The sequence below is a fragment of the Melanerpes formicivorus genome, unplaced genomic scaffold (assembly GCF_026170545.1).
Source record: "Melanerpes formicivorus ecotype bairdi unplaced genomic scaffold, bMelFor1.0.p_v2 SCAF_30, whole genome shotgun sequence".
NCBI lineage: Eukaryota > Metazoa > Chordata > Aves > Piciformes > Picidae > Melanerpes > Melanerpes formicivorus.
The window spans coordinates 541,196-613,284 of NW_027142382.1; the positions used below are offsets into that span (position 1 = coordinate 541,196).

At 40.1% G+C, this 72,089-nt stretch overlaps 1 protein-coding gene and 1 long non-coding RNA gene across 4 annotated transcripts; one reads left to right on the forward strand and one right to left on the reverse strand.

Annotated features, from left to right (window-relative positions):
- Positions 1–4,730: 4,730 nt before the first annotated feature.
- Positions 4,731–49,001, reverse strand: TAB3 (TGF-beta activated kinase 1 (MAP3K7) binding protein 3). 3 transcript variants are annotated; one of them, XM_068155044.1, is made up of 7 exons: positions 48,903–49,001; positions 20,556–20,744; positions 15,945–17,397; positions 11,848–12,008; positions 10,118–10,211; positions 8,583–8,666; positions 4,731–5,211 (listed from the first exon to the last, which is right to left on the reverse strand). In XM_068155044.1, the coding sequence occupies exons 2-7, from the start codon at positions 20,655–20,657 to the stop codon at positions 5,063–5,065; spliced, it is 2,043 nt and encodes a 680-aa protein (XP_068011145.1). In that variant the 5' UTR covers positions 20,658–20,744; positions 48,903–49,001; the 3' UTR covers positions 4,731–5,062. The 3 variants fall into 3 exon arrangements, with proteins under 3 accessions (XP_068011145.1, XP_068011143.1, XP_068011144.1); XM_068155042.1 differs by lacking the exon at positions 48,903–49,001 and adding an exon at positions 48,283–48,490; XM_068155043.1 differs by lacking the exon at positions 48,903–49,001 and adding an exon at positions 48,233–48,490.
- Positions 48,637–49,792, forward strand: LOC137449508 (uncharacterized). Its single transcript, XR_010989413.1, has 2 exons — positions 48,637–48,787; positions 49,502–49,792. It is a non-coding gene; the product is annotated as an uncharacterized lncRNA (long non-coding RNA).
- Positions 49,793–72,089: the final 22,297 nt, after the last annotated feature.

Here is a 72,089-nt window from a genome sequence, read left to right on the forward strand (position 1 = left end):
TCCAGCCTCCCTTCAGGTAGCTGTGGAGAGCAATGAGATCTCCCCTCAGCCACTATTGATCATCAAAAAGATAAACCCCAACAGCTGCTGAAACAAATTTGCTGTAGCTATGGGCTCAAGGGGAAGACTAGAAACAAACAAAACTATGACAGCAAAACCAACCAAACAAAGCAAGCTGTGACTCTCAAACATTTCCTACTACATACAAGAACAACTGCAGGATGTGCCGTTTGCTTAGTTTTATTAATTTATTTCTGCAGGGATCTGCAAGTTGGGAGTATGCACTTTCTGGAGGTACCATGCATGCATAGCCTCTGAATGCTTCGTTGTTTTGTTTTTTTTTTTTTCCTTTTAATACAATTTCATCTCTTAGTAATAAGTTCATTCACAGCATACACAGATCTAGAATGTAGACACCATATATACAGGATTAAACAGGATTGTGTCTTGGTTTGTCTTTTTTAATGGAGGGGGGAAAAAAAATCAACAGGGTTTCACACAGCAGGAAACATGGATTAGATACACTGGTGCCACCATAAATAAATAAGTTTCATGAACACTTTTTTTTTCTCCTCTTTTTTTTCTTTTCTTTTTTTTTTTTAAATTGGTTTCATCCAAAGGTACTGAAAATCCAGGATGAGAATATTGCATCGACTCTGTCTGTATTCCGATTATTCAAACCCAAGGGGGGGAAATATATATCTATTTGAAGTAGTATTTACGGACATAAATCAGCAATCGAAGCCCCAAACTGAAGAAATCTGGCAAAAGTCAGTCACAGAATATTGACACTTTGAAAAGAAAAACGACTGCTGCAGCACATAGAGACAGCACTGACTCTGGGATGTGATAATCTGTGCACGTCTTCCTTCTTTACGGGACTTAGAGTCACTGCCGTACGGCGCGAGCAAATCCTGCGGCAGCAAGTGAGCTGATAAATTGTTTATGTCCAGCTGTCCACTTCTCCTCAGGACAAGTCATTTTCACATTCTGGGGTATACCACTGAATTTTTTAAACAACAACAACAACAACAAAAAACCCATCATCCTGATGGCAAGCTTGGTTTTTAACATATTTAATCTTCTCACATTCTTTTAAAAACAACATTCTTTATTGGTTTGATTTTGTTCTGTCCCTGGTTCAACTCAAGTATTTTTATTTTCAGTTTCAAGGGGGTTTTACAATCAATATTAAAAAGTATTTAGAACTTGAAATGAGAGATGTGTAACTGGGACAGGTAAAGTAACTGCAAGGAAGGAAGGGAGGGAAAAAAAAGTGACTTAGTAGCATATCATAATCAGAAAGTACTGAGACCAGCTCTTTGAAGAATTATTACACTTTTCACCACACCTCCCATTTTTCAAGGGAAACACACATACCACAGACACACAGATACACAAAGTCAATCTGATCTAAGACTACGTTTTACAAAGGAATTCCTTTTGCTTGACTTCCCACCCCCTTCCTCTTCACCCAAAGGAGATTAATAATTACAGCGAATTAAAAGTAAGATCCAAAGTTCAGGATTTCTTTTGTTTGACAACATTCTGAATCACCTTTCCACAAACCCCACTCTAGGTAGACTTTTAAAGAGCTACAGCAGTATTCTAGAATTCCAGGGAATTCATCTGAATAGCACAGTAAACAGAAAATAAGCTTTATAAAATTTCAATGAACAGTGAAATCATTTTGAATATCTGAATGTCCAAGTCAGTTACAAACTCTACCACTCTAGTAGCATGGCTGAGGGAAAGCTCAGGAGGGAAAAAAAGAAAACACAAGTAGTGCATTAACACAACGGCGTCAGCATCCCACCACTCACACACAGACAGAACTTTTATACAATACAGTGCATTTTGTATGCCAGCTGACATCAGGGGTTTTATGTGCATTCAATAAATATTACATAAACCAATCTATTTATTTTTTTCCTTTTTGGCATAATCTACAATTCAGCTGGGATGTGAACCGCATCACCTTGCTTTCAAGAAGGGAAAATGGATCTTCCCGTATCCCAAAACCACAATTTACATTCTAATGAACTAGAAATGTTCAAGCACCATGTAAAGTCTTTGCTATTCTTGTTTGGATGTGGGCATTTACAAGTACAAAGACAACAACAGAAGAGTTTGGTTTGGTTTTGTACAAGCAACAAATGAGAGTAACTGGAAAACCTGAAGTAAAATTATTGGTGTGAAGGAATTGATTTGTAATTGAATGGCACTCACTCACTCAGTCTTCCGAGCGTCTTGTTGTTATGGCAGCCTTCCTTCTCCCCCTCTGGTGAAGCTACAACTAAGATTAGCAACTTTCCAGGTACGGTTATTACAGCTGAGGGAATTACTGGACTGCATGCATTTCCCCACTCCCCCTTCAGAATTAGCATTGATTCTGTCCAAAAGCAGCACAACTGTACTGATGCATGAAACACCTACCCGCATTTGCTGACTGTCATTTCAGTTGCTATCAGCTTGCAATTCCAGCAAAAAACAAATGCTTCTAGAACTTCAACAGATGCACAAATGAAAACTGAAATAATACAAAGGCATCACAATAGAAAAGTCATGAAGTTCCTGGCATTGTTTTGAGTAATTCATTAGACAGCTGATAACAGCAACAGTACTGCTTAGCTTAGGCATAATGATTATGCCCATCTGTTTTTAGCTATCTCGGTTTTGTCAGGCCATCCACTGACATGAGTACAATCAATATTTGCCTTCTAACAGGGGAAGGGGAAGGGGAAGGGGAAGGGGAAGGGGAAGGGGAAGGGGAAGGGGAAGGGGAAGGGGAAGGGGAAGGGGAAGGGGAAGGGGAAGGGGAAGGGGAAGGGGAAGGGGAAGGGGAAGGGGAAGGGGAAGGGGAAGGGGAAGGGGAAGGGGAAGGGGAAGGGGAAGGGGAAGGGGAAGGGGAAGGGGAAGGGGAAGGGGAAGGGGAAGGGGAAGGGGAAGGGGAAGGGGAAGGGGAAGGGGAAGGGGAAGGGGAAGGGGAAGGGGCTTTGTTGCCTTTGACACCTTTGACTATTTTGCTCGTTGGTGGTGCACACTGATTGCTGGACATCTCCTACCTTAATTAAAATTGTACTGAAAATGTAATTAGTGCAAGAACATATTGAAAAATGCCAAATCAAGTATTGGTTCCTCACCTAAGACCACAGGGTTGGTTTGTTGGTGGTTGTTTTTTTCTTTTACTGTTATCCTTCTAAATTGCAGGGAGCGGACACCAGATTGAGCAACACAGCCAAGATGAGTTTTCCACCACCCACCCCTTAAAAATGCTGCTTGATTTGAAAGAAGGATTCAGACACATGATTGTTCTACCACAGCTTAACACGTTACCACACATCAAAGGAACTGTGGAAATTGACCATATGGATGTGGCTGCCATGAGCTATGAACAATTTCCAATGAAGTAGTTTCAACCTCTTCTGGTGAGGTTCAGCTAGCACATGTTGCCTCACAGTTGCAAAGTCAATTACCATAACTCAGCTGATGTGCTTCTGAATTCAGGCTGTGTCTCTGATTCTTGACACAAGCTATAATGTCAAACCTCAAATGCACTGTACCAGCTTGGCCAGTACACAAGAACATCCTGTTCAGTCGCACAGTTGTGTAACATAAGCATTCAGCTGCCCAAATCCAAGTTTGATTTCACAAGTATCGAGTGCTTTATTACAGCAACCTGAAGCATTCAAACAAATTGAACATCACCTTTATAATACAGTATATCATATGCATGGAAGTACCAGTGTGATTTTTCAGTTGCAAGTCTTGTGTTCTTCCACCTATGGCAAGTATTTCCTGACTGGAAAAAAACCTAAATAATAAAAAAATGCAGTGTGTAATTCCTCAAAATCTGGCATCTGCTATTTTGTACAGGCTGGTTCATTTACAATGTGCAAATAAACCTTTACTGAAGAGCTAATGGATTGATTCTTTTTCAGCTAACTTTCAACTGGGGCACAAAGTACCTTCTGTGCTGTAAACATAAGGAATTCTTCAAAAATTGGAAGCTGAAAAGGCCTAAGGAACTGGGTACAAAAATCTTCTCCTACACAACCATGGCTGAGCTCAAGCCTTCCAAACCAAATTTGGATTAGTCTGTTTGGCATACGTCACCGTGCTGCTCCAGGGCACAGGCTCAGGAGATTGGTGTATACAGAAGCATACTTTTAGCTTTGAAACACAATGGCCTAATGAAAGCATGCAGCAGCATGGTAGAATTCATTCTTAGTTTATTACCATTGTTGACACAGCCAGGTGAGCACTGCACAAGCAAAAGGGATTGTAAAGGTTCACCTCTGATTAAGCTCTCGGTAACACTCAGCCTGCATCTCATTTAGTCACCTTAGGTTACTATTTCAAACAGCAGGTTTTTTGTAGACATAAGTTACCCTGAAAAAAAGCAGCAATTACAAATACTCTTCTCCTTGTTGGTGGTTGGTTGGTTTGCTTGTTTTGTGTTGTTTTTTTTTAATGCATTGCAAATTTTATCATTGCATTTACCTGTCTTCTTTTTCAGTAGCTTACAATCTAGAAGCACAGGGAGCCTTTGTTTTCCAGCTAGCTGTGGCCAGGATAAGTCAGCTCTGGCTCTTCAGTTTTCAGTGTAACATTTCACACCATTACTAAGAGTCCTAGAATTTTACTTAAAAAAAAACCCAAGAAGATTTTTTTTTTCTTTATTGTGTGTGGTTTGTTGGTTTTTGTTTCCTTTCTTGTTTTTTACCTCATTTAGAGCCACTAAGCAGTAACTATAACCACAGGACTAAACACCAGTAGTTATTTGCTTTCTTGTATCACATTCTTCCCAAAATTAATCCTTTTACGTGTTCAGGTTTCGTTTTCTGCTTTGCTCACTGTAATGGGACATGAAAGAATTTCACCCTTAATTTATCTTTTATAGTGTAGCACAAGCAGAAACATTACTCCCACCCTTGCAATATGAAGACTGTTGACTTGCAAAGGCCGGGCAGATGGACTGAAAGGTTCCCCATGTTTCCTTCTCCTACAGCTGTCGGCTTGAGAGCCTGTTTTAAACCCAGCGCCAGCCCCTGCCTGCTTTTCAAGTGTATCGTGGCATTTCACACTGCTCACAGCGATTTAGTGCTGGGTGATTTAGAAAGGTGCAGCTATCACAATTCCATGGAGCCCCTTCAAAGTCTTCATCTCTTGGCTGAGTCCGTGGAGTCTGTTTGGAGCTGTTTTGATGTTCTGAAAAAACAACAACAACAACAAAGGCCAAAGAAAAACATTTTTTCTTATTTCAGAAAAGAAGGATGATAAGCAAGACCATACTGCTGGTTTGTCACTCCTAAAAACACTCTTTCTTCATATGAACATGGAAACCTTTTCACTTAGCTAACATTAAGGGACTTCTGCTAAAGCCCTTCTACCTCAGTGTGTGAAATGTGACTGTTTAAAATATTTCACATCTGTAAAGAGTCACTTAAGCACGCTACATTAAAACCAAAAGGACCAGTCACCACCACTAGGTCAACTGATACTGCTAAAGGTTTAGCATCTTAAAATGTACTGAACAGTTTCGTTCTGGCACTCAACACCATCCTGGTGAGGAATGACTTCACAGGTTTACATAAAGCAGGCTGTGACTGAATTCTGAATTCCAATAACCCTACTTTACCTGAAGTGAAAAACTACTTCTCACTCAGTTCCTTCAAACAGTCTTCCCTAGTATTTATCCAGCCTAAGGAAAATACAATATAAAAATAAAATAGCAAGCCTGTTTCAAAACAAAATGATTGCTTTTCTTCCTCATGGCTTTGCAGAAGGGATATGTGTGAAGCAGTTATGTATCAGTATGTATGCAAATCATAAACCAGCTATAAACCTACAGAGAGACCTCAGCTTTTCCCATGTCTCCTACCACCACTTCTAGACTGCAAGTTACCTACTAGGAGTGATAAATACACCTAGGATGTGGAAACAACAACATTTTATGAAGTGTTAATATTCAAAACAACATTAGCATACATAGGTAGGAGGCTAGGTTAAGAAACCCATCTGCTAAACAAACATCTGTAGAACAGCTTCATTAAAAGAGAAGCTGGGTTGCAAAAAAGGACCGTGATTTGTAATTCAAAGTGCACACTGCTATCCTCTGCCATGAAATCTAGCAGATGGCTGATGACAAAGATACTGCAAACAGTACTTAGGTTTGTCTTCAGAAACACACACTTGAAGAAAATAAAAAGCAACCTCCTGCTTAGACATGAACCCTCTCAACTCCAGAAGTTGCTTTGTCATATTGGCAGAGCTTGCACTCAAAAAATTCCTTTTAAGCAAACAAGTAGTGTGGGCACAGGACGGCATTCATGTTGACTAGACAGCAGCACAGAGCAGACCCTTGTCTGTCTGCCCATCCCTGTCTGGGTGCCCACGCCTTCAGCAGCTGAATGCTAAGGAAATGTAACTTTTAAAGAAAAAAGAAATTAGTTTGATGACTCCATGTTAAAAGCCAAGCTCCGAATACAGTACACCAACTCTAAAACTGACCTCTAATAAACTGAAAAGTTGTGCAAATCCTTACAAGATACTATCTTTCCAACTGCCAAAACAAAAAAATACAAACCAACCCAAAATCTTTATTGCATGCAATTTTGCATGTTGTTTTGCTTTGAAATAATAAATCAAAGAGGCTAGCATAATTAAGAAAAACCTCTTTGAGCACCACCAACCAGTAGTGTCTTAAAATCAACCACATGACCACAACAATTTAACATGAATTCAGGCAGCTGTCTTCATGCCACTGCTCCCCTGCTGCTACCACCTCTCCTGGACACTGTTGGAGGGGGACTGTCGGAGGGGTTTTTTCAAACCATGAGTAGCAGTTCTGAGCATTCTCTTTCTTCTAAGTTTCTACATACTATCCATTTTGTTACATCAAATAGTAAAATACTTGCTTCAAAGTTGCGGGGTAGGGGTGGATTTTCTTATATGGATTCAAAATTCAACACCTACAACCACTGCAAAGTGCTCACAGAATCACAGAACATTAGGGGTTGGAAGGGACCTTCACAGATCCTCTAGTCCAATCCCACTGCCAGAGCAGGATCACCTACAGTAGGTCACACAGGAACACATCCAGAGGTTTTTGAATGTCTCCAGAGAAGGAGATTCCACAACCTCTCTGGGCAGCCTGTTCCAGTGTACTGCCATCCTCACAGCGAAAATGGTTTTGTTTATGTTCAGGCAGAAGCTTCTGAACTCCAGCTTGCACTCACGACCCCTTAGCCTATCATTGGACATCACTGAAAAGAGCCTGGTGCTGTCCTCCTGTTCACCAGCAGCTAAAATCTGGATTTTCAAGCAGACTGTGTGATTACCATTTCCAAAGAGTGACTTCTTTGCCACTGAATACTTTCATACATGCTAGCTACAGCATGAGGAGACACAGTATGATGAATCTTATCACACACAGCATTTTCAGAGAAAAAGGCCACTGTCTTCTCCATAGCAGGATCCCAGATGGGCTATTTTAGCAGAAAAACACAGTATTTAAAAAATCCACTAATACCTGAAACCACTCTTTAAAAAGATCCTGGGAAGATTGAAAAAGTCCAAAAATACCTGAGACAAAAGGTAGGATTCTGGTCCTACATCACCACTAAAGATAGTGGAGTTCAGAGAGCTACTCAGCCAGACGACCACTAGGTGTCTACTGAGGATGAGTTAAGTCACTTTGGGGTGCACTGACTGAATTTCTACTGGGTAAGAAGTGAGACTAATTACACAGTTCCTGTTCTTAACACAAAAGTGTCCTAAGGTGGGTATGAATCCTAGGTGCTATGCAACTAGCACAGAAAACTTCAGAAACTAGTAACAAACTTGTACTGTCATCGCTTTTAGACCAATGTGAGGAAATACATTGTCTTGGCCTTTAAAATGTCTGAAAGCTCTTGCTATGCTAAAATTTCAGGGCCACTGTGAAATGCATACTCTGCACACACACACACACACACAAAAAGGTAAAGCTTGACCAGTCAAATTAAAATAGAATGAAAAATATAAATGCTAATTTAGAAAATCTGCTGTGACTAATTAAACTTGCATAAAACAGTGCAGATAAACTCAAAATCCTAACAACCTCTATTAGAAGACAGCTATGCAAACCTGACAGAACTTTTAACTTTGAAATATAAAAAGTACTAAACCCAAAAAACTCAAACAAACCAACCCACAAAAACATAATTAGGAAGCTGAAGTTAACACATAAAAGTTTGTTTACTTTCAACTCTTTTCCTAGCAGTGACTAACAGCATTTGCCAACAACAGACTATTCATTTTGAACAATTTGCCTAAGGAAAACAAGTTGTAGCTAGGATTACACAGAAATGCTGGTTTGATTTTGGGGGGGGGGGGGGGGAAGAAGTTCTAATAATTAGAACTGCTTCCTGTTAGAATATTTTAAAACAGAAGTTATTATAAAAGAAATCAAAAAACCCCAAACCAACCAAAAAAACCCAAATCAACCCAAAACACCAAGCAAACAAAAACCCCAAACCCCAACAAACCCAACTTTCCCAAATCAGATCAGTTAACTTGATGCTTATTTGTTGACCTACCCTTTTTATATGGCTTTGGTGGCACAACAGGACCAGGCTCTATGTTATCATAGAAGTTACATGTGGCTTTCGGATCAAAGTTCCCTGTCAGGAAAGGAAAGTAAGCAAACATAACTCAGAGGTTATTTACATGCCTATGCCAGTGACATAAACATCTATAGGGTAAATATTTGATACCTGTTTCTATTATTATTGCTTTTTTCCTGGGTAGCCTTCCAGTTTTGTATTGATTCTATTAGTTTTTAGCATGCTAATCCCATATTGAAGAATCAACTCCAGCTCAGCATTCTGTATTGCTTAAAACACATGTGAAAATAATAAGTCTTCCCGTAGGATAAATTCTGGGTAAAAAAGGGCTCTGCATATTCTAATCTATTTGATTGTATTTATGTTCAGCTTCTGTTGCTGAAGGAGGATTTTTAAAGACCGAAGTAGATTTCTGTTTGCCAGCTTCTTAGCTGCAACCTGTAGTTCTGGTTTGTATTACCTGGAAAGAACCTTCATTAAGGAGTAATTTACTTTATATATTTTTTTAATTTGCTCTTGTAAAAGTCACTTCTAAGTCACCACTTGCTTGTAATTTAATGTAACTTGGCCAACAGACATATTAGCATGCCAACTTCATCAGGTTGCAATTGAAAAAGACCCTTTTTAGGGCTGATGCTGATAATCAAAATTGAACTTTAAAGACTCCAAGGACACACCTTTAAGCACATAAAATATTAGAATCATAGAATCATTCAGGATGGAAAAGACCTAGAAGACCATAAAGTTGAACTTAACACTGGCAAAATCATGTCCCTACATGTTGCTTTTACACATCTTTTAAATACTTCCAGGGATGAGAACTCCACCACTTCCCTGGGCAGCTTGTTCCAGTGCTTGATAGCCCTTCCAGAAAAGAGACATCCTAATAATATCTAATCTAAACCTCCCCTGGTACAACTTGAGGTAGCTTTCTCTTGTTACTTGGTAGAAGAGACTGACACTCACTTCACTACAACTTCCTTTCAGGTAGTTGTAGAAAGCAATGAGGTCTCCCCTCAGCCTCCTTTTTCCCAGTTCCCTCAGCCACTCCTCATGAGCCTTGTGCTCTAGACCCTTCACCAGCTTTGTTGTCTGTCTCTAGACATGCTCCAGCAACTCAGGGTCCTTCTTGTAGTGAGAACCTGAAAACACAGTACTGGAGGTGTTGTCTCACCAGTGCTGAGTACAGAAGTACAATCTCTTCCCTAGCCCTGCTGGCCACAGTGCTCCTGATACAGACCAGGATGCTGTTGGCTGCCTTAGCCATCTTGGCACTGCTGCCTCATATTCAGTTGGCTGTTGACCAATTCCCCCAGGTGTTTTTCTACTGGGTAGCTTTCCACACACTCTGCCCAAGCCTGTAGCATTGCATGGGGTGATTGTGACACAACTGAAGGACCTCACACTTGGCCTTGCCTAACCTCATTCAATTGCCCTCAGCCCATCAATCCAGCGTGTTCACATCCCTCCGTAGTGTCTCCCTACCCTCAAGCTGATCCATTCTATACCTCTAGATTGAAGGAGATCAACTTCTTTCAGTGTACAGTCAACGTTTATCTGGAGCTGTCTGTTGAGGCTTCTCAATCTGGTCATTTCCTCAGGCTAGAAAGAATGAACCAAATCATAATTGTGGGAAATCCAACATCTTACACTGCTATATCTTTGTTAACAGTTTTACTACAAAATGAGTATAGATAAAACATTGGGGAATAAAAGAAAAACAAACCCAAGATTCTAGTGTCTGCCCCAATCCCCTTACCCAATCTATTCCTTAAAAAACCCTTATTCTATTGATATTTGAGGATGAACGCAAACCAAAAAGAGCTGATCTTAAATTTGTAAAACCATATACCTTATAAAGTTCTGCATAAATTGATGAATTGCTACATAAGTTGACATCAGGATGAGCAGGCAGTAGCATATGAGCTGCAGCTCACACTAATTACTACTTGTTATACCCAAATACAGGTAGAAATTTATTTATTTGCATCACTCTAAGGAGGTCCAACATACCAACCCTTCTACCTCTGTAATACTGCAAGAGGGTAATTATTCTTAACAGAATAATCAGTTATTTAAGTCCATATATTTGCATATCATTAACAAACTCTAAGTTACAGGAACGCACAACATTCTGAAGGCTTGCAGTAGTGATTATTAATGTGTGTACAAACTATCTTCTCCTAGGATACGTTCCAACGTCATAGAGCCACAGAATCACAGACTGTAAGAGACCTCTGGAGGTTATTGGTTCAGCCCTCTGACCAGATGGGAGACAACTATTGAACACCTCCAAGGACAAAGAATCCATAAGTTCCCTATGCTAGTGCTCAGTCAACCACAATAAGAAGGGACTGAGGCTCACACATTTGCTAATCTTTTTGTTACCTACATATTAACAGATGCTCTTCTTTGTTTCTTTGACAGCCTGTGCCAGATTCAACTCCAGCTGGCTACTGCTTTCCTCACCTCATCCTTGCACATTCAGAGTGTCTCTATACTCCTTACAGGAACATATATGCCAAATGCTGCCTTAAGACAGGTGAGACATACAGCAGCCTTACTAGTTAGTCAGCTAACGGCCCCTACTATGCCTTCCAGCCTCCATCTGTGTGCATCAATTATGTCAACACAGGAGGTCTGAGCTCATTTGACTAACAACTGCACAAAGCAGAAATTATTTTTCAGTCAGATGAATTCTCTTATCAGAGCCATACAGACGTTTTGGCTAGGGTCATTTGCAGGTGGAAGTCATGTAGGTAGGCAGAATCAACAAAGAAAGGAGGAGAAAGAGGTGATCACTATTTGAGCCAACACCACCACTGAAGAGTCACTTGGCACTACCTGCACATGCCAAATGGGAAATGTCTACAAGAAGCAACTAGTCAAACAACAAAATACCTCAATAAACAAAACATATTTTTTAAGTGGACCCTTGCTGCATACACACCAAGCTGCATATGGCCTGGGGCTTTTTAAATAGACTTGGACATACACTTTTATAGGCTGCTGGAAAGTTACTATCTATCCAGCCCATACATACAAGTTTCAGAAATTCTGTTGTGAACACAACCTGGACACAAAGCTGTCTTACAAGCAGCCAAGAACATACAAAAAGTCATATTCAAAGACTAAAGATTTTATATCCCAAAATGTTTGTTTGTATAAATACTTCAGTTCATGGAAACATAAAAAAAATAAGTTGTATCTTGAATTAAAATACTAACAAATTGCTTACTGTTGGAATTGCAGTTGTACAGCTAACTCTTCGAAGCCGCCTCTGCATTAGGTCATGCTCCATACCATTGACTTCAGCTTTCAAGCGTTCAAGCTCTTCTTTCTCAAGCTTCAGTTCCTTTGCTAATCTCTCCATCCTTGCTCGCTGATGTAACAGCAAGGCTAATGTTTTACGTAGAAGAAATAGTTATTAACACACACACACACACACACAAAATGGACAACTAAATTCTGAACTTATGCCTAAGAATCATAAGTGACCCTTTAGGGAAAAAAAACAAAACATGCAGTCAAGTCTCAGTGTGAAGATGCTTTCATGCCAAATGAATTACAATTCAGAACAAAGTTCTTCCAGAGTAGAACCACATTTTAGACACTAACTTGAAGCTGTTATTACTATTTTGGTCAAAGCTTCTTTTTCTTTTTTTTTTTTTTTTGCATTGGTCTCTCTTGTCTCAAAAATACAAAGGCACCTGTGCAAGGAGATAGCTTCTCAGGATGGAACAGCAACCTAGTTATATTAATGGTGTACTGACCAAAAGCTAAAATTCCAGAGGTATGATCAGAAGGTAACAGGCTTTGTAACTGCTGCTCAACAGCAGCTGACACACCAGCCTTCAGACATTAGTCATGTCAGTCCTAAATTGTTTTTTAAACTGTTACTACAGCTTATGCTACAATAACTTTAAGTAGTCTTTTAAGAGTACTGTAATTCTCAATACTGTAAGTTCTCCAATGCTCAAAGGCAGAAGTACAGAACTACAATAAAACAGACTACAGAATCCAGAAAACAAAGTGGAGGCAGCTCAGGTGCTTCAGAGTCTTTAATTCTACAATAGAGCTGACTCACTGTTCTCCAACCTCTCCCTGCTGTTAATCATTCTCTCATAGTTTTGTCATGCTACTGAAATTTATGACTCTCAATCACAAGCTGATGCTGGGCTCCCAGAGCAGGCAAAGAAAAAAAATTCTGACCACCTAGAAAATAATATTTCATTTCTGCAGGAAATATGCTTCTCAGTTTTTCATCATTGTATGAAACTGGCCAAGGTGGATGGTGCGATGCCTAGCTCTTCCTGAGCTGGCTTATTTTGACCTGATTAAACTCTACAAGGACAGAGAAAAATCAGAGAAATTTGCTGTGTGTTCTCAGACAAGCATGCTGCTCACACAACAGTGTTCCAGCAAACCACTCAAATGTATGAAGACATTGTAGAATCTGCAAAATACTATTTCATATAAAGCACCAGCCAGTATGTTTTCTATACCATATCCAACTATCCTTCTACCCTTTTCTTTACTCCATCCAAAACAGGCAAAGAAAAAACACGTATCATCTCAGGAATATGTGCACACCAGCTAAGAAAAAAAGAAGCTAGAAAAATAACCAACAATGACACATCCAGGAAAACAAAACACCCCCCATGCTCACTCAACAGCATAAAATAACAGTGGGTTTTAGCAGATGTCAATACTCCGTGCAAAAAATGCCGTACTATACTTTGCATTTTGTATGGATCAACCGATTCATGGCCAAAGAATAAACACTGACAATCCTAACCAAGAACAACATCAGATGTTTTTGTAATACAGGCACTAGTATTACTGAACAGAGCTGTTCTCTCTTTTTTTCAAGTGGTGTTAAGTCATCCATGTACAGTTTAAAAGATTGCAAAATTAAAGATACCAGGCTGAATGACTTTCCATCATTATTATTATCAAACTTGGTCTTTGTGTGAATCCTCCACCTTCACATCTGATATTACTACATTACATAGCTTTGCATTTTACTCCAGGACAACTCATTAAACGTGACTCACTACACAGAGCATTGGAAGTACAGATACCAGAACAGATTTTTGGTAACACTTGTCACAACAGCCAATATTGAAAAGAAAATTGCATAAACACATTCCCTATATTAAGCTCTTAAATATAGTCTTCTTTAGGATTCCTTTGAGGTAGTAATGAACATAATGCTTATTTTGTACAATTTATTCCTATCAAGAGTTCAGAGAGCAGCAATGCTAAAGGCTATAATAAAGTCTGAGCTGTGGTAGGTATTGCTACAACAGCAGATGTTCCAAAAAAGCATATACTAACTAGTTTTATTGGCTTTGTATTTCAAATACACAAATCTAGTCAAAATACAAAGGCAAAACAGAATCACAGAATTAACTAGGTTGGAAAAGACCTCTGAGATCATCAAGTCCAACCTATTACCAAACAACATCTAATTGTAGAATCATAGAATTATGAGGGTTAGAAGGGACCTCAAGCATCATCTAGTTCTAATCCCCTGCCATGGGCAGGGACACCTCACACTAGAGCAGGTTGCTCAGAGACATATCCAGCCTGGCCTTAAAAACCTCCAGGGATGAGGCTTCCACCACCTCCCTGGGCAACCTGTTCCACTGTCTCCCCACGCTCACACAGTGAAAAACTTCTTCCTAACATCCAATCTGAATCTACCCATTTCTATTTTTTTTTTCCATTCCCCCTAGTCCTATCATTATCTGACACCCTGAAATGTCCTTCCCCAGCTTTCTTGTAGGCCCCTTTAAGATACTGGAAGGCCACAATTAGGTCTCCTTGGAGCCTTCTCTTCTGCAGACTGAATAGCCTCAACTAAACCATGGCACTAAGTGCCACATCCAGTCTTTTTTTAAATACTTCCAGGGACAGTGACTCCACCACCTCCCTGGGCAGACCATTCCAATGGGCAATCACTCATTTTATGAAGAACTGTTTCCTAACATCCAGCCTAAACCTCCTGTGGCACAGCTTGAGACTGTGTCCTCTCATTCTGTCAAAGGTTGCCTGGGAGAAGAGACCAGCCTTCACCTGGTTACAACAGTATTTCTACCTTCAAGAATGTGTTTTTCCTCAGTTATGTGAAGCCACTTATAGTTTTGTTGTTTAACTGACAAGCTTTAATTAAGCTGTAACAGGAACACTACCAAAGAAAGCACATTGCCTAGGAGTTACAGACCTACCCATGTTTGTTCTAAATAACATTTCTAATTGGGTCTACCAGGTACAGCACAGCTCTTTGTTGATGAATAGCTCAAAAGACAAAAAGCTAAATAAGAAATCAGGAACTACATACAGGGCAGCATCATAACCATTATTTCAGCTCTCTGAAGTGAAAGGAAGTCTAGAAGGAGCTGTGGAGAAACATACTCTTTCCCCAACAAACCCAGACACAAAGCACAGCCTCAAAATAATTGCTGCTGATTATCATTCTATCAAATAACTGAAAGCTTGCAGATTAAGTCATTTGCTCAGTTTTAAGTGTTTCAAATCTATAAAGCAGACTGCTGTGACAAAAAGCAGTTTTCAGCAAAAGGTTAGACTTCATTTTTATGTTGTGGGTTCTTTTTCTTAAACACGAATGACTTCATTCTTCATTTATACACAGCATTAGGACTAGAGATGTTCTGTCCTTTCGCAGCAGAACACACATCCTACAATTTGTCTGCCAATCACTTTCTCCTCTTTGAAAGCTCTCAGAGGAGAAAGTGAACCTCTCAGTTCTTCAAAATAATTACTTTAATACATTTCAAACCAAAATATGACTTCTATCGACACTCAAAGTAATTTTAGCTACAATCCTACCTCACTCCTCTCCTTCACTTAATATTCTTCAATTTACACCAAACTAATTAGATTCAAATTCCCTGCAGAAGTCAGGTTTTATAAAGTACTCAAGTACAGAACAAATAATAGCAATAATAAAAAAAGAATCAAGTCCACATGCAAACTTCTGAGACAGTTCTTCAGTGCAGAACTTACAAACTGGACACACAGTGTATGAATAAAACCACTTGCCCTTTTCTTTTAAGAAATTCCCCTAACACCAAAATTGTAACAACTTTAAGAAGAAATTATTTGTATATTAGACTGAAATTTAGCTAAGTAAAAAAACAAAACAAAACAAAAAAAAACCCAAACCCAACATCAAAACACTCTCTCATTAGATGATTTTGGTGCCATTTCTATGCTTCTCTGGACAGGTTTATTCCCACCTAGTAAAGTAATAAAATCAAGCTGAAAATGCATTTCACGCTAATACGATTCGCAGCATGAAACATTTACCTTGAGTGTAAGCATAGTCGTCTGATCCAGAACTAGAACTTCTCTGATACTTATGGCTTCCTTTCTCTCCTCCAGATCCTGGCATTACAGAAATAGGCTGAATAGGTTCTGGTGCTGCAGAACGCTCTTCTTGGTCCACTAAATTTAAAAGATTCTCAGTCGGTGCTCGCCCTACTGTGATTTTAAAAATGGTTGGGTTTGGCTGAGATACCATTACCCGAGGAGACTGTGTTGGTGCACCTGTAGGTCCGGTTGGTTGAGTGTAGGTAATATATACTGGATTAACGCTAAATGGAGGTTTGGGTTGACCTGACATACCTCTTGATGGAGAGCTTGAAGGAGGAGTAGTGGCTGTATACAGTGGGTGCTGGTTTCGTTGAGATGGTTGATTACTTATTGGCGAAGGACTTCTGTTCATTGCAGACCCAGGTCTTTGTGGGGGCTCAACTGTAATTTCTATTTTATTCATGGAACCTTTGGATAAACTAGGTCCAGCAAAAGGAGGAAGATACGATACAGAGTGACCGCCTTGTTTTTGAAAAGTCTGGGATGCTTGCTGATATGGATGGGGTGGGACGGTTGAAGGACTAGGAGGCATGAAAACATGTGAACTCTGATGACTCAACTGAGGAGGCTGAACTTGGTGTTGAGGAGAGCCAAAGGGAGAGGGACACTGGGATGCCGGTGGTGATCGAAAAGCTGACTGAGGGATCTGAGCTTGTTTAGGAGAATACTGAGAAGGTTGATAGTTCTGTTGATGTGGATACACGGGTAGAGGACGGGGAGTATAATGTGGAACTGGGCCCTGTGGTGATGAATGCCACTGCGTATTTTGAGGAGTCTGTCGTCCTGAAGAACTTTGAGATGTTTGTCTTATATAAATAGAGCCAGGAGTCCCATAAAGATTGCTTGGAATCTGTGGAAGAATTTGTAGAGCTCTGGGTACACTCTGTCCAGAGGGGAGGTTTTGTGATACTGTAACAGTAATGGGATTTGTACTGTACCGAGGTATGTGCATATACGTGGGAGGAGGGCCTTGCATAGCAGATGTGTTCATTCCTGGTTGTATGGAAGATGGCTGAGGAGGTGGCTGTGGAGGAGGAGTAGCTGCATTTCTATTCTGGTCATTCATGAAAAATGGATTGTAACTAGGAGAAGCTGCCACAACAGCGGGAGCAGAATGTGGTTCTTGAACTAAGCATATCAGCTGTTTACCTGCTGTGCGTTGTGGATCAATATGTCCATCACTTGAACTGTGTACCAGTGTACGACCACCATTAAGTTGAGCTCCATCCCCTGCATGATAGCTGGTATGAGGATGAATACCCAGATTAATGTGCAAAAGGCTATTCCTATTCATTCTGGTGTCATCAGGGCTATGGTACTCCATATACAAGTATTTGTTGCTCTCCTGTGCAAGGGCTCGACAACAGGCATCTAGGTTGTTGTTGTTCTAGGAGTAAGAATGGACACTTATTATTGTCAAACAGCAAAGAAAAAGCCACTGCATTCAACTGAAGCTGCAACCAAGCCCAGCGTGAAAGTGACATTTCACAGATTTGAATTCTGAAGTCAAGGTAACATCTACAAAATTCTAAGATACAAACCAGTCTATAGCTCAATACTGCATCTAGCAAAATGCACAGTAGCACTAACTCCAGTATGACACCTTAAATAAAGTCCAGTTTTGGAGAAAGCCATGGTTGGAATTCTTGGCATCTTCTGGAGGAAGAGGTGTGTACAATTAACTTCTAATAACATAACCCAAATTAAACTAGGCCAGAACTGTAAGCTTTATTTAGAATAAACCAAACCAGGTTGGAAGAGACCTTCAAGATCATCGTGTCCAACCCATCAACCAATCCAACCCACCTAAACAACTAAACCATGGCACCAAGCACCCCATCAAGTCTCCCCCTGAAAACCTCCCATGACGGTGACTCCACCACCTCCCTGGGCAGCCCATTCCAATGGGCAATCACTCTCTCTGTATAGAACTTCTTCCTAACATCCAACCTAAAATAAACCTCCCCTGTCACAGCCTGAGACTGTGTCCTCTTGTTCTGGTACTGGCTGCCTGGGAGAAGAGACCATCATCTGCCTGTCTACAACCTCCCTTCAGGTAGTTGTAGAGAGTGATAAGGTCACCCCTGAGTCTCCTCTTCTCCAGGCTAAGCAATCCCAGCTCCCTCAGTCTTTCTTGTGTTCCAGACCCCTCATCAACTTTGTTGCCCTAATTAATTTGAAACAGACGACAAAAGCTCTACCAGCTTCTCTTGGTAGAACAGAATTTAGGGCTTTAAAAATGAAGTCAGAGTAAGTATTGCTTGAAAAAAGTGGCAACTCCAGAAAGCACTTTACAATTCTGACATAATTTCAACCGCCTTCAAGAATCTAAGGCTCCAGGCTAAAAAAAGGATTATTCATGTATAAATCAAACTAAAACTATAATGGGGAATATAATTTCCCTTCTTTTTTTTCCCCACTCATTTTAGCTTAACCTACTCTCGCTTAAAAAAAAAAGAATATATGAATGACAGCTTTTTCCAAGAGTACAATCACTAAGAAGTATTTCAGGTTGTGGAATTTTTTCTCCCCCCAGTTTCTCTTACAGTAGCCTATATCAGCTGTGATTCAGTTTTTAATTTAAGCAGTAGTATTAAAAAAAAAAGAAAATCACTTAAAGTTCAACTTCATCTGGCCCTCAGAATCCTAACTTTATCACCTGTGATCTAAGACTGGTACCTTCTGTGGCATACAGCACCTCCTAACAAAACAAGCATGCACACATTTATACATACACACACACCTCTGCCTGACTTAGTGTAGTAAGATTACCATTCTAAGGAATATAAATTAATAATGGTTTCACATCTATTTTAAACACTATCACTATATAAAGTGCCTTTGCAACATCATTTTCAACAGCCTATCCACTGGTTGAAAAGTCACAGTTACATTTCTTTTCTAAAGGGCTGATAGTTAGTCATATTATTAACATATGTATTTGCATACCAGTGAATAATAAAGTGAAGATGACTTCCCCAAAAGTTCATATGAATTCATTATCAAACACATACACACTGTCCCTGGAGGTGTTAGAAAACAAGTAGACATGGCACTTGGGGACATGTTTTAAAGGTGTTAGGTTAGTGTTAGGTTGGTGGTGTTAGGTTGACAGTTGACCTTGATGATCTTAGAGATCTTTTCCAACCAAAACAATTCTATGATTCAGCATCTTCTTAGGTGAAGATTTACTACTGAGCATTACAGAAGACTGAAGAATCCAGCACTCAATTACATACGGCTCTCACTCTGTAAGTATTTCTTCTTGACTACTTCCCTTCATGCCAAGCTCACCTTCTAGATCCCAGGTATCAATAGAAATCATAGAATGGTTTCTGTTGGAAGGGATCTTTAAAGATCATCTAGTACAACTGCCTCTGCACTGAGCAGGGACATCTTCATCTACATCAGGTTGTGCAGAGCCTCAATCCAAACCGACCTGGAATGTTTCCAGGGATGGGGCATCCACCACCTCTCTGGGCACTCTGTTCCAATTTTTTGCCACCCTCACTGTAAAAAATTTCTTCCTTATATGTAGTCTATATCTTTTAGTTTAAAACCATTACTCCTTGTCCTGTTGCTATAGGCCCTGATAAAAAGTCTGCCCACATCTTTCTTATAGGCCTCCTTTAAGTACTGAAAAGCCATAATAGTTTTCTCCTAAGCCTTCTCTTCTCCAGGCTGAACAATCCCAACTCTTTCAGCCCTTTCTTCATAGAAGAGGTGCTCCAGCCTTCTGATAATTGTTGTGGCACTCCTCCGGGCACAATTCAATATGTTCATGTCATTTTTGTGCTGCCACAGTACTTCAAGTGAGGTCTCACCAGAGTGGAACAGAGTGGCAGAATCACCTCCCTCATCCTGCTGGCCACACTTCTTTTGATGCAGCCCAGGATACAGCTGGCATATCCAGATGTACCACAGGAAAATTAAAATCAGACCACATGGCAGCCAGGCCTTGTAATAATAACCAACATGACCATACCAAGACAGCATGCTTAGAAAAGTTCACCACTACTGTTAGCCACTTGCCATCTAAACAGGACTTCATAATGAGAGTCTTCAGCTTCCTTAGGTCAGTTCATAAGGGTAGAGGCAGAGAGAGCACAGGCAGGATAGGCCTTGAATTATTTTTTCAGGGTTTGGGATATGCTTGTCAAACTGTCCTGCTTTAGGATGGTCTGCTCTAAACCTCAATTTTTGATAGATCCAAAATTCACACTTGTTTAATTCTAGAGCACATAATGAAAAAGATTAATGGAAACCAGATAATGTATCTTAAACCAAATAAAAAGTAGTCCATACAGGCAGAGGCCAGATAGACAATGAAGAATAGTCAGTGGGACACCCCCCCTCCCCCACCAAATAAATCAAGAATGATAAACTCTTATGTAACTAAAAGATGGGACAAAAATGCTAGTAGCGGAGTATTCCACCTTTTCAAAACAAAGTCAGATTAAAATATATACGCCATGTATACTGCAGAGAAGAATTCTCATACTCCAAGAATAAAATACATAGATTCTTAAAGATCTTTTACCATACCTGAAGCATGCACTGAGATACCACCCCTTCAGGTATCTCAGGGAAACGTTGTCGGAGATCATGGAGTACCTGCACGTCAAGTTGTTGACTGCCCTGCGCCATGCCAGATCGATGATGTTCAAGATTACCAAAAAATGGAAGTCAACAGACCTTCCAATGATTGCGGTCTTCTGAGGCTTCTGACATTTTCTGTAAGAAAGCAGGCACAATACATTAGTTTTGAAGCCATCACAATGATTTTTCCTCCATCCCCAGCTGCATACGTAAAAGAATGATTCCATTTCTAGATCTAGGTGTCAAGAGAAACAATGGCTTGAAATGCAAGAGTGAGAATCATCAGGTCTCAAACTCACATTAAAACACCTATCACAGGTATGTCCACACGTCATTTCATTGGAACGTGCTAGTTCAGGTCTTTACACAGGCCCACTGTGCTAACATGTAGGCACGACCTGAATTAATCCGATTTGCACAAAGTAGTCGAAGTGTTACACATGTATTTCCAGTAAAATCCTGCAGAGTTTATAGAAAGGTCTGTGGTTGTCACAAGGCATGCACGTCTTTGTTATCTACAACGCGCTACAAATACCAGACTGGAAACTAAGTAGCACAATTATCCAAAAGTACTCCTTTAGTAATAGAGCCTGGATTCTTTCCTCTTTACTACAAATCCAAGAAGTTGGAAGCAATTTTTGTGAAACACAAAGAATTAAACAGAATTTAATGAGTCTTTTTTAGTATTATAAGCAGCTACCGAAGATTTTTGTAAAGCAGCTATTCTATTCATAGGAATATTAGTGACAATAATCCTTCCATTTCAGAATTCTTGTGTTCAACTGTGAAAAGATTCTATCTGGACTTCAATACCCAAGGAGTACTAGAAGACAAATACAATCTGAGCCAACAAATGCTTTCCTTGTCTGTGGTTTATGCTCTCAGCAGTAAGCAAAAGATAGCTGAAATCTAAGTAAAGATTCACAGACTTCTGCGTGAAGGTGGTGCTTGACACAAGGTCACGACACAGTTATCTTGTACCAACTCTGGTCAGCAATGGGGAAGTTGTGCTATGATTCAGATAATTCCCTTGGAGTAAATAAAGGCAAGCCGATACCAAATGGCTGTTGAATTGGGTTTATTAGATTGGACCAGAGCACAGGGAAAATGGGAATGAAAACGAGAGGAAAAAGTAGAACAAGAAAGAGGATGCGAGACAATCAAGGAGCAAAAGGAAGAGACACCACTATTTTGTGGGTTCAGCAAGAATTCTCACAGGAAGAGTTCCAGGTTCTTGGCAGCAGGTGCACACTTGGAAAAGGGGAGGCCCTCCGTAGCAGCAGCGGGAATGAAGCAGTGTGGAGCGGCGCAGTTAGAGGGAGCCGCCTGGAGCAGTGGCAGGAGGGGAGGCCAGGTGGTGCGACGCTGACAGAGCGGTGCTGAGCGGAGGGAGCGGTGCAGCGGAGAGGGCTGTGCGGAGCAGAGTCCTTGCGCCCGAAGCAGAGCCATTGTGCCTGCTGCAAAACCTGTGGATGCCTGGCAGCTGCCGTTTCCTCATCACCCTCCGGCAGGGCAGGGGCGGCGCCTCCAGCTGTGCAGCGTGCAGTGCGCACATTGGCCTTTCAGTGGCGCTGTTGCAGAGGTTTTAAAAGAAGGAAAGCGGGAGCTCCCACCTCCACAAAAACTACTTCTGTTAAACCAGGATGTCAGGCCAGGCCACGTCACGTCACACCCCGTGTGAGACAATAAAGCAATTGGTATTACACACACAGAGCCCCTGGAACACATCATTATTGTTAAGCTTCAAAAACTTTCCCAACCTTACTACTCAGCTGAATTCTTAACTGCAGCGAATGTAGGTTTGTCTACAAAACCACCAAGTCAGACATCAGTGAAGCTGGTGTTCAAGTAATGTATCAGCTACTCAAACCCTCAGGTATAAATGTTGCTCACCTCAACTGTGCAACTGTGGGTGGCAGATAGTGCAAGTATTCGAGTCAGCTTTTCACTTGTTAGCTCAATGCCTAATAGCTGGCTAGAACTGTACAACACGTAGAATCATAGAACATCAGCAAAAACATACACAGCTTCCTGAGAGTCTCCTCATTTTCACAGGCAATAAAATAGAATATATACCATCAAAGAAATAGAAAATGTCAGATATAGGGTACAAATTATTTGGTGTTTATTATTATCATCATTATAATCACCATCATCACCATTATGATCATAATTATCATTATTATTTAATAACTACACCTTTCTTTTTCCCCTCTTTCTAAAAAGTACTTCCTTTCTCTGAGAAGGGGCAAAAGAACAACCACCACCAGAACAAAACCAGAAGACCATTCCACTATCTGGCTACTTTGCATGTGGACAGATCTTAACTTACATTAGTATTCATTAATGAATACATATGCTTACAGGAAGGGTTGCTCTCTGTTATAGCTGATACATTCTAGTATCAAGTATTACATGTGTCACATCACACTCTCTCAAGATAAAAGGGACAAGTTTAAAGAACAGAGAAATGAGAGAATGATACAGCTGTGATTTAAGAAATGCTACAATAAACTTGCAGTGTATAATCACAGCGCAGTTCTGGCCACTGCAATCATGCTGCAGACCCGTTTTATTTCAAAAGGAAACAAGTTTTCACTACCAGAAGAGCCAGTTGCTATCTGCACTCACGGTAGGGGACATTTTATCAAACTTAAGTTTTTGTAAATGACAAACATCATACTCTGAAAGGCAGACTACCACAAGAATTCTCAAACAAAACCTCTCGTGCTCTGTGTTTCTAGACAACGCTCTTTTTCCCAGGATGTTGAAGAAAGAGCAGTAATGGAGCAGTGCCCTACCAGAATGAATTGCAGTTAAAACCCCTGGGGAATAACAATGACAGTATCTGAAAATATGCAACAGAAAATAATTCTAAGAATTTCATCTGTGTGAGCAAAAGCTTTTGCATCACTTCTCTCTTCAAATGCAAACTCAAATAACAGAATCACAGAATCAACTGTAACCCAACTACCGTGACTACTAAAACCATGTCCTGAAGTGCCACATCTACATGCTTCTTGAACACCTCCACAGATGGTGACTTCACCACCTTCCAATGCCTCACCACTCTCTCGGCAAATTAGTTTTTCCTAATGTCCAACCTAAACCTCCCCTGGCACACCTTAAACCCATTTCCTCTCATTCTAAATGTAACATGGGTGAGCAGACTGAAGATCTACTAGCAACACTTATGATCTAAGCTAATAATATAATAAATGGATAATTTCTTTGCTGTTATTCTAAAGCTTCCTGAATATGTCTGGTGAGTAGAGTTGTAGCACTCAACATAATTGTGATAACATTCATAGCTGGTCAATAACTGCCACAATTCTCTTCTAAACACAAATGGGTAACAGAAACTTCCAATTCTCATTTTGAAGAGTTGAAGATTTTAGCCTTTACAGTTACACAGATAGGTTTGAAAAGTCTATATAAATCCCCAAATAATTGTCTTGAGAAGCATGAACACACAATGATTCAGAACTCCTTGATTCCATGGCTACACTATTGTGGAAATCTGTTATTTTTCAGTCAATACCACAAAATTCACTATTGTTATATCAAGGAGCCCAGCATGTTGTTCCACCTATTGTCCAGGATTTTGTGTTGCCTTTTCTTCTTGATCTGCCTTCAAATGACTGCATATTTTTCACTGTAAACAGGCAGAAACTGGCTGGAGTACAATACTTGTTTCCCATATCTCCACCACAGCAGGCAGGTGGAAAAGCTAGTTGTTCAGAGACGCTATAGTTTACAGTACATACTACATAGCTAAGATGCTTAAACAACAAGAACCCCTGCTGAGTCACAAGAAACCAGGAACGCAATCCTTCAAGCTTCTTTCTTTCACAGCATGCACAACATGAAGGACATGCTGAGGTGCACTGCACCACCAGTCTTAAAATCACAGGAAGTCTTCTGAGCTGACAACATCAAAAAACAACTCCAAGTCACAAAGAGAGCAAGATGATTCACCTATAACTTGCAAAAATGGGTTGAAATGCATTTCACAAGGATGGAATAAACTACTGTTCCTACATATACAGTAACTGCAAAAACAAAGGATATTGTTGCAGAATTGGTTAACAGACAGAGAGGCGACCTTGGAAACCACTAGTGTATCTGGGAGATTATGCAAAGCATGACTCTAGTCCTAAACAAGTACACTAATCAGTTTTTCACACCTTTTGCATGCCCAAATTGTATGTACAGGAAAACAGTATCTAAAATTTGATCTTATTTCCTCAAGCCATTTGTGTATCTTGGAAGCTAAGAAAACAGTCAGCCGTCCCATCAATCAACTGGTGTCTCTTTTCTGAAAGAAAGAATTAAAGAGTGGAATTACTGAAGTCTTGATACTCCCCACAGGTGTGCTCAAGTACATACAGCAGGAAATTAATTTCTCTGTTATTTTTGAAGCACCAAATCACCTAAAAATGAAGATACATGAGTTACCAGTAATGAGATCAAGCTGAAAATAAATTAGATCAATACACACTATCTGGAAGATTATAAACTACGTGCCATTACAATGTACACAGCAATCAAAATAATTCCTGAGTGAACGTCCAGAAAAGATGACAGTTTCTCAGGCCTCAAATTAAAAGGTTATTGTTAAGAGTCTCATAACAACAGTTAGGCCTTGAAGGATAAGAGGGAAGAAAACCCAAGAAAACAAAACACAGTGAAAATCAAATCAGTTTATATAAACAACTCCTCAAAGGCACCCCACTTCTAAAAGTTTTATGTAAGTTCTTTCATCTTAAAAGAGTATTTAAATGTATGTGGAAACACAGATGAATTTAAGTACAGCCAGGCAAAACCCATCAAATTTTCATTGAATACTACACAAATGTAATTCTTAAATCTCACTGTCATAACTTCTAATCAAATGCATGCTGACACCCACAGGTGATAAGGGGATTTATTGAATGGCATTCACATGAAATCAAGCCAATATTTGTAAATTATTTTCCCCCTCATGTCCTTCTCTTTTTGACTGAAGTGTTGAAGACATATTTTGGCTTTCAGGTTTGCAAGTGAAGAAGACATTTTTTCACTCAAGCACTCACAGGACAGCTCCTTCAAACATTTGCACTGGACTGACAGGCTTTTAGCCAAGAAGCAGGAGACGGATTCAGAAAGCGCTAGCAAGACTGGATTGCTCTATTCTGACTAAAGATTGCAGGAATGGTAGTATGAAGATACCACAAAATTCAGGCAAACAAAATAGTACAGCAATATAAACTTCTTAACTATGGAATCTTCAGAACAGAAAGAAAAAAAATATATTAAGAAAACTGAAATAAAAATGAACATGGATAACTTCTCCACCAAACAAAAGTGACTTTGACCTCAGAGACATTTAAACTCATCTGCAGTAAATATGAAGTAGCAAATCCAGTAAACAGTTACACAATCCCAACTTATGACAGTAATTCTTAATTGTTATCTGCTTAAATATCATTTACCAACATCAACAACACCTTCCTGTTTGTATTTGCTACTGGTAGTTATGCATAAGCCTGAGGAACACTGGTATTAGCGCTGCTCAGAACTTCACTCCTGTTCTGAGCCACACAGAAGAGTGAAAACAGTCTGGATACTCTGCCTGAACAGGATATTTCCCTATTTTTTGGGTAGTGAATAGAAGGAGAACTGTGAAGCGTGACAAAATCTGTGGCAGAAAAAGACATAAAATTCTAAAATTTCATTTAATTAATCTAGATTAATAGAGAGTTCTACTTTCACAAGAAGTAGCAGCGTAAATAAAAATGAGATTGTGTCATTCATCAAACGGAAGAAAAAAGAGTAAAATTGGAACACTTATTTGTAATGATTCTACTGAAACATGCCACTTTGTTTTCAAACCCATGCCACGCTAAGTGACTGCACAGAATTAGTTCTGATGACTATTCAAATCTTTTGCTCTAAATTTCTTCATTAAAAGGAAAGAAGTTGTAAGTGCATCTTATGAATCCTATTCCTTCTTGAGGTAATGTCAACCCATGAGACATTTCTCTCAGTTTGGCCATGCCAGCTACCTGTTAGCTCTAGAAATTAGATTTTCAGTCATGCCACTGCATTTGCTGAAGTTGGTTTTAGGAATAAGTTAATCTTTTTGAAAAAGAATTTTCTCTACTCAGAAAAGCCTTTTAGAAGAACACATCATTCATGCTCAAAGCACAAAACCCCCTAGCATTACTAGACTCGCTTGACAAAGTAATATTACTTAAGTAAACAGTAAGTAAACAGCAAAGTACACAAAGTGCTTAGCAACTAGAAAAAAAAAGTTTTAGGTTTTTTTTTAATGCAGAATTGAAGAAAATGGGTTGATTATTACTAACTAATATTAGGACATTCATGTTTCATGAATCTTACTACTAGATTCCTAAATTAAAGGAATCCTATGCTATGGAAATAATCCAACCAGAAAGTCACCCAGGTTTTGAACTTGAGTGTTCTCCTTTACCAGGCACAGCACACAACAGATTCTCCAAATACCCTATTATTTTCCCAACTGTGAAAATGGTTTCATTTTACAACAACGCTGTGGAAATCGTCACCTGAACATGAAAAATCACCTTGTGAATGACAGTTATATCAAGAACATGAGAAGTGTTTAAACAAAGACAAGATCATGGTGAATGACCTGCCAGATGGGTCAGCTCTGCCCAGAGGTAGCAATTGTTCAGGGGGTGTGGTGGACAGCTAAGAGAGGTGGAGGTCCCTCAGTGCTGATTCTTGTAAGCCCACTGGGAAGCACCTGGAAGTCACATATGCATTGTAGTGTGACAGGGGTGTGGGCCAGGTGGAGCTACAATGAACGAACCAGGAACAGTATAAAAACCTTGAGTTATGCCAGCTTAGTGGGAGAACATCACTAGCAACACCACTAGGAACATCACAAGCTGGGGGAACGTCACCTGGGACATCTCAGGTTGGAGGCAGCAGCCCAGGAATATCCCTGTCCCGATCCCCATCCCACCCACTGAAAAAGGACCCCAGGGTAGTAATTGTTTCTCCATCTCTCCCACTCTTTCTCCATTCTCTCTGCCTCTTCCTTTCCTTTTTCTTCTTTCTTTGTTTTGTTTGTAAGTAATAAATAGTCTTAGTTTGATATATGAGCTTGTTTGTGTCTCAAATTTCACTCACGGGAACGTTCAAAAGAACCGTGTCTCCTTCCTGACTTCTGGATCAAGACAAACATAGAGATGCAAGCTGCACTTAAAAGATTAGCCTACTTCCTAGAAGCACCTCTAATAAACCCTGTGGCCCAAGAAAGACAGTGAAATCATCCCACCTCTCACATAAGTAAAGTATCACCTATTCCAGCTTCAGCATTGAAATTCAGCAATTAGTCCCAACCATTTATTACTGTTTGGGAATTAAAAAACCAAAACAAAACCCAAACACAAACCCTAAAGACCAAACCAACAAACAAAACAAAGCAAAAAATCCCACACAAGAACCCCAACCTCCCAAAAAATCCCAAAACACTAATGACCAACTTGGGCAACTGAGGTCCCTAGAAACTATCTTACTGGAAAAGTATCTCAAAGTTGTTATTTACACACATGGGTGTAAATTGAAAATTATTCAGTGAATTGCCCATTTGTTACAGATTCTTCAATGAAATTAACATATAAGCAAGGACTGCTTAAGGTGTGGATGTCAATCTATTTTCTAGAACAGATCTGAACAAACTTGCACTGGCTCCAGAGTCATGTAGAGAAATATGGCTGCTCTCCACCAAGGATGCTAAGGTTTACTGCATGTGAGGCAGCATGAAAAAGCAGTGAGATAGTTGTAGTGTGTTACAACTCACAGACAACTGAACAGCTTTCTCTACCTTTCTTCTCACTCCAGCCAATTTAGAATAAACCTTTATTTAGAATAAACTAAACCAGGTTGGAAGAGACCTTCAAGATCATCGTGTCCAATCCATCAACCAATTCAACCCACCTAAACAACTAACCCATGGCACCAAGCACCCCATCAAGTCTCCTCCTGAACACCTCCAATGACAGAGACTCCACCACCTCCTTGGGCAGCTCATTCCAATGGGCAATCACTCTTTCTGTATAGAACAATGAAGCTGAACTAATTCAACCTGCTAGATTTAAAAAACAAAATCCACAACACAAAAAGAAAACAAAACAACAAAAAATCCCCCAAATAAACCAACCAATCAAAACCCACAAAAAGGTAAACCCACAAAACAAAGCAAACCAAACAAAAGAAATAAAATCTAACCTTTTTACTAGTTTAGTAAGCTTTCCCTGCACAATGCATCCCCTTCTGAATATCATGCCACTGTGGAAACGAGGGAAAAAAAGAGGAAAAAGGGGAAAAGGATACAGGATCAGGAACAACACCACCCTCTTTACAGCACAGGTAAGCCAGTCGATCAGTTAAAGCAGTAGCAAAAATACACCTTCAGCTGAAGCAGACTTAGAATAGAAAACCAAAACTGTTCTTGTATGAACAGCATTAAGTCAGGATGTGGATTCTGTCAAGTGCTGTCAATACTGGAGTCAGAAGTTGTGTCACTGCAAGAATGCCAACTGTCAGCTGAGCTCAGAAGGTAACACCAGCAGCAGCAGGCTGAAACTGAAACTGTACTTCAAACTCCACGTCACTTCCCCACAGTCCATGAATACTGTTCTCTACAGAAATGCTTTCTGAAAACTATGACAGGCCAACTGATTGTAGGTAGCCAGCTCTTTATCACTGATATGATTACACCTTCTACATTTATGATCTCTGTTGACACATGCTTCCCAAGCCTAGAATATTCTCCATACGCTGTACACCCGTGGTAAAACTTGAGATGACAAGAAGGGAATTAGCTCAGCCAACAGATTTAGAAAGCATATTATTAGACAGGGTATCAGTAGCTTTTGTTGGGGTTTGTTTGTTTGTTTACCTAACACTGTGATTTTAACAGATAAATTATTATGGCCAAAGTCTACATTAGTTTATGATCACATTCCAATTCTGCATTTCAATACTGAGCAGAAGTTAAGGTGTATAATTACTGTGGTGCTTCCAACAATGCCTGCAAACACACAGCTGAAAAGCTGCCAAATAGCAAAACTTCTGTGAATTAACTTGTATAAACTCATGGAATTTGAAGATCATCATTCAAACTAAGCTGCTCCACACAAAGGATTACCTAAGGAAAAACACGGATTTTAACATCCTACCCATATCTACTATTTAATAGGCACCTGCAGTCAGTTATAGCCTTGTAAACATGCCCAGCATGTGACCTGGCTGCAGATACAACCACGTAATCTCACCTCTAATCCTTGAGCAGCCTCTGGAACCACTTCAGTCTTAAATTCAAAGGTGTCTGTTGTAGAATACTAAACTGACTGCAAATGGTTTAGTCATCATGCAAAACTGATACTGGAAATCACACAGAGAACAATTTTGTATGCTAATTTTCCTTTATTTAACCATTCAAATAAACAAAACCAAATAACTCACAAATCAATCCAGCTAAGACTTTGGATAGTTCTCGTAGCAAAGGAAAGCAAATCCTTTTATGGTAGCATGAGATCTTTATATAAAGATTTGCTAGCTGGAATATCTTAAAATCTCAGAAATACAAAACAGAAAACTGTTGTAGCAGTGCCAAGAAAGCAATTTTTCCTCACAACCCTCTTCAGTCACACACTCACTCTGTTTAAACATGATGTATGGCAACAAACCAAAGATTACTTTTCCCTGCAACTGTCTGGCTAAAACAATTTTTAGGACTACATATAGTTCAGAACAAGTCTCCCAATTCACAAATCACAATGATTGTTTGGCTTTTTTACTTACAAAGTAATACATCCCACAGCTTTGGAACTGTATTGCTTCAGAGTAGAAGCGATATGGACAATAGAATTTAAAGACATTTTGTTAGTTCGTAAGGACATAAAAAATTTAACAAAGCAAAGGAGAAGCAGTCAAGATTTCAAGTTAAGTCCAAGCTCAACTGTATGCTGCTGTCACTGCTCTGAATGAACGGATATGTACCTAAAAACACAACTTCATGGTTTGGCAAGTTGTCTTATGATGAACGTTCATTCACTCACTGGTATAAAAGAGCAAGAGATTCATGAAGCTCTTGGATGGTAGGAAGGCAATGTGAAGTACAAGGAAGATATATACAACAAAATAAAACTACAAAATGGAATGTAATTTATTGAAGTCAGCATGATGAGAATATTCATCTCACACTGATGAAAGGATACTGCAAACCAACAAAGACATGCCATCTATTATTTGTGGTTTCTGTATTTGTATTTTTTTTGGGGGGTGGGGGTTGTTTGAGGGGGCTGGAAGGAAGGTTGTTGGGCTTTTTGTCCCCATTAGCTTATATTTAAGTAATGATGAGTTTTATCCATGTTTGAAAATATTTCCACAGATTGTATAAAAGAGTAATATGTGATATGACGTGGTGTGACTCCATCACACAAAAGCAACATGTGGTTCTGAGGTTGGAGAAACCTGGATGGAGAAAATCCATTTTTTGCACAACAGTGACACTGCTCAGAAATAAGATTCAAGCATAATGTCATTTCATCTGCAGTTTGTAGGCAAGCACATTTGTGATACAGATTGTTAGTAAAATAAAAAAAAGTCATAATTAAGCACTATTTCCTCTTAAGCATGTATTTTGTGTTGGTTTATGTGCTTTCTTCCTTTTCATTATTCATTTATCTTAGGAGTACTGTTCTATGAAGTTCTAACATCTTCAAAAGTAAGACAAACCTCATTCTATGGTCTTGGTCCTAGTTTCAGTTTTAACAATTACTAGACACTGGAATTTATACTTGAGGGAAAGTGAGCTAAAAAAATCCTGCAAAAATACTGGACTATTAATACACAGATTGTTCCAGAAGCTTCTTTCTCAGAAGTGTGAGATTAACATTTCTCAGAGAAGAAATGTCTCTGAATATTGCTATAGATACTAAGAGTTATCTGCAGCTCGCAAGTCTGAATCTTGAACAGCTCAACAGGAATTTAACACTGTTCCATCCTAAGAGATTTTTGGTAGCTCCTATACAAGGTAAGTGATTCTCAGCATTAGCTCCTGCTCCAACATCATAAATTCATTACTACATTTTTAATTTGATTGTAAGACATTCAGAACAGGCTTTGTTGTAAGATATAGTTATACCAGTCAAAGTACAATGAGTCCTTCCACAAGAGACTTCCACAATGTGTAACAGTGTTTACTTTTGCCTATCTTCAGAACAGTAAGTATTCACTAAAGCCAGAAGTTTCCAAAAGTCATGATTTAAAAATATAATAACCAAGCTGTTATTTGCTTTACCCACACAGAACTTGTAACATTTCAGAGTTTCAAAGAGCTATTCATATAATTAGCCTAAACATCTCCCCAAATCTTTCTTCATCTTCCCACTTTGACTTGGGTTTCCCCCTATTAAAAACATCTGCTCCAAATAATTTAATTGCTATCAATAAAGCTGAAAAAGGCTACAGTCCATTTGCAGAGTAAAACCAACATAATCTCCTGTTAAGTCATCTGAGCCTGATGATTTCTCCATAAAAGGCACATTGCTGCACTTCATGCATTCAGGGCCATACCACTTGAATTTTCAAGCAGATATTTATTTGTGTGGGTCAGTAAACAATTTCACAGTGAAGTAAAAGCTTGACCATCCTCTGAGAGTCAGCTGAAGTTGTACAAGAACTGCAACATTTAAATTTACTCCTTTTAGTTAACCATTAGCAATAGGATCAGTGATTTATGATAAAATAAGCTAAAAAAATATATAATAGATTGTTCATGCTACTAAAGCAAACTTGAACTATCTGAATCAAGTCATTCTTGAGGGAGAAAGAGGAGAGTTCTAAACCCGCTGTCTGAATATCAGGATTCCTGCTTCTGAAATATGCCTACCAGACACTTGTGATGGCAGACAGCAATAGTCTTGTAAAGTATAGTTAAAAATAACCAGAGTAGCTTGACTTTTCTGTTATGCCATTGATGAGTTCTTATGTGATAAACCCTGAAAACATTCTGTGTTGAACACAGTAAGTCAAAGATTTCTACTTTGTTGTTACCTGGATATACAAAGGAGTGTTATAGGACAGGACCAGACAATTTTTGTACAGGGTGTCTTAAAGTTTCCCATTTCCATGCATCAATTTAAAACTAATTGCAAGGCATATTTATATCTGTAAACAAATATTCATTTTCCTGCAGAGACAAAAGTAGATAATAACTGACATTAGTTTCATTATAAATGACCTGCGTAAGTCATGGGCAGCCCATCTAACTGATGGCAATGCAAAACCAACACCTGTTGCAAAGACTGGCAACATACAATATTCACTACAACTCTCATACCCAAGATGACCGGTTGGAAAAGGAAATAAAAGGGTACCAGGGAGCAAGAATGCCTATACAACAGTGTTTCCAGCCTGAGTACTATTAGCCTCTTCTCACTTTGGCCACCTTGAATTAGAAGAGAAACCCTGAACTAGAAAAAAGTGCGGTTGAGTGAGGGGATGAGAAAACCTCATGATCAGATCCCTACCAAATATATACTGAGGAAACAGAGGAGGTAAGTGGCCAGGCACATATAAACAGGAACAAAAAAAAAAAAATCAGGTGAGAGCAGATACAGAAAAAAACAAAGGCTAAGAGTCATACAGAGCAATGCAAAAGATTATCAATGGTACAGAGAAATACAAACCACATATCCCCATACTTTTCAAGTTCTGAATTAAGCTTTGGTGTCCTGACTGTGTAATTTCTTTGGCATGACTAATTGCTATACAATATAGTGGACAAATTAAGCAGCATGCCTGTCTTTTCTATCATTTCAGAAGAATTTGTTAAGATAAGGAAACGTAACATGTTCCTTGCCTATTTTGTGGTACCTTCTGATAAGTCTGCATGAGTACCCACCCATAAGGGTGTCACAAGAAGAGGTCACATTAAGAGACTAGACATAATATTACACTAGTTGAATTTATTTTACCTATATGTTTATTCCAAAGCAGCATATTAATACATTGAGGTTATCTATAACTATATGTGTACTTGGATGCTTGAAGAACTACTGTACTCAATTTCCCAGCAAAACAGCAAGGATATATATACACACACATATGTGTATGTATGTATATATATATATGTCATATAAGCCCTACATTAAGCTTTTTCTGTCTTATCTCTTCCCTCCCCCCCCCCCCCCCCCCCCTTGGAGACAGGGAAGGAAAAGTGCCTAAAAATCAGATTTTTGTTTCTGCAACACCAAACTGTTTTCTATTACAGCCAAGCTCATCTTCTATTAACATCATCTTAAGATGAAAAATTTTCTCTCAGCTTAGCCCCAGATGGGCTTTCTGAGATGTGCCTTAGACACCACACAATGTAGACATTTGAAAATATTTTCATTCTGCATTGGCTTCAGAATTGTCTATAAGGAATACTAATAGGATATAAAAAAAGTCTGGTGGAAGGAAAGCTGTGATTTTCCTTCTCTCCATAAGCTAGGTTTATGGTACAGCTGTTGCAGTGAGAAAACCTGGTAGTATAAAGTAATGTTTAAACAATCAACACTCAAAGCTGTAGCTGCCCCGTCTGTGGAAATGCTTCAATGGCAATTCTCCATAAGCAAGTCTAGATATCTCAGACCCACTTGTTCCATTATCTTGGGTCAGAAATAGGACAAGCCAAAAAAGATAATGGAGTGACAAGAGTATGAATGCACTGATGCATTCCTGCCAAAATTATTGTGTAGCTTCAAAAAATTTGGCAGTATCCAATACCTTTACTTGATAAAAGCTTTAGAGCATCCCCTTCTTTACAGAGAGCCTGGCACCACACCAGGTGTTTTAACATCAGAGACAGGCTGAGAAAATAAGACAGCAACACTAAAAGGGCAGCCACCAATGATGAACTCTTCCTTAAATTACATTAATTTCAAATAATTTTCACGCTATCCTGTGTGCTCTGGGCAGAGGACAGGACTGGAACTGATTTTTCTAATGATTAAAGTTAGAATCTTTATGAATTACAATCACTCAAAGGTCACTCATATTCCACACAAAATGCTTCTAAAGACCACACTCTACCTCTCCCTCACTGTTGGTTGGGTACGAGGTGAGAAAATTTCAGATTTAAGTGATGAGATCAAGGCAATTCCTGGCTGCAGCATGCATCACTTTTTGCATGCAGCAGAGTATAAAAAGACTAATTTTGTGAGGATGGAGCTAAAGCCCTCTTTCACAGGGCCTGTGACCATAAGCTATATAGCAGGAACATATTAAACAACTCTGTGGCTTTATAAAATTCAAGCTTACATCATAAAAATTAGAGGGGAAGAGATCCTTTTTTATTAGCCAGTCCTTCCACAGCTGACACTACATGGCTGTCTGATGGCAAAGTTATAAGCAAATTTCATTTTCACCAAGTACAGCTACGGAAATAAATAGGTAAAAATCTGCATATGGGACAAAATGAAGCACATATCCTGAATGTTTTTGGAATCAGTATTACTTGGCTTTTCTAAGCATTTCATTCACAAGTGTGTATTCATAATTTCAGCTTTTATACCTAATTTTTATTCCTAACGACAAACATTCTACCAAGTGCAGGTTAGACATGCACATTAAACACTTAAAGCAATCAGCATCTCTCCAAAGCCAGATCATTTCCACACTGATCTGCTCTACTATACTCCATTAAGGTTGGTAGGATAAACTGTGCTGATTCGCTGATTTCATTTCCCTTTTAGGAAGCTATCCTCATAATCCTGCTTTAGAAGAAGAAGAAGAAAAAAATAGAGTTCAAAGACAGCTTCAACCTAAAATAGTAACTCACTCATCCTACTCAAAGAGGTTTGGATTACTTCACTTTTCTTGAACAAGGTGATGCTGTCCAGAAGATCAAGGTAGGTGCATCCAAAAGTGCTGCTCTGTTTTAAAGACGTCTCTGTTCTTAAGGGCTATATGGAGTCTTGTGGAAAACTTACTAAAGCAATAGCAAAAGAACCGCTTGAAATACTCTTACACTAAGTTGCCCTAGCATTTTGTGCTCTGCTCAGTGCTATTCATCTACACAAGAACAGAAGAGTGCAACAGATATCCACACAACCGTACTTCAAGTGGTCGCAGATCCAAGCTACAAGAATGTAAAAGAATGTAAAAGTCTTTCTTTCACCTGTATGGTACAGTGGTTTCTTTGCTTAGATGTCATAGCAAAAGAGAAGATGTGGTATTAAGTTAGTTCTTTAACCCATCTCTGAATTTATTTACTGTTAAGAAGTGGCAGGGTCCATAAATTTTGTAGAGTAAGAATGCCATCTCTTGATTCAGACACTATGAATTTCTATCTGGAAGACAGGCTTTTTTGTCAAACTCCATGGAGCATCATTTGCTGAGAATGCAGAGGAAGAAAATCAAGGTCATGTATCTTACTGCAAATCAAATGCAGTCTTGTATACAGCAAGAGATTAGACAGCAGAAAAATCTGAAGTTTAAAATAATTTCCAGTCATCCTCCTGCCAACCAAACACACTGACACCAGAGTATTCCCCTGAAGCCAGTTAACTGGCAGATAGTGTCTGCCCTAGACACAAGCAGCACAAAATGATAGATTTGAACATTTCAGAAACAAAAAAGCACTTGCAAGTGAAAGTAAGTTAAAATAAAATTGTAATCTGATGCCTTGGTTCTGAAAGCAGCCACACCCTCTGCTTAACCAAACAGCCCAATTGCTTCTTCAGAATTCCCACAAGCACTAAACAAACAAATCACAGCTCTAAGCATTTGCATGACCTGGACTCAATCAAGTGTATGCTTTGGATTTTCTCCTCTTTTAGAAAAAAAGAACAATGTAGGAGCTGAAACCTTTGACATTCACAGTGGTGCTTAAGCACAAGCCTTTTTTCAGAAGGGTATCTACTTTATTCTTACTTTGTTCTTCACATCATTCTCCCTCTACAGGATGGACAGCAATGCTATGCTTCTGGACAGTAAACACTAATACTTTGAGACACAATTCAGACCTATCTGAAAATTAGCTATAAACATACTTCCAAAATTCCATAAGCAAGCACACACTGAGAATAACTATGCCTAACAGGACTATGTATTTAAAACTTGGTTTTCAATATCCTGAATGGCCAGAGGAGTTGAGCAATACCATAATAGACCTGTTAGACTATGTATCACATGCAGATTCTCTGTTCCTTTTAACTGCTGGATAAATATGCAAAGTATTTAGAGATCACTGTAATATGGCCATTCCTTTCACTCAGCATCAGACTTAAAAAATAAAAATAATTCACCTTTCCAAACCCCCTTATGGTACAAAAGTCATTGATTCTTACCTTAACAACAATTTCACATAACCAGCTTTCCATTATAGTAAATCAAATTCAGTACTGTTTACAAAGTTTTGATTTCTTCTTGTATGAAAGAGTGGAATCTTCTTTGAGATTATATTTACCTGACAATCACAATCAGAAGAGTACCCAGTCACCAGATTTACCTACTAGCACAACATTCAGCAAACTTTTCTGCCCAGAAGGACTTCTAGGCTCCATTTAAGGTAGACAAGACCATGGACATCTGAGGCATGCTAAGTCTCCATATTGTGTGAATATTTTAACCTATGGAGTTACTCTTAATTCAACTACCTTATTACATCTTTTGTCTAACTGTCAAGTTAGTTAAAAAATTCACACAAATATGAATACTTGCAAGGGAGAATGTACATTCAACTCTGTACATAACTGCTCAAATACAGCATCTCTATTACTTTGATAAATTCTCAGCTTCCTACACTCAGGCATTCACTTTGATGAGAACAACTTTCTACATATTTGAAAAGTAAATTAACTGACCACAGACAAAACACTCTTCTAATGAGACAGTGCCTTTCTAATAAACAATTTTCCAAGTATGTGTTAAAGGCATTCATTACCATAGTTATACAGACTCATTCAACTGACCTGATTCCAGAACAAACGGAAACCACGCATAAACAAAACCAGGTATACATTTAAGCAACAAGTTCAAACACTGTAATATTGACTATTTACTTCATGTACACCAAACTTGTTAACAACTAAACAAGGTAATAATTTGAATTTGAATAATTTGAATGCAGGGTGAGTATTAATAGATTATTACAAAAGACACCTTTTGAAATTCAAACAATCGTGTCACTTAAAAAACTAGGCCAAAGAATTTAAGGAAATCTCATTACTAGAAATTAAAATTACATTTTCCCAACTTTCAGAATTGTTCATATAACTGCTTTTAGCTAAACCAAGAAATTAACTTACAAATGTATTTTATATTTTAAGTCAGTTTTTAAATTACTAGTGTAAACCAAATACGTCCCTTTAAAGGCAACTACATAATAGAACAGACAATCTAGGCTAGTCTGGGAGACAGTTAAAAAAAAAGCCTTAATTCTATAATATTAGAACTTAAGTGCTATCAAATGGCATTTCCACAAAAAAAGGACAAGAGAAAATTTTAATCAGAATTGTAAAATAATTAACAGAAGGACAAAACTACACAAAATATCAAATACATCCAAGTATCAAGCTTCTTGCAAATTTTGTTAACAGTGATCACAGGGATGCAGTTAACTTCCTTTCTCTGCAGAGACAGAAATACACAGGTGTAAGGAAAAAGCAATACTGAACATGCAAAGCCATCCATTTTTTCCTCCAGTATATGTTGTCACAACTGAAAGCACCAAGCCAACAGCAATTCCAAAAACATAGAGGGGGAGCTTCTATTGCTTTTGAAGTCCTGAAAATGGTAAGAATTGAAACAAGTGAGCATTAAGCACAAATGCTTTAACTTCAGGCAGTAAGTTCTGGAGCGGGAAAAAAAAAAAAGAATCATGATCTTTGTCCAGGGAAGTATTTAATGGCATAAAATGCTTAGCTACAGCAAAACCTCTTGGTGTTTTCACAAGAGAAAGCCATCACACAGGAAACTTTATCTGACCATTTCATACACTTTAAATTGGCAAAAATAGATTAATTCTAGAAAAAGACTTTGCTTCTCCTTTCCTTTGATTACTTTCTCCTCCCAATGCACTACCACAAATGTTTAGGGATGAAATGGCAAACTTAATAGTGATTAAAGCTGAACTTTGCTTTACAAACCCTAAATACTAGCTCAGTCTGGATCAGCTCCCTCAATCACTTCAAAACCCCATGCAACTTTGTGCCATAATCAAATACAAAATATTGAGGCAGGAGAGAGAGAGAAATGTTACACCAGAATGTCACTATGAGATCTCACCAGGAAGATCTCAAAAGTGGACTCTCCTTTTAGGCAAGACAGAAAAGACTATTAGAAGCTAGACTATCCCATTATGAAACCAGTGTAGCTATAAAGCTTTGAGATTTCCCTCTGGGGCACCTAACACCTCATATTTACAAACAACTATGCAACCAATAGCTCTGGTTGCAACTAGTATCTCACTGGCCATACTTTACTTAGTGTTTTAGACCTTAAGGAAAAACATAGTATTTCTAGAAGTCTTATTTTCAAGTTAAATGATAGAACAGTGTCCTTGTGAAATCCAAATGATCTAGTCAAGTAAGACAGTAACCTAAATCTCAGAGAAGGGTTGATTGTTCCCAGCTTCCCTAAAAACTTGCCTGAGCCTTAATTTTCTTTTTTATTTGGAAGAACTGGGAAGAGTTCTTAGTCATGCAGAGGAGAAAAAAAGCTATCAGTCCAGATTAGTTGTGACTGAATTTCAGGGATTAGCAAATGTGAAGAATCGCAGAGCAAAGTAAAACAACCCAAACAGCAGAGCGAGGTATGCATAATACTTATACTGTGCTTCACAGTTGTTACTATTTTAATTAGAGATACATAGAAATTACATGTGGCTAATTCAGTGTCATGAGAGAAGTCAAACAAACACTGAAAAAGAAGTTTGCAATCTTCATGGATTTATCTCAGAAGGAAGTTATCTCAGTAGGAAGTTTTAAAATGACATTGATACTTTCAGAAATCACTCATCTTTGCATGAAATTTACTTGATAAAACTAATGCAAATCACACCTGCTCAAATATAACCTATTATAATTCAAATTTGAGCCTTATACCTTAGTAAACTCATTTAATGGTTAAGCATTCTTTTTCTTTTTTTCATAGCTAGCAATACAGTTAACTGTTAAAGGAATAGTTTCATACAATTGCAATACAATAATTTTACTGGCTTCTGAAGAACAATTCCTGAAATAACCACCATAATACTTCCTGAATATTACCCCAAAAATTGTTGGATTTTTCTTTGCAAAGTACCTGTCTACTGAATAGTCTTCTAGCAGCATTCTGTCATGCTGTACATACATAATCAAGCAACTAAGATGCTCACACTACATAATATGAAATCATCACTACTCATGAACAAATAATCCAAACCATCAAGTTCTTCTGATTGTTTGACATTTCTTAAGATTATTTCTGTAACAGGTTTACATAAGTCACAAATTGTACTACACAAAGAAATCACTTGCTCTACAAATTTAAGTACATCATACACTTGCTCAGAAAACAAAACAAACACCACCACCCCCCGCAACAATCACACTAAAAAAAAACAACTTGGGGAAAGCAGACAAAAGAAAGGTCTAAGCAAGCCTAAAAGCACTCCCCTGGGCATGTAGAGTTTTCATTTTCTAAAAAGACTAAATAGCTTGTACCATAAATAATTTCATTTAAGAACAAATGCAGCTTACATAAGCTTGTACCAGTCATCTTAACCATTTTACTGATGGCAATACAACCAACAGTGGCAAAACATGTATACAAATGTGCTCAGTTCATAAGGCAGTACTTAAGAACCAATTCAATAAACTGCTACTAACACAGCTTAAACTCAAAGATTCCATGTATGGACAAGTTGATACAGTAGATCATCAATTATGCTCAGGCAAATTTATTCAGAGCAATCCCAAAGCAGAAATTTGCAACTGTTGTGAGAGCAAAACTTTTACAATAGACATATGTGTACTTCCTGGAATCTGTGTTCTGTCACATAATAAAAATATAAGAACAAGAGATACTGAAATGTTCATGTCATAACTACCTCTTCCCCTCCTGAACCAAACACTATAAATCAAAGTATTTAAACCCTTTTTTCCTTTTTTTTTTCTTCCCCTCTCCTCTATCACTCTAAATACTTACAAAATCCTGACCTTTCATACCTTTTATAAACCAAGAGACATTAAGAGACTTCTTTAGGTTTCTTCACAGAAAGATGGATTAAACAGTGACATATGGTGTAGTTTTTAAAAGGGAATCTATGGATGGGCAGGGAACAGAAAAGAGACAGAACCTCCTCAAACAACTAGAAGAGTAAGCAGAATTTCCCTGTGATGTTTTTATAAGGTCATAGAAGCAGGAGCTCTTCACTCATCTATTTTATTGTTTCTAGGAAGAATAGAACAGAACCGAACCGGACCGGACCAGGTTGGAAGAGACCTCCAAGATCATTGAGTCCAACCTAACATCCAACACCATCTAATCATCTAAACCAAAAGAGGACAGACTGGTGACACCTGTCCACTAATGCTGTATTTTGACCTCTCACTAATGGATCCATACAAGAACAAACTGCACCACATTTCTGTAAAGGAAAAGCATAGAACTGAACTATACCGATAAGAACTGAACAACACAAGCCTTCATGTCCTGATCACATCTTGTGTAACATATGCTCTTAGGAGACCTGCCACACATTTTTCCTACAACTTTTACAGCAAGTGGTCTCAGTTAGAGAAAAGCAGCTTTCAAGTGACTGGGTGTTCCTCCAAAAATAGAAGTACTGTTTGCCACAGTACCAGCAATGCATGTGTTGTTGGTACTAGTGCCTCACTGAGTAACAACAGGAAAGATCAGTGAAAATACCTCAATGCCCACATTACTATAGGAAGATGTCATCCGGTTAATGGTACTGAAAACATCAAGACCTGCTGTACAGAGTTGAAGAGAACAAGCTTCTTTCTTGTATTCAGAAAAATCTAAGTCACCCTGTACACTATCCACCAATTCATCTTCCTCACAGATCCTTCCTCCTAGATGAAAGAATTCTATTTCAACACCGGTGACTTTTTGACTCTTTCTCCCTCTTGCTCCTTTTTTTTTTTTTTTCTTTAAACACAGCAGAAGACAATTTTTAAAGAGAGATTAAAAAAGGTTGATCTTACTTAGGTCTCTTAGACCTAAGGCTATCTTCAGCCTCATTTACCTCCACTCCCAAATCTGGAAAAGAATTGGCAGGTAGAACATTTACTTGACTTGGAACTTTCTTTAAGTATAAGAACCATTAACTATGTCTAAAGAAAGGGCTTCAAAAACAAAGAGGCAGATTTCATCTAAGAGAGTCTACATTCTACCATTTATAAACTTAATTCTGCTGCAACAGATGTAACAGAAACTGCCTTCCTCTTTTGACCCCTCTTCCTTCAAAATGGATATTCCAAGATGATAATAGTAAAAGGTTACATTTGTTACAGAAAGTGCTAATAAGCTCAAACCAACACAGAAGGAAGCTGGACATGAACAACAACTTATCTCACTACTACTACCTTCTACTAAACCTGGTACATACTGAAGGCTAATATCTTCAGTATAGAAGCAAGAACTACAAAACTGAATACAATATCCTGAACAATTATTCTAAAAGCTCATAAGGTGGTAACACATGAAGCATTTTCACACCAACAGAGAGATCTGTTTTGAAATACCTGTATAAAACACTGATGTTCATGAAGAGGGAAGGCCAAAGAAACTTTTGAAACCACATTTTCACAATGCTGTCCTAATAGCAGGAAACAAAGCAGAGACTCAGACCAAAATAACTGTTACCCCATGCTGTCCACTTGAAACTTACTAACAAGTTGCAAAACACATGCTAATACATAAAAGCACTGTCAAAAATATCTATTTAAAATATAATTGCATGTAAATTCTGAGCTCAGTTACAGCACTTACTCAGTAATTCAAAGATTACTGAAGTCACATCTGTACACTACCTTGCAGCTAAAACTTGATTTGTAACACAAAAGACATTGTGGCATTTCAGTGAATTATGCAGAAAATAATTAAAAGCTTTTACAAGCTTCAAGGCAGCAATGGGAAGAAATATATTTGATGTAGAAATGCTTGCTAGTAGAAATGTATCTTAACATTTTTGAGCAAATATGAAGCAACAGAGTGAAATTATACCACAGTAACATTTTCCCTTATGTGGACATGTAATTTCTGATCTGACATTAGAATGATTACAGTGAGAGCTACTACTCCATCAAGATAAGATTAAGAGTTTCTGGAAAGGCAGGCAGATAAATTTCAACAGCAATGTTCCACAAAAGACCTAGGCCTTGGCTTGGCTTAGCACTTCTGCCAGCTGATCACCACAAAAGGCAAATATTACACTCCTCACAACTTCCAAAACATCCAGGTAAAAAACAACAACAACAAAATGAAAACCAAACAACACAAAACTCAACAACAAAACAACACCCCACAAACCAAAACCACAACAACAAAAAACTACCCCCTCTTACTTGCTCAGAACTAGCAGCAATCCCATCTCCAATGCCAAAACCCCAAAGAAAACAAAGTAACTCTTTCAAGTGTTAGGAATAAATGTCCACAACTTGAGTTAAGCCAAAGCACACAAACTTTCCCACAGAACAAAAAAGAATATACCTGAGGATTTATGCCAGTGTGACAAATGCTATGACTTACATAAAACAAAACAAACCTTTTGCCAGATATTTTCAGTAAGTTGTGACATTGTAAACCAATACGAATTGCTCAAACAGATGAGATTTCAGGACAAATTACTTTAGAACATAACCAAGAAAGGGAAAAAATAAGGCTTAAAGCTGCAACAAGATTAAAATACTAGCACTGCTGTGGATCTTGTTAACAAATTTTATAAGAAACAGTCAACACTGAATACATTTTAGGAAAGTATCAAACTTATTTTCTGTCACATCATCAAATACTGATAGTATTAGAATATTTTTCTAAAATTATCCCCAGATCCAGCCATGATTTTACAGAAACTGGTCCAATCTTTAATATGCACTTTGGTGGATATACAATTCATTTGAAAGCAAGTACTTCATTAAAGTGTCATGTGTGTGAACATGAGTAATTAAAAATACTCTGATGAAAGATTTTTTAAGAAAACATTCTCAAGTATCCACCAGCAAGCCCACACACAGGTAGGAAAACACCTATACATAAGCTGTCACAGGTTACTGAGCACTACTATACCAGAAGAACCTTTATCTCTATCCTGTAGCTTTGCTGTTTGCTTATGAAGCCACCCTGCTTTATACAAGCATCTGAAATAAGCAAAAGTAAGTAATTTCCCTTACAATAGAGCTAGGTTAAAACAACATCTGGTAATGCATTGAAGATGCTTTTAAAATAACTTCAAATTTAAGGCCTGAATAAAATAAAGCTCAGCTGGAATTCAAGAATTCATGCTTCTTAAGAACACAAAGCTGTATATAACCTTAACTGGCCTGGCATTTTTCACTTTTATACTGTAGTGCTATGCTAGCTGTTATGAAACAGTGCTTGGAAGAGAAACATTCAACACAGTAATCAATGGGGTGTAATAATATTGAAATGCTAGTCCCATTGTGACATTAAACTGAGACACATAGAGCATCTAGTAAAATCAAATCTCAAAAACAGAAGAATAAAAAATCCCAAACATTAAGAACTCACTGCCCATCTTGATCTGTACGGTTTATTAGCAACACTGTACCTTTGCCTCACCTTCTTACTACATACTGAATTCTGCCAGATGTAGTTCAGCTACTCATGACAATAAAAAAGCTTCACTGATGCTTTTTCTGGTAGTTGCGCACATGATACTAATACCACAGTGCCACCTTTTAAGCACTGACACAGCACAGAAGTTGCTGACCAACTACTCACATCATACAGAGTAACAGATACTCAGAATGGTTACTACGTACCACACAACCATCCACACTATCATGTCAGACTTACACCTTTGAAGATGGAGAGACAAATTTGCCAGTATTACTAGCAGACTCACAATTTAAAGGCCTTACAAAAGACATCCTTGACTGATATTTTGAGATTTGGCAGAGTACAAGAACCTATTCTATAAATGTTTTCAACCAACACCTTCAACATTTGCATACATGGGTCTAAACAAGTATTTCAAAACACTCTTCTGTTTAGAAAGAATGCTTCACACATGTGAATTGGCACCATGACATCATCATGTATTCAATCTCAACAAAACCATTCTCCGTCTTTCACAAGAACAAGACAGCTAATAACACCCTCCAGACTATTTCATTCTGTTATGCCCATATAGAAACAACAGTCCACAGAAGATTTATGTTATCTATATAACTGAAGAATATCTCCAACTTACAAAAATACAAAATAAAACCGTAAGAAATAAGCCACTCCAAATACTACCAGAAATGGCAGGGATTTTATAGTAGTACTCTAAGATCAGTTTACTGCACCAGGCAGCACTATCAATTTCCAGTTTAGCTTTATTTTCCTTTAGAGGTGAAGACAAAAATATTGCAAAACTGTAAGTCACAGGTATTTCTACCTTGTAACTTGAAATATTTGCAGTCAAAAGTAGTCCAAAGTGTACTTATGAAAAAAGTTTGAGGCTTTGTATAAACTTTCCCTTAGTTTCACTCTCCATTTGTCACCTGCCTTTTAAATGTACCATGTAGCAAAGCAACTCTTTCACTGCAAATTCCTTTACTTACATTTATGTGTCCACACAAACGTACATACGCACCAGGCATTACACCTATTTCAGCACACTGCAGTGGAAAGATGAGAATCATACAGACAAATCCAGAACAAAAAGTGTCATACTACAGCTGAGTTGTATTACTAAGCATACATGATAGACTAGACATGATCCAAAATTTACTAGGATTTGATCATTTACTCAATGTTTGGACCATCATTAAAATAGTTTTGGTGGCAAAGAAGTAAATCAAAGGCTTTTTTTTGCATTGCCAGTGACTTTGCTAAAATATTGCAGCTGTAGAAGTAAAGACTTGAACCATCATCCCACCTGAAGATACAGTTCTTTGAAAAATAACTCTAGAAAACTAATTCTTAAGTTTCATTATTTATTATGTATTGCAGTACAAAAAGAACCATATAACTCTGACCCTAACCAAGAATACTTTTGCAGGTCATACGTGAGGCTACTTACACCATTTAAAAATGCATGCAAAATAAATCATCACAGGTTGAAGGTTAGGAGAAAGCAGTGCAACGAAAAATTTAACTCACTTAAGCAGTACGTGATTTTGAGGAGACAGAAAGAGACAAGCTATTACCAGATAACCTTAAGAATTGTATTAGTGTATTCCCTTGAAAAACTCAAAGAATCCTTTACCACTAGGATTATTTTTTCACCAGTACTCCTCTGCAACAAAATGGACACACATCAGCACAAACATATCACGAAAGCTGGGTGGAAAAGAGGAGACACTTTCACACCTGTTCAACTTATCTTGTCCTCCTCAAGATGATGACTAATGGAAGGAAAAAGGAGCCTCAATGAAATCCAGGAAATGAGAAGAAAGAATGAACACATATCTCACAATATCCTCTTTACATTTGTCTGCAATCACTTATAGTAAAGGTTATGACCCAAACCAGATCAAACTATATAATGAAAATACTGTTTCATAATAAGCATCCATCCCACATATCTAACTCCCTGTATCTAAACCAAAGTATTTAAGAGTAAAGACAGACAAATGCTGATTTTATTTTCCTTTACTGATGTGTCTACAATAGCAATTCTGTGTATGAACTCAGACAGTCTGTATATACATTGATACAGGCATTTAAAGCACTCTTCAGGTTGCTGCTATCAACTGACACCATTCACAAGAGAGGACAAAGGGCAGGCTTTAAGAAATGTTGTGAAATACTTTATTTTTAAGAATCTTGTTCCTCTCTCACTGCTAAGAGGAAATGAATTTAACATTTCTTCTTTTTACATGATACATGTTAACTGCAAATATACTTGAGAAGTGGCAGAAGAATGTATTGCTCTTCTTGCAGATCAGGAAAACAAAATTAAAACTAGCAGAGCAGATGCTGACCTTTGGCAATGCAGGTTTTACCTCTAAGTTTTCAAAGTTCTTTATATAAAGGCCTCTGGAAACAGAAGTGGTCAAATGGACCTGTTGGAGAACATAAGCCTATAAACACTATTCTAATACCAGCACTAAAAATAACAGACGTCTATCAATATATCAGCAGGATGAGTTGGCCTATCTACCCTCAATATTTATTTAGAATGGAAGAAGAGTGGAAAAGTTACAACACAAGCTGTAAAATCTTGAAATGTCATTTAGCTAATATTTACTGTATTGATAAACTATAAAGATACTGACTATTAATAGCATCTTCAAATTTGATGCCACCAAAGCTTCCAAAGACAAATTTATACCCATTTACCTGAACATAGTATCTTGTTTTCAGTTTTGCCATTACTTTTCAGGATGGCATACCTGGGCCATTTCTCTCTCTCTCTTTTTTGTGACAGAGATTCTATACCATAATCCACAGTATAGTTACTCTCAAGCCATCTAAGCAACTGTCTTTCCTCTCCTTGTTTTCTCCTTGCTAAAGCAAAGGAAAGGACAGCCAATATCACATTACAAGTCACATCTGAACAAGGGAAAAAAACACCATTTGCACTGTGTAACACTGGAACAATATCTAGCCATAAATATGAGTAGCATCCTTCTTACACTTTACCCACTTATACTTAAAAAACAACCAAAGGAAACCGAAGCTATTCTTCCCAACAGCCAAAAAGCTTGTAAGATCACTAATTTGGTCTAAGACAAGACTGTGGACAGAGCGCAGAGCCTTGTCACCTTTGGGGGCCTTCTATTTCCAGAGCCAAGCCACACAGCACCACCATCGTCATCACACTGCAGTCAAGATGTCGAAGAGGCAGTGGCAGCTCTTTTACCTGTGAATTTGTGTTTGTTTGTGTTTTTTTTTCACACAGCAAAAGCAGCATCTGTGGCCCAGCAGACACCACAGCCCCTGCTAAGCAGACACCTGCATAGGATCCCCGGGCAGTCAGCCTGTCACTTTCTCCAGAAGGCTCCAAAAACAAAGACCAAAGTTTTCCCTTCTAGGTGCGTGGGAGTGTGACAGCAAAACAAGAGCCAGCATCAACACAAGCACCCTCCCATCACCACACCCCTGCCCCCGCATACCCCAGCGGATTCCCTGGCTCCCCCTCCCCCAGCCCCCGCTGAGCTCCTCTTCCCTCGGGGTACTACGCCTCGCCCCCGGACCGCCGACGGGGAGCCGCCATCTCCAAGGCGCTCTCTTGGCCAAGGGGGTATGGGGCTACCCCATCGAACCGCGAAAATAGGAAGCGGCACAGAGGTGTCGGCTCCCACTCAGTCCCGAGTCCCGCTCATGACGGGGCACCCCCCGTAGCGGTGCACCGCTCGCAGCTGGGCACCCCGGCAGCGGGACACCCCTGCCCGCCCTCACATTCAACCCCTACACACCTTCCTCTCGTCCCCCACCTCCACCCTGGCCGCGGGGCCTGGCTCCTCACCGTGCTGCGCTGGGGGCTCGGCTCCGGCGGCGGCTGCATGCCCGCCCGCCCGGCCAGCCGGCCCCTCGGCTCTGCCCCGGGCCTCCGAGACCGCGACCGTTGAGGGGCGGGGGGGGTGGCACGCGAGGCGCCCCGCGCGGGCCCCCCCCGCGCCTCCTGTATGAGCGAGCCGACGGGGAGGGGCGGGAGGGAGAGGCGCGTGCTCCCCCCCGGTGAGGGCGGGGATGGGGAGGGGGCGTACTCCGGGCAGCACCGGGTCTCCGGGAGGGGGGGGGGGGAAGAGGGGGAGGGGGACCTGGAACGCGGCGCGCGGCCGGGAAGCGCTTCCGGGATAGGCGCGCCGCGCCGCACGCTCAGTGCGGGTCGCTGAGGCCGCCGGGCTCGCGGCCGGGGGAGGGGCCCGGCCTGCTCCGACCAGGCTCCGACATGGCGCTGCCCGCGCGCCGGGCTATTCCCACCCTCGCGAGACTTGCCGAGGAAGGGGTGGGGGGTTTGAACGCGCGCGGTAAGGAGCGGCACTTGGGGTGGGGGGGTTGACATCGGGGTGATAGGGAGGAGGCGTTTGGCTTTGGCATCTCTCCGTGTTCCTCTGCTCGTGTTCCTCCTCCCCGTCTTCTTACCGCGATTTTTTTCCTGACCGCCTTTAAATAAAGGCTTCTTGAGGCCGCTTTCGGCTCGCCTGTGTCCGTCTAGTCTGGCTGGCGGGAGCTGAGGGTCCTTGAGGATGCTGACAGTTGTGTAAGGCGCACGGGCAGCGTGGCAGAGGGGAGGGGAGGAGAGGAGAGGCGAGGCGAGGCGTGAGTGGTAGCGGCCGCGCAGGTAGTGGCTGCTGCTAGGTCGCCGTGGTGCGGCGCTGCGCCGCCCGGCCCGGCCCGGCGTACCGCAGCTTGCGGTGTTGGCAGTCTGGCCTGGGTACAGAAAGCGTTGGGCTGCTAGGCGGCCACCTAGGATCTCAGAGCTAGACGCGACGAGTGGGAACACGTATCCCTCTGTAAGGGCTTCTCTCCTGACGGAAACCTCTTGGTATGGTTAGGCTGTTTACCGAAACTTTGGCCATTTTCTGTGTATTGGCAGCAAAAAAGGTATTTGTAGGCAAAGTTTACAGTATGGTTCCTGTTCACGTAGCAATTAATATAATGCTCGTGTGCTGCGCTCCTAGCCTACACTCTCATCATCCTGTGCCATTCTGAGTAATATTGTTGTAACCCTCTGCTTGCAGGACGGACTTCAGGCAGTTGTGATGAAACAGATTGATTCAACGTGGACTTTTCACTGACGTCAGTGAAGGCTGAAGTCTTCCTTTTGAGGGAGAACCTTGCAGATGGTTCAGTGGGTGTGTGTGGATTTTTAATTTTTTTTGTCCACAGCCTGGGCCTTAGTACGAGATTGTGTTCTGCTTCAGTGCCTCTGTCAGCTGGGCTGAAGCATTGCCTCCCAAGTGATAAAGGCTGTGCATTGTGTTTCTCATTTCTTGTCATGTTCAAATACATATTTGTTTGTTTGGCTAGCATATGTCTTTTGTAGGTCTTTTTTTCTTTGTGGTACTGTTTATCAGAGTCACAGAAATACCATAGCAAAGAAATTAACCAGAGGCAGATGCAGAGTTTTGCAACCACATTCTGTCTCTCTGGTAGAGAATGGGGCAGTGCAGGAAGAAGGAGTGAAAGGAGGGGCTGTTTATCTTGTGTTGCCACTACTGACTCCTCATCATCCTGCATATGCAGAGGCCTTGGCTCCTGTGTCAGAGGTTGCAAGAAGTTAATTAAGGAATTCCTGTATTCTAATCCCTGCATCGGAAACAAGCAAAGCCTGACTAGCATTTCTGGAGAATCAAGATGCAAAACCAGAAGTAAACAGGATCTTGGTGCAACAATACAGTTGTCTGACATAGTCTGATTTCAATCCTGATGCTGAAGTGCACATTCCTCAGCAAAAACTCATAACTTCTAGATCTAAATATGTGCTTTTGGACCCAATTAATAGTTACAGTAGTTGTATGTAGTCTCTCACTTTCTTAAAATGTGAAAACCATCCCTTTATAGAGCTGTTGCTCCTTATGCACATGCAAGTCTGTACCCTGGATTCCAGTCACTGGCCCTGGCTTGTTCAGCATTTTCTATGTTAACCTGTCTTCACTCATCCTGTCACTTTTTTCTTCCAGATCTTTCAGAGCAAACCTTTACAGTTTCTCACTATCTGTCATCTCCCTGTACTACACTGCAACATGTCTTTGCCAACCAATGTAGCATCCTATGAGTGAGCTCCGTGGCTCTATTTAGCTTATCCTTTACCTTTATTTGGAAATCATGCTTTTCCTCTGCAATGAGACTGTAATGGAAGACTATTATTTAGCAACTGCTTGGTTTATCTCCACCCATCCCACTCTCAAAGCAGGAGTGTTCCAGCAGAAATTGCAGAATCTTTGTGGTTTTCATCTGCCCTTAATTACATTTGAGAGCAGGATTATGCTACTCACAAATTAATCAGTCTTGAAACTACACAATTAATCATAGCAGAGCCAGTGCTCTACTGAAGAGTTTAAGAGAAAAATCTTTGGGGGTTTTAGGTGCCTCATTACCCCAGAAACCAAGGATTGTGTGTATTTTAACTTTGCTGAACGCATCTTTTAAAGGAGTTCATTTTATTGCTGATCTAACTCTTCTGGCTCTCTTATCCATATGAGAACTAGAATAATTGATTATACAGAAAGGTAATACTAGGAAAGTAATATTTTTTTTTTAGCTGCTTCTAATGGGATTTAGCAGCTGGAAATGAGAGCTAGCACTGAGTAATTGAGGTGGTTCTTAGACAGCTGTGCGAGATCCAGTGTATCAGGTCTCTGAAATGCTTCACATTTTTTTCCTATATTAAAAAAAATAAATGCAATAAAAAAAAAAAAACCTTGAAAACCTCAGTGCTTGCAGCTCAGACAGTAACTCAGAGTAGAATGGAATTAATTGTTAAATGTAGTCCTGTAATAACTTCTAGATCAAAAGGCCCTTGGGTTCCATGTGATTATTTTTTTCTAATTCATTTAATACTTAATGGCAGTTATCACTGCCCATCTTTGAAAGGCTTCAGGTTGGGATTTCAGTTCTGTACTACATTATTTTTTTTCTGCTTAAAAAAAGAATTTATTTCTGCTCCCATTTTATGAGCAACAATCTAAGAGAGCCGATTTCCTATTTTGGAAGTAAGCAATTTTCTGCATGCTCGTGCCTAAAAATGGAAGCCAGAAAAGTAGCTTGACAAAATGACTCTCTAGTATTCCATATGTTTTTTGTCTGAATAGTTCCTGTATTAATCAGTTCTTTTTACAAATCAAAAGTGTAATTTTTTCAATGTAAGCGTTGCAAAACTGAGACATAGAATGGCTTAGATTGGAAGAGGACCTTAGAGATCATCTACACCAACCTTCATGCCAGCGGCAGAGGTGCCTCTCAGCTAGACTCAGCTGCTTGATACCTCATCCAACCTGACCTTGACCATCCTGAAGGAGGTGGCATTCATAACGTCTCTAGGCAACATATTCCAGTCTCACCACCCTAGTACTGAAAAAATTCTTCCCAAAATCCAGTCTAAACCTACTTTCTGTCAGCTTAAAACCATTCCTTTCTGTCTCATTGCTAGACACTGTTATGAAAAGTCCCTCTCCAGCCTTCCTGTAGGATCCTTTCAGGTATTGGAAGGCAGCTATAATGTTCCCCTTGGAGTCTTCTCTGCTGAACCACCCCAGCTCCCTGAGCTTGTCCTCATAAAAGAGGTATTCCAGCCTTTGAATCTAAGAAGTCAAATTGGGTTCTTTCTCCCATTATAATGTGGCCAGCAGTGTGTCTTTTGCCACTGAAATGGTTTTATTTTATAAAGTAGAATACAGCATGAATCCTTTTATCATAGTTACAAAAGAAGAAACTTCTTCTGATCTACAAGTCCTTGAAGCAATTAACATCATTATAGAACAAGCTGAAGTGTGTTCCTAGAGTAAGGACATATTTTTTGTATGGAAGGAAATTAACTTGAGATGAAATCTAAGCAGAGTAGTCTATAGGCCTGTGGTAATACCTTCTGTTAGTGTTGGATCCTGCAGATGCCTTCAACAGTTTCCTTACGTACAAGAAGTTGTAGACCTAAGGGTTTATGCAGAGATGATCCACTCCAACATCACTGCCATGGGCAGCGATGCCTCTCAACCAGGCTCAGCTGCTCCATGCCACATACAGCCTGGCCTTGAACACACCGCAGGGAGGAATCATTTAGGTAGGGGCTTATACAACCAGAGCTCACAGTGAAGGATATCCTTTCTATAACAATTTTAATTCTACCTACAAAATTAAACACGAACTTTTAGTCCTGTAGTTTGAACTTCTCAAACCATCTAGCTGTTCTTACATAAATTGTGTGTCATTGGTTTATAAAACCACCTCACTTCTCTGTCTTTCATTGCATTTTAAGGAATGTGTCCTTGGCCTTTCCTCAACTTAAGGTGGATTCTATGCCCTAATGCCAATTTCTAGAGCACAATTCAATCACTAGATTGCAAGTTTAGACAAAACTTTTTGGACCGATGCATCACCTTTTGTACTTTTCTGTTTGCAATAAAACTCTCTTGACTCTATACCCTGGTTATTTTTCCATTTCAGATTCATGTCAGCTATATGATTCTTAGAGAGTAGTATAAAATGCTTAATGCTTTCACAGGGATGGTGGATTAAGAAGTTGAGTTCAACATAAAGATGTCTTGGAACTCAGAAAAGGAAACACAGCAATACTGAAGCTGAGAAGTCAAAGTAAACCTCTGAGAAAATGGAAAACATCTTAAGAGCACTCAATGCTATTACTTTAGTTTAAGGTGGAATCTTTTCTGCCTTATGGAGTGCAGCCACTGTCAGTGGTTACTCTCTCTCTATTAGGGCTATCTAACACAGTTTGAGGAACCTGTTGGTTCATATATAAATGTGTATGTCCAGTTAATGAGAAGGCATTTTCCCTCGCTGTTACCTTTTCCGTGGTGTTTTGCACTTCAGACAACACTGATCACATCTGTATGTATATCAGAACACCTCAGTACGTATACCCAAACATTTTCAGTGCATGCCTGTGAGAGACTAAAAGTTTGTCTCTCTTGGTGTGACTCAACAAAGATAAAATCACTTGCTGCTTGCCCAGAGAATTGCTGATATGTGTTGGGCAGAGCCACTGGAAGGAAGGTGCAAAGACCAATCCTGGATGCAAATCAACTTGTGATTGCATCGTGATAACACTGGACTAAAACAATGGACCCAGCCATCGTGCCTTTAGGGCAAGATAATCTCCACCCATCAAGTACCCTGGGAAGGGTGACACAATGGATTCACCACCTGTTTCCTGATGTGTAAGGAGTGTGGGGGCTTGTCTGGATGGAGAAGGAGGAGGCGGAGGCCCCCCCCTCCATCCAGAACCTTGCCCAAACACACAGAAATACACAGAAAGATTTCCGGGGGAACAATACCTGGACATTTACCTAAGGATGATTTCCGGGCCCCTGGAATTCCTGAGGGACAACACTTGGATACATACCTAAGGACTAAAAACTGTATAAAAGACTTGAGCAACTACTGGCTTGTTAGGGAGAAAAACGGAGATGAGGGAAAACACAGGAGGCGGACCATGCCGCTGAGAAGGGAAAGCCGGGACAATGCTCCTCCGGAGAAAAGAGGCTGCCCAGAGGACCACAGCTCTTCTCCAGCCAAAGCCTCAGCACCCTTACTCTACAGACCCAGGCTGCCCAGAGGACCACAGCTCTTCTCCAGCCAGAGCCTCAGCACCGTTCCTGTACCAACCCAACATCTCCCCAGAGGACCACAGCTCTTCTCCAGCAAAAGCCTCAGCACCGTTTCCCTGCAGACCCAACATCTCCTGCAGCACCTTTCCTCCACAGACTCAAACTGTCTTGGGGGGGTGAGGGGTGTGGTAATATAATTCCTTTCCTCTTCTCTCTCTCCCTATTTTCTCCCTCTCCCCTTCTTATGTCCACTTTGTGTAATAAATAGTCTAGCTGTTGATATTTTGGCCTCGTTTGTGCCTCTAATTTCACAACACGGGAATATTTAAAAGAACTGTGTCTCCGGACCGAGACAATGCCTTTGTGTTCTCAAGTTCAGTGAGTGAGTCTAGCAAGCAGGAACAGAGTTCTGGCACTGTTTAGGGAAATGGTCTTTTGACAACAAGAGTACAACACAGGCACTGGGAAGATCACTGGCATGAGTCCCAGTGTGCACCTTTTATTTTGCATCCACTCTCAAAGAGAAGAGATAGAGCAGTGATCATTTTCCTCTTTCAATTTTCGTAATATGCTGCTTTGTAGATTTCTAGCCTGTGACTTGGAAGAGCTGGATTTTGCAGAAATGCAGATCTCCATAAGCATGGTTAAAAACCTCAGGAAATGTTTTCAAGTGTTCTTTTGCAGCAGCATCTTACCTAGTGACAATGGACTACAACCAGGACTGCAGTAGAGTTACTTAGTGCTGAAAAATGGATTGATTGGTAGTAACATGGAAAGTAAGTGTTGTCGTATAAGTGTTTTCAGGCTGTTTGTCATTATGTAGTGTGAGAGAAGTGAAAAGAAATGCTCTCATATATGCCTTTATGAGCGTGCATTGTTGTTGTTGTGATTTAAAGGCTTTAATAATATGTTTGTTGGGTTTGGGGTTGGTTTGTGACAAGTGAAATGAAGACGATATTTATCTTTTAGTTTATATATATGATTGGTTTCTTCAGGGGTAGTTTTCTTTACAGTTAATTAACAGATTTAGAAACTGGAATTGACCAGAGCTTCAAGTGCAGGAATTTAAATGAATGATGTCATTTGCTCCTTCTGTGCCAGTGCTATTGTTTGAGACTATTCTATAAAATTAGCTGCCCTTTTTTATCTTAGGTGTGACTGTGCTTCCGCAGTGAACACAATGACCGTGGTCTAAGTCCATTTTACCATTTGCAACCTACATATGTTATATAGATATAGCTAGGTTGCTAAGTATGTGATTTGTAAAATTGCTAGTGGAGAAGTTTGAAATTCTGAAGAAAAAAAGGAGATAACCTTTGTAAGTTATCATGATGCAAGATTGCATGGGCTGTGCTTAACTTAGGGCGATTTGGTAGCTTGCAGTTCATTCAAGATGACAGGAACATTTTTGCTATGATTCCTATAATCAGATCTGGTAGTATCAGGGTGGTATTTCCAGTTCCTAGATTTGTCACTGAGGTGTGACATTCAAAAGAGATAGTACTTTTGAATTGTACAGACTGCTTGTCTAAACTCATCATCACAAACTGTCAGTGCCCCAGTCACTGCTCAGTGCTAGCTTATCCTGCGAACAGGAATGTGGGCAGATAAGCAGATTACCACAGCACATCAGATATGATTGCTAGTAAGAGCAGTCAAAGTGACTGGGTCAGAAAAACTCAAATCTGTAGAAATGGAATGTCTGTCCTTATGGGAATGCATAAGACTTCTGTGCAACATAAATGTTTCTTGCATTCTTTCCCGCTCGTCTCTCTTTGGCAAGAGAGGGATAAAGGGTGTTAGAGCTCTGTGGTTTTTTCTATAGGGGAGGAACAGCCTGTTTTATGATGCAAATTGTAGTGAGTTGAGAATTCCCCCCAACATTAAATTGCCAGACCAGCCCAGCTGGAAGCAAATAAAGCTGTATTTACAAGCAAAACTACAATCTACAATGAAATGAAATGATTATGTACAAGATACACAGGATTTACAATATTTACAATCTATAAACAGCACAAGAACCCCTGGCCAAAAACAACAGGGCTGCTAATAGCCTCTCCTCTCCCTGACCCCCTTCTTACCCCCCAGTCACAAAGGGACCAGTGAAAGAGCAGAGAGTTGTTAGAACTTAGCCAAAACAATGCAGCCAAGGTCAGCAGAAGCCAGCACAGCACAAAGTTAGTATCTCCCAGAGCAGGGAGAAATGTAATGAAATACAGCAAAGACAAGTGTAGAGTCTTGCATCTGGGAAATAACCACCCCATGTATCAATATAGATTGGGGGCTGGCCTGTTGGAAAGCAGTGTAGGGCAAAGGGACCTGGGAGTCCTGGTGGAGAGAAGGATGACCACAAGCCAACAACATGCTCTTGTGGCCAAGAAGGCCAATGCTATCCTGGGGTGGATTACAAGCAAAGTTTGAGAGGGGTTCTCCTTCCCCTCTACTCTGTCCTGGTGAGGCTGCATCTGGAATATTGTGTCTAGTTCTGGGCCCCCCAGTTCAAGAAGGACTTCAGGGAACTGCTTGAAAGAGTCCATTGCAGAACCACAAAGGTGATGAAGGGAGTGGAATTTCTGCCTTACAAGGAAAGGCTGAGAGAGCTGGGGCTCTTTAGATTGGAAAAGAGGAGCCTGAGGGGTGACCTTATTATAAAGACGTGGAGAGTGAGTGTTGGGAGGATGGACCCAGTGGACATCCCTGAGAAGAGATGTCCAATGATAGGACAAGCAACAGTGGGTGCAAGCTGGAACATAGGAGGTTCCACAAGAAGATAAGGAAACAGTTTTTCACTGTGAAGGTGACAGAAGACTTGAAACAGGCTGCTCAGAGAAGTTGTGGAGCCTCCTTCACTAGACACTTTCAAAACCCACCTGGATGTGTTGCTGTGTGACCTTCTCTAGGTGATCCTGCTCTGATGGGGGAGTTGGACTAAATGACCTTTGGAGGTCCCTTCCAATCCCTAACATTCTGTAATTCTATGATTTTGGGGCAGCAGAAAGATTGCTTTAATAGGGCAGCTCTTGTAGAGATGTCTGCACAGAGGCTGCAGTGGTGTCATAAAATGGAGTACAAAAATGGAGTTAGTAGCAAGAGATTAATTTATGACATGCATATGTTGCTAGGTAGTATCAGAGGATTTTGTCTGAAATCACTTGCCAAAGCATATGATTTCTTGGACCGTGAAAAGGAAGCTAAGGTACATCTCCATAATTAAATAATGTGTCTTGATTATTGATTGCCAGTTTATGATTATCTTGCTAGTACTGCATGACACTTTAGTCAGTGTTTCTCTTAAGTCAGAAGCACTCGCAAAGGAAGAGTAGGGTTCCTGAAGAACAGTGGTAATTCAGGGAGGGTTGAGGCCAGGATGTTTTCTAAGTCTCAGCTTGTGCTGCAGCATACTATTGAAATATTTCCCGTGGTTCTTGAGAAGCTAAGACTTAACTCTGAAGAAAACTGTGACTGCACTCACTGTGCCAGGCTCCCACCTCAGGAACATAATCAGTCAAGCACTGAACTCCCAGAAGCCTGTGAAATCTACAACTATTGTAAAGATCTGATGATAATCTAAGCTCAAAGCAGAGCATATGACAGTGTTAGTGGTTCACATGGTCATCATATAACATTAGTCCTTGTAATACTGTGTCCCTTGCTAGCCTTGGCAATAGAGACTATTGTGTGCAGCAAGGAGATTTTGCAGAGCCCTTACAAATGTGTCTCATGTGGAGCTGATTTGTCAAAATCGTACCAGGTCATATGTGACATTTGAGTTGTTAGTAAGCTTGCTTGTTGAGTTGCATTAGTTTCCAAGTGGAACTTCTTTCATCTCCAACTAGCTGAAATCTACCTGGTGCTGTCGTCAATAGTGGCAGGTGCTTCCAACATGCCTTATGTGATTTTCTCCCCAAGTGAAGTGAAATGTAAAGAGAACTAAGGCGAAAAAACATTTTCTTACATCTGTGTCTCTGTTGAGGTCCTTTTGCCAGCTGCCACAGTCCTCGGTAGTAACTTTAAAGCACTCAGGTATCAAATGCCTGATTCTGTCTTGTTCCACACACCACAGGTTGTTTGGGAAAAGCTAGTTAGAGGACCTAATATAAAGCATATGAAAACTGGAAACAAACTATGCTGTCAGGAGACAGAATTAGAGGACTAAGACTAGTTTTAGGAAATTCTAAGTTGTCCATGGCTAAGTCTTTTTACTGAGACACTTGTAATTAAGATTCAAGACCTGCTCTCTTTAAAACTAAAGACTCTTCAAACTTGGTCTGCCATTTTTCTTCTTCATTAAAAGCAGATTCTCTGAGTACAAGATATTATTGCTACTGGGTTTGTATAAAAGACTTGAATTTTGTAGAATTGGGCAACTATTTTCAAATCCACAAATTAGATACTTTTGTATTGTTCAAGACTCACAATCTAGCCTTGTGCTTTTTTTGTCTGCAGAGGTTAGCAGAGCACAAAACCAAGTTCTGATTAACCTTCTGCCAGGTACTGCAGAAGTAAGAATAAGCAAAAGGAAGGAAAGAGAATGACAGCAGTTCTCCTGTGCTGTGTGACCAAGCAAAATCAGGGTGGGTGGTTTCCTTCAGGCAAGTAGTTTGAAAAGCTCAAAGTTCACAGAGGGGAAGGAAAAAGAAAAGAATGATATATCCTATATTCAGCAATATTTTAAAGAGATATAACTTGGGGAACAAATACCTTTTAAAATAACCCCCTAATCTGACAGGTAGATATCTACTAGAGAAATGGAATGCCCTTTCCCGGCAAGGTATTTTCCTTTCTGTCAAAGTCTGTGGCAACACCATAGTAAACAGAGAGATTCCAAGTTAAAAATAATAAATATGTTCATTATTGTGTGGAAAATAATGGAGAGAGAAATAATATCAGGACAGTAAGTGAAACAATAGACAAGTTAGGGTAAATATTTCACTTGTCATTGATGAGAGTGCCACTATAATGAATCATACTATTTTTTTCAAGCCTCTCTCTAGAATTGAGTTCTTCAAACACACATTTTTAGTGTTATGTAAAATAGAATAGAATAAACCAGGTTGGAAGAGACCTTCAAGATCATCACATCCAACCTATCAACCAGTCCAACCCACCTAAACAACTAAACCAATGCACCAAACACCCCATCAAGTCTCCTCTTGAACATCTCCAATGAAGGTGACTCCACCACCTCCCTGGGCAGCCCATTCCAATGGGCAATCACTCTCTCTGTATAGAACTTCTTCCTAACATCCAACCTAAACCTCCCCCGGCACAGCCTGAGACTATGTCCTCTTGTTCTGGTACTGGCTGCCTGGGAGAAGAGACCAACATCCGCCTGTCTACAACCTCCCTTCAGGTAGTTGTAGAGAGCAATAAGGTCACCCCTGAGTCTCCTCCTCTCCAGGCTAAGCAACCCCAGCTTCCTCAGCCTCTCCTCATAGGGCTTGTGTTCCAACCCCCTCACCAACTTCATTGTCCTTCTCTGGACTTGTTCTAGCAAGTCAACATCCTTCCTGAACTGAGGGCCTCAGAACTGGACACAGTACTCAAGTGAGGTAGCTACTCATTTCTGAACACAGATAGCTATGCATTTTTAATTTATGTTGCCAGAAGGGAGCCACACAATCCTTTATTGCAATAAACCACAGAAGCAGATTCTTGACATGTAGCATTTTTCACCTCAGTGACTGATGGCACTGCTGTTGGATACTGTGCTTTAAATATCTGTGGATATCAAAGGTTTGTCTACCTTGTCACCAAGAAAGTGTTTTGTTTTGGAGTTTACATATGCCTTTGAAAATATACCTTCAGCAATGTAATAGCTGAAATGATGTTATTAATCCTTGGAAATGACCCCACTCCTAAAGTGTCAATCAAATTTATGAGGCTATATTGCAGCTGGTTTCAAGTGAAAGCCCTTCAGTTTTACAGTAATTAGAAAGTACAGGGAAGTTTAAAGAAATAAGTGCTTTTAAAAATTACCCTTCAAACCTCAGAGGGTCTGCTACTTGTTAACATTCAAGCCAAGGCAAAATTATTTGTGCTTTCTTTGGCAGAGGAGCTAATCCTTATGCATCATTTGTGTGGGAAGGCAGCCAGATTCAAAGCATAGACAAAACTCTTACCAGTGTCCCTGGGGTGGAGGGTTTGCAGGGCTCATGGCCCTGTGCCTTTCTTAGCAACACCATAAATCTTCCTGGGACCCATCAGCATAGGGGAGAGTGAGGCTGATTTTTACCTCTTCTATTTCCTATCATTTCAGTCTTTCAGCCAGAAGAGGTGTCTGCCAAGATGTACATAGAGGGAGCTGGTATCCTTCTGTCATCCCTGCAGCTTCACTCAGGCAAAAATGCTACCAAAGTCAATAAGCTTGCAAGGACTTGCAAAAGCTGTGTGCTTTGCAGTTGGGCTTAGTTTTGTTTTAAGGATGAGGCAGACTTTAGGATAATAACCAAATAGGACAAGCATTGGTTATTTTTCAAGTAACTATGGATGATATGGGCTATCAACCCTTGTCCTATGTGACCGGGGGGCCACCAAGCCCCCCAGCCTTTGTCACCACCACCATCACCCAGTGTGCACCATGGGGACTCACCAGTGATGAGAAGAGGATCCCTCAGCCCAGATGGGCTCAGCCTGGGTCTTCTGCCTTTCCTAGGGGAGATTAAAAAGGGGAGTGGGTATGAAGGGCCAAGTGGCCACACCTAGGGTGGGAGGAGACTCCAAGAGAGCTCAGGTGCTCTGGGAAAAATGAGGCAGGTGAGGGACTTTTAGGGTGTCAGGTAATGACAGGACTAGGGGGGATGGAAAAAAAAATAGAAATGGCTACATTCAGATTAGATGTTAAGAAGAAATTCTTCACCATGAGGGTGATGAGACACTGGAACAGATTGCCCAGGGAGGTGGTAGAAGCCCCATCCCTGTGAGTTTTTAAGGCCAGGCTGGATGTGGCTCTGGGCAACCTGATTTAGTGTGAGGTGACCCTGCCTATGGCAGGATGGTTGGAGCTGGATGATCCTTGAGGTCCCCTCCATGCCCTCCAACAAGTCTATGATTCTAAAAGAGTTTTGCAGTTTAGGATGGATATTAGGAAGAAATTCCTCACAGAAGAAGTCATTGGCCATTGGAATGTGGTGCCCAGGGAGGTGGTGGAGCCACTGTCCCTGGAAGTGTTTAAAACAGACTGGATGAGGCACTTGGTGCCATGGTTTAGTTGATTAGATGGTGTTGGGTGATAGGTTGGACTTGATGATCTTGGTCTTTTCCAACCTGGTTAATTCTGTGATTCTATGAACTATAGAAAAACCCCAAACATATAGCCTACAGCAATTAAGTCTTAAACCCACCACAGTTGGGTTTAAAGTTTTTAAGGAGAACTCTTACTCTAACATAGCTGGAAGATAGATGTTGGTGTACATAGGCTCAGACCCTTAAAATCTGAGAAGAGAATCAAGAGAAAGACATACTTAGTGAAAAGGAAATTAAGCATATGTACTTTCATGCTACAGGTATTTTTTTTCTGGACTTTCTCTTCCATCTCTTATCACAAATTTTTACTCTGGTGTGTTTTTTAGTTGTTAATGGCAGGATCCTCAGACATCACAGAAACCCATACTGTCAATTTATATTTCCATTTAAGTCCTCTCAGTTGTCAGTGTAAGCTGAGAGTCTTATCTAGATTTTATTATGGCAGTCTAATACCCTTGAAACCAAGGGACCACCCAGAATCTTTCACAAGAGCAATACACTCATTAAAGATTGTTAATAGACCAAGACAGCAGTTTCCAGGTCAAGGTTATCAGAGGCTAAATTGCTTGAAGTTTGATTCCATGTAGCGTGAGAACAGGAAGTCTATAATTAGGTCTGTTGAGATCACTGTCCATTTGCTACCATGCATGCAGTACAATAACCCGTCGTCCTAACTCAAATGAAGGCTTTATCAGCTCAGTTTAGGTAAATGTTTGCAGGGTGAACTTTGTAATTAAAATTTGAATGGCAGTTTCAATCTAATATCTTCTTTTTATGTATATAAATTTCTCCAAACTCTTGGGGTTTTGCCTGACTTACGTCTTTGTCTTTCTCATCTTTGATTGTCTAGGTTATTTTGGCCTTCCAGTATCTTAAGGGGACCTGCAAGAAAGATGGGGAGGGACTGTTTAGGGTGTCAGGTAATGATAGGACTAGGGGAAATGGAATAATAATAGAAATGGGTAGATTCAGATTGGATATTAGGAAGAAGTTCTTCACCAAGAGAGTGGTGAGACAATGGAACAGGTTGTCTGGAGAGGTGGTAGAAGCCCCATCCCTGGAGGTTTTTAAGGCCAGGCTGGATGTGGCTCTGAGCAACCTGATCTAGTGTGAGGTGTGCCTGGCCATGGCAGGGGTGTTGGAACTAGGTGATCCTTGAGGTCCCTTCCAACCCTAACAATTCTATGATTCTATGTTTTCTATGTTACACTTGAGCCATGGTACTGAAATCTCCACTCCTCTGCAAACTTCCTGTACAAATTATTGTTCCTGTGCAAATTATTGTTCCTGTGCACTTCTTGCTGGTTTCTGCAAGGCCTTAGCATTTTGCCAAGTTATGTTAGATCCCAGTTCTGTTTGCTCTGCAACTATTTCTGAGGTAAATGTAATGGGTTATTAATGTTGATGTCTGCTAGCTGTAGGAGTGTCCCTACACTGACATGTGATAGCATGTAGGCACTTAATACATTGCATTTGCAGTGGTGAAGAGCAGGGTCAGGGTGCATGTAGGGGACACTATGGGCTGAAATAGCAGCATTTGGTATCTATTTAACACTGGCAAAAATAAATATACAGGATGTTGTGTTTATTTTTAAACACTGTGAAAAGTACCTGCCTCAGTTACACCTCTGCGTCTTCAGTGACACCAGAGCATTCATAATACGTGCTGCCAAGTCATGAATTTGGCTTATAAATGTTGAAGCAATTTGAATTTTCTCTTACACTTGATTTTGCCAGTCCAGTTAAATATAATTATATTGAGATATTTGCTCTCCAAGATAAAAATCACCTTTGTTTTGCTCTTCAAATGTACATTTAAAGCAGGCAATTTAGCTCATATACTATGATTACTTCCTGAACATTAAACTGCAGAAATGTAGTTCCTAACAGATCTCCTATTGTAAGTAGATAATTAACTGGGTAATTAGAAGCATTTTTAGTCTGTGTAATTGTACAGCCTATAATTTTTCATAGTAATGTGATTAATTTTATCTAAATTTATCCAACATACATCTTTCTAACAATTTAATTTTCATGTCTAGTGGATACCACCTTCCCTGAATCACCTTCGTTTTGTGAGATGCTTAATGATTCACAAAGCTAAACAGACCTATCAAGAAGATTCACAGCTTTATGTGAGTACCCTTTACTCTCTAAAATCCTTCACAGGACTTGGAAAACATGCTATCCTGAGGGCTGAACTTCCCCTGCAGCCACCCAGCCCTCATAGATAGGGAGCAATTCCATGGTCATTAATTCCTAGCAAAAGGAAGCAAGCATTGATGAAAATGGAGGGATCTATTAGCCCTGTGTATCTTTTTTACACAGCTTTACAGAAAGCACAGAGTTTTGATATTTCTTCCCATCATGGGCTTCTGTATGTTCTCTGAAAAAAAACCTTTGCCTTTCACTACCCCTGGTAGTCTCTGGTAGTTTTATTACAAAGGTGCTGCATGAATGTAAAACAGTGCAGGTTTGGCTCATCTGAATTGACTTACATAGAATGAGCAGCCACTGGAACTGGTTGTATTACATGAAAAGACCCAAGTTATCAATTTTCATTTTAAAAAGATCTTTTAAGTAAGTTTTTTAGAGATTAACATCCATATTCTGATAAAATTGTAAGGTGAATACAGACAAGAAATAGCTTATATGTTAACATATATATATATATATATATAGTATCTGTCGTAATGTTTTAACACAAATATTCTTAATGAGAAGGTATTTCTTAAGTGAACATCACACGATCACAGAATTGTCAGGGTTGGAAGAGACCTCGAAGATCATGGCCAGGGAATCTCACACTAGATCAGGTTGCTTTGAGGCCCATCCAGCCCAGGCTTAAAAACCTCCAGGGATGGAACTTCCACCACCTCCCTGGGCAACCTGTCCCAGTGTCTCACCAGCCTCATGGGGAAGAACTTCTTCCTAACATCCAATCTGAATCTACCCATTTCTAGTTTTGTTCCATTCCCCCTAGTCCTATCATTACCTGACACCTCAAATAGTCCCTCCCCATCTTTCTTGTAAGCCCCCTTAAGATACTGCAAAGCCACAGTAAGGTCTCCTCGGTTAACAATTCAAATTCAAGTCATGTAGAATGATGGGCCAGATTCTGTATTTAGCCTAGTGTAAGGCTCCATCAGAGAGCAAGGTGGGCAAAAGTAACTTGGTGCTATCACTATGGTGTCTGATTTCTAGGCTTGATTTGATCTGCTGGCTGCTCAAGGATTTCAAGTCAAAACTGTAAAATTCAGGGTCCATGTAAGAAAAAGTAAAACTCAATAGAGCTTGGCACTAATGTCAAACACTTTTGCAATGGGGTCAAAAATCACTTCTGCTTATATTTTAGATAACTCATTGAGGTGAATTGTGAGTCCCAGAAGAGAAGAAAAGGCCATGCCTGGGAAAACAAAATTGTTTCAGTCATGACTCTCCAAAAATGCCTTAAGCTCTGTGCCAGCTGCTGGCACGCGACAGAATTCCCCATGCCTTTGATACTTGTGGATGATGTTAGTAAATGTTCTGATTCTTTTTGGCTTTACTCAATTTTTCAGTCTTAGGATAAATCATAGTAGATAAATGTTGTGCCATTTCTTTGTCCAGAGGTCATTTTCTCTCCGTGTTAGGAAATCTGTGGTTGGTTTGTTCTTCCGTTGCATTATGTAGTGAAGCAATTGGATCCATCTTAAGTACTGTAATTACTTCTTTCTTTTTTTTTTTTTTTCCTGATTTTATTGTCACATCATTTCCTACAGAAGGATTTCTTTCCATGTTCTTTCGAATTGTATGGGTTTAAGCTGACTGGCCCCACTAGAAGGAATGAGGGACTGGGCAAGGAAGGGGTCTACCCCCCACCCCACAGTGGCACAGTGCCAGCTAGATCATGTACTCTACACCATGCTACCACGCTCACTGCATGACAGGGGTTGGCCAGGGCTTATGGGACTTAAAATATATTCTATATCATGTCGAGGATATGAACAGGATAAGAACAATTTCTTTACCATGAGGGTACTGGAACACTGGAACCAGTTCCCCAGGGAGGTGGTTGGGTCCCCGTCCCTGGAGATATTCAAAGTGAGGCTCAACAGGGCTCTGGGCAACCTGATGTCACTGCAGAGGGGGTTGGACTAGATGACCTTTGGAGGTCCCTTCCAACCCAGACTGTTCTGTGTTTATAAAGGTTCCTGTTCCACGTTTCTGTGAGTTTTCCCTGGCTTTGGGGTTGGAGTGCAGCATGGTGTTTTTTGTTGTTTTGTTGCAGTTTGGGGTTTTGTGGTCCATGGATGGGTTTGAGTTCTGTTGGGTTTTCCTGTTGCTGCATACATTATTATTTTTTTTCCCATTTTCATTTGTGTAATCTGATATCCCTACAATAGAACAGTAAATTGTCCTTACCTCAACATCTTTGGGTCCTTTTCCTGTGTTAACCCAGGACATTAATCCAGCATATCACTGAGAGACTGAAATCTTGAATATCACCTGAGGAGGTATCAAGGAGGATTGAGAAGGACAGTAGGTGAGAAGTTAGCCAAGTTTCCAGTGAAAGGAGGAGGCTCAAATACCAGCCTCCAATATATTTTGAGAGAGACATCTCTTGGAGATTTGCAATGTTTGTAGGCAGGAAAGATTTTTTTGTTTTATTTGTCATCTCCAACAGTTCCTTGGTAACTAGATTCCCTTCTTTTGCTTTCTAACAGTTTATGACTATTCTGACAAAGACTGGAAACATAATTAAAAATAAAATATAAGGTTCTTTTTAATAGTGTATTTTGTCCACAAGTAAGGGGTAATGAACTGTAAGCTCTGAGGCTACCGATGATGAGGTCTACAAGAAATTTGTGACACAGACAAGAAGTATGATCAGCACATTGTTTCTTCGGCATTCTGTTCCTTTAGGAAAGGGATGTGTGAAATTCTCAGCTGCTAGAGATCTGAGAAAAAGGGAGCACCATTAACAAACATATAGGTGTAAATAGCTGATAAGTGCATTTTCTCAACCCAGGTTGGGTGGCTTTGCCAATTCAGAGTGCTGGCTTTGTATGAGGTTTATGATTAAGAAAGAATTTAATGACACGTTCTTACTGTCAGGTGTTGATAACACTTCTGTTAGAGTCCAAAACTGAATTCAGAACATGTTTTGGTGCAACATCACCCCTACAAAAATAAACCAGACTCCCAGCACAGCGCATCTGAACAGCATTGTGACTTGTGCACGCAGGGCTGTCAACAGATTTGAGTCAAATTTCTTTCTCAGTTACCCAGTTGAACTTGGAGATTTATCACTGCTTTGGCACACACACTTCTGGACCTTCTCCTGCTGGCAGCCTCTCCCAGTTCTAGAAGTATGTGATGTGATTGCCTCTTGCTGTAAGGAGACTTCAAGTTGTGGATGTGTGGTAGTGTTTAGTGACTGAACCTGCAGTGGTCAGCTGAGTCCAATTCTTTCATTGATATCTCAGTCCACTGTGCATGGCATCACGTCCACATGATGAATCTGGAACAGAGCTGGCTTTTCTGCTGTCATTAACTTTGGTTCATGACGATGTTTCAGTGAACTGCCAAGCTCTGCAATAGTAATGAGATAAATATAACCAACTGAAGTAACAACACGAGCGTAAGCAGCAACTCTATCTTGCCATTTCAACTTTACACTTGGGAAAAGGAATGACTGTTCTGAACAACTATCACAGAAGTTGCTGATATGAGCCTGAGCTGTTGATGTTGACAAGGTTTCCAAAGGAGGCTTACAATGTCCCAGTGGATTTGCATTTTATATACCTCAGCTTGTAAATGGTTGGAACTTCCTTTTGGCATTACAAGGGATCAGCAGTAAACAGGTTCCATAAGCCAAATTCTCTTCTGCTATAATTGATGCAATGAACTTTTCAGATGATCTGACCCAAAGTGCACATTTAATCTTTTAACACTATTTTTTTAAAGTTTATATTAGTGAAACATCTTTCTTTGGTTTGCCTTAGATTTATATTTATGTAAGTATATGAAGGATACAAAATTGGATTCCTGAAAGTGACTATGAAAGAAGTTAGTGCTGCAGAAAAAGAGCTAAATCAGAGAATCATAGAATAGTTTGGGTTGCAGGGGACCTCCAAAGGTCATCTACTCAAACCCCTCTGCAGTAATCAGGGACACCTTCCACTAGATCAGGTTGCTCAGAGCCTCATCAAGCCTGACCTTGAACATCTTCAGGGATGGGGCCTCAACTACCTCCTTGGGCAACCTGTTCCACCACTTTCAGTGTTCCAAAGTTATGAACTTGTTGCTGACATTCAGTCTAAATCTACTCTAATTTCAAACCGTTGCCCCTCATCCTATCGCTACTGGCCTTTGGAAACATCCCTCTTCAGCTTTCTTGTAGGCCCCCATCAGGCACTGGAAAGCTGCTGTTAGGTCTCCCCAGAGCCTTCTCCAAGATGAACAACTCCAGTTCCCTCAGCCTGTCCTTTTAGGAGAGGTGTTCTAGCCCCACGATCATTTTTGTGGCCCTCCTCTGGACCCCGGTCCATGTCCTTCATGTGTTGAGGGCTCCAGAGCTGGATGCAGTATTCCAGGTGAGGTCAGTGTCAGAATCACATCTCTCATTCTGCTGGCCACACTTCTTTCAATGCAGCCTAGGATGCAATTGGCCTTCTGGGCTGCAAGTGCACACTGTTGGCTCATTTCCAGCTTCTCATCCACCAGCACCCCCAAGTCCTTTTCTGCAGAACTGCTCTCAATTTCATCCTCCTCCAGCCTGTATTGATACCTAAGATTGCACCGACCTAGGTGCAGGACCTTACACTTTGCCTTATTGAACTTCATGAGATTCTCCTCACCCCACCTTTCATCTACACTCTATAAATCTGAAGTAATAATGACAAATCAAAATAAATCAGTTTGACAGGAAAATTGATGCAATATATATCCAGGGCAGAGGACAACCAAACAAAACCTATTTCTAATAAAATTGTGCTGGAAACATTCCTGCTTACCAAAGTCAACTGACCCAGGGCCGATTCCAGTCTGTCCTGCCATTATACACCTTATGCAACTCTATTGATTCCCTAGTGTAACTAGGAGCAAAGTATGTTCCCTACACCTTTAAGGGACCTTAACACAGCAAATTAGCCTTAATGTGTGTTAGTAGTACATCTGCAGCCTGTATGTCAAACGCATCTGGCTTTTTAATGTACTTCCTCTGAGGGTGAAGTTGCAGATAGTATTGGTGTATCTGTAATTATTCACTCAAGGGTAACACCTTCTGTGTTATGCTTGCTACCATTGTGCATTAATCTACTTTGCAGTTTTATGTCAGATACCTTTTTGAAATCCAAGTAGATTATGTCCTTTAATCACTTTGCCCAGTCTGTGTTCCTTGTGATCTCATCTCTTATTAATATCTTTGGGATCTTGCCTATCACCAAGGTCAAACTGGTCTATAATTTCCTAGCTCCACCCCAGGCCTTTTTAAAGAGGGTTATGTTTGCATGCCTATGACCCTTCAGTAGCTGCCTCTTGTTCAGAAGGCTCTGAAGAATTTTTCACCTAGTTTCTCTGGGTTTTGAATTCAAAAGTTTTCTAGAAGTCCTGAAAATGCTGCTTTGATTTAGTTTGCCCCAGAGCATTATCCTGTACACCTGGACTCCTTCCTGCTAGAACATTTCATTTTCTGGGGTCATTTCATCTTAGAACCATAGAATCAACCAGGTTGGAAAAGACCTCAGAGATCTTCAAGTCCAACCTATTACCTAACACCTCATGACAGCTAACTAAGCCATGGCTTCAAATGCCACATCCCATCCTCTTTTGAACACCTCCAGGGACGGGGACTCCACCACCTCCCTGGGCAGCTTCCCACCTCACAGCAGTACCTCACTTCATTTTTCATTTATCTCCTTATGGTGTGAGGTTTATAATACTAAAGTCTTCATATTTTTTTCTTTTACTTTTGTGAGTATAGTAAACCTTTCACTATTGAAGTGTGGGCAGCATGCAGGATTGCTTAGTCTATTTTTGGTCAGATTCTACTTTCACATATGGAAATCCAAAATAATTCCTAAGAAAGCAGGAAAAAATTTTGCTAATCCACTGAGAATGGAATCATACCTGTGTCTGGCACTCATTGAATCCTCTCATCTTTGTATATACCTATCAGGTTAGGTAGATGTTCCTTAGTGGCAGGACTATTTGATTTTGTAACCTTGAACAACTCCAAGCAAAAGCAAAATGAAATAACAGCACAGTAAAGAGCAGAATGCACATTGCAGGATAAAGTTGATTGTGATGAAGAAAAGTCATCAGACAAATAATGATTTAGTACAATCTACAAAAAGGTCATTGAGGTGCTGGAGCATGTCAGAGAAGGTCAGCGATGCTCATGAAGGGCCTGAAGTACATGGCCTGTGAGGAGTGTCTGAGGAAGCTGAAGTTGTTCTCTTGGAAGAGGAGGAGGCTGAGGGGAGATGTGATCACTTTCTACAACTAACTGAAGTGAGGAGGGGGCCAGTCTCTTCTTGATGACAAGTGACAGGACTAGAGGAAACGGTTTCAAGCTGTGCCAGGAGAGGTTCAGGCTGAATGTTAGGAAATATTTCTTCACAGAGAGGTTTCTCAAACGTTGGATGATCCGCTCAGGGCAGTGGTAGAGTCACCAGCCCTGGAGGTGTTTAAGCAGTACATGGACCTGGCACTTAGGGACATGGTTTAGTGTTGACCCTTCAGTGCTGGGTCGAGGATTGGACTGGATTATTGAAGTCTTTTCCAACTGGATATATTCTGTGATTCTTTAGGTATATACTTAATCCAGAATGAAGGAATTATATTTGCATGGATGAAAATACACTGCAGAAAGTTAATTAACTATACAGCATCCTCACCAGTGGCTTCAACAGAAATGCAAATAAGCAAAAAGACATATCAGCTGCAAAGACAATGCATGCCAGAATTAAAACCAATGCTTTTAGTTAGGCTTGACTACAATAACGAGTCACAGGAAGAAATTTTGACTTTGTACTGTCAAGCATATGTGTGATATGACAGTAAACAGGAGACTGCACTGGAAGTTCTATTTGGGACTGTTTCATGGGAACAGAAAATACATTAAAAACGAAGCACTGGACATTTTTCCTTTTGCTATTTAAAACTTTTCTACCCTTATAATTTATGTCAGTGGTATGACTAGATAGATTTTTACTTGTTTCTGATCTGGATTCTCTAGCTGAGAGAGACTGCCAATTCATTTTGTATGCAAAGCAGTGGACATACACAGCATAGAACATGAAACTTATGTGCTGTCAGCATTCTCTGCATGTAGGATAGCATCAAAGGCACATCACAAATTAAGATCATATTTAACACACTCTTGCCTTTGCTGATGCTTGTAAGATTTGCCACTAGTGTTATAGCTTTTTTGGTTGTTTTTAGAGCCCAGACTCTTCATGATGAGTATACCTACATGACTTGATCAAGGCTACAGTTTAATGAGCTGCTGAAAAACTCTGTCTTTTTACCAGCAGTAATTATTATTATGGTATAGAAGGGTGTGTGAGTGGTGATCTCAGAACTTTCAGTGAGAGGGAAAGTTTTTGAGAGGAGTGGGTACTTCCAGTGGATCAACACCGGGAATATTGCATCCAGTTCTGGGCTCCCCAGTTCAAGAAGGCTGGGATCTACTTGAGACAGTCCAATGGAAGGCTACAAGGATGATTAAAGGACTGGAGCATTGCCATATGAGGGAAGGCTGAGAGACCTGGGGCTTTTTAGTCTGGAGAGGAGAAGACCGAGAGGGAATCTAATTAATGTATAAAAATGTATGAGGTGAGGACTGGGTGTCAAGAAGGAAGGGACACCCAGATGTTCCTCTGCTCAGCTGCACCCTGATATAGGACAAGAGGCAATGAGTATAAACTACAGCACAGGAAGTTCCACCTCAACATGAGGAAGAACTTCTTTACTGTAAGGGTCACAGAGCACTGGAACAGGCTCCTCAGAGAGCTGGTAGAATCTCCTCCTCTGGAGACTTTCAAGATCCATCTGGATGTGTTCCTGTGCAGCCTGTGCTAGATTATGTGGTCCTGCTCTGGCAGGGGGGTTGGACTCGAAGATCTGCAGAAGTCCCTTCCAACCCCTAACATCCTGTGATCCTGTGAACACTTGGTATGCGGCTGGTATATCAGGCAGAAGTATAGCTCCCACATGCATGCTATCATTTGGAGGAGCAAGGACTTCTAAGCGGGAGCAGGATCCATCTGACAAAGTATGATAAGGGCGTGTTCAGCAGGCTTCAAACCTCACGAGGACAGCTTGAAATTCGGTAAGCTAGAGACAGTTTATCATAACTTACAGATAACTGAAGGCACAAGAAGCGGTGGGGAAGTGACAGCACCATGGGGAGAGTCTTGTACTCTCTGGACACACCACGATGGAGTTCATTTCAAGTGCCTGTATACCAAAATATCCTGTATGGAAAATAAAGAGGAGAAATTAGAAGTCTGTGCACAGTTGCAGAGCTGTGCCTTTGTTGGGACGTACATGGTAAAATAACTTATATGACTGGAGTGCTGCAGAGATGGGCATAGGCTCTTTAGGAAAGACCAGCCAGGAAGGCAGCCAGGAAGGCATGTGGTCGGTGCCCATGGCTGGCAGGGTGTTGAGCCAGTTGAGAGTTTGTGGGTAATGAATAACAGATGTTTTCACCATGAGAGTCACCAAACTCTGGCACAGATGACCAGAGAGATGGTTTGGTCTCCATTCCAGGAGGCTCAGAACTCCACTGGGCACAACAACGATTTTGAAT

Bases quoted from the DNA above. Each gene is read 5' to 3' on its own strand.
- TAB3 (XM_068155044.1), bottom strand. From the start codon at position 20,657: ATGGCGCAGGGCAGTCAACAACTTGACGTGCAGGTACTCCATGATCTC. The intron at 8,667-10,117 runs GTATAGAATGGA...CTTTCCTGACAG, and splicing joins TGATCTCCTTCAATCTAGAG to GGAACTTTGATCCGAAAGCC. The intron at 5,212-8,582 runs GTAGGTCAACAA...TTGTTTTTTCAG, and splicing joins ACCAAAGCCATATAAAAAGG to AACATCAAAACAGCTCCAAA.